The sequence below is a fragment of the Macrobrachium rosenbergii genome, chromosome 31 (genome assembly GCF_040412425.1).
Source record: "Macrobrachium rosenbergii isolate ZJJX-2024 chromosome 31, ASM4041242v1, whole genome shotgun sequence".
Classification (NCBI taxonomy): Eukaryota; Metazoa; Arthropoda; class Malacostraca; order Decapoda; family Palaemonidae; genus Macrobrachium; species Macrobrachium rosenbergii.
The window spans coordinates 28,837,642-28,909,730 of NC_089771.1; the positions used below are offsets into that span (position 1 = coordinate 28,837,642).

The 72,089-nt window shown below is 34.9% G+C and overlaps 2 protein-coding genes across 6 annotated transcripts in view; one reads left to right on the forward strand and one right to left on the reverse strand.

Annotated features, from left to right (window-relative positions):
• Positions 1 to 2,677: 2,677 nt before the first annotated feature.
• Synj (synaptojanin) lies at positions 2,678 to 40,772 on the reverse strand. 5 transcript variants are annotated; one of them, XM_067132558.1, is made up of 24 exons: positions 40,440 to 40,610; positions 37,814 to 37,903; positions 28,461 to 28,475; positions 27,559 to 27,698; positions 22,852 to 23,003; positions 22,400 to 22,564; positions 21,439 to 21,592; positions 20,596 to 20,769; positions 20,084 to 20,257; positions 18,929 to 19,159; positions 17,775 to 17,931; positions 16,637 to 16,819; positions 16,087 to 16,247; positions 14,985 to 15,132; positions 14,516 to 14,661; positions 12,709 to 12,846; positions 11,728 to 11,929; positions 10,422 to 10,588; positions 8,921 to 8,935; positions 6,536 to 6,721; positions 6,034 to 6,193; positions 5,879 to 5,914; positions 5,163 to 5,359; positions 2,678 to 4,716 (listed from the first exon to the last, which is right to left on the reverse strand). In XM_067132558.1, the coding sequence occupies exons 1-24, from the start codon at positions 40,561 to 40,563 to the stop codon at positions 4,420 to 4,422; spliced, it is 3,612 nt and encodes a 1,203-aa protein (XP_066988659.1). In that variant the 5' UTR covers positions 40,564 to 40,610; the 3' UTR covers positions 2,678 to 4,419. The 5 variants fall into 5 exon arrangements, with proteins under 5 accessions (XP_066988659.1, XP_066988662.1, XP_066988660.1 ...); XM_067132561.1 differs by lacking the exon at positions 5,879 to 5,914 and having other exon boundaries at positions 40,440 to 40,609; XM_067132559.1 differs by lacking the exons at positions 8,921 to 8,935; positions 28,461 to 28,475 and having other exon boundaries at positions 40,440 to 40,608.
• A 25,426-nt stretch (positions 40,773 to 66,198) lies between these two features.
• Positions 66,199 to 72,089, forward strand: part of Cad87A (cadherin-87A) — a 109,210-nt gene continuing 103,319 nt past the window's right edge. The window contains 1 exon segment of the mRNA XM_067132564.1: positions 66,199 to 66,484. The gene's annotated coding sequence lies outside the window, so the exon portion shown is untranslated.

Sequence of the window (72,089 nt, forward strand, 5' to 3'; positions counted from 1 at the left end):
ACTAAAATATACAGCAAAATAAATGTTATTTTGTACTAGATTTACTGGATTTTGTGATGATAAAGGATTTTCATGAAAGAATTTCATCCAAGTGTATCAACTTTCCTTGAACAAACACCAATGGTACATTTGAACTCAAATTGTGTGCCAACAACAAGTAACCCTGACTGACTGCAATTACAAGCTGGGAAAAAATTCTATTTCAGAGATAAATTTTCTCATATTAAACAAACAGAAGCTAGTTCACCTAAACTAAAGTTAGGAGTTACAAATTAGAAAGCATGACTTTTGTTCTTCTAGTGAATCTAGCCAATCTTCTTACCTTATGTATTAAGTCACTGGAATTTTATTGATAGAAAACAGATCATATAAACTCATCAATGACATCCCACTTTTTAGCATTAGGGGACATTTTGAGATGAACTTTCATATAAAAAATTCCATCTAATAGTTATTGGTTATCGATCCAGGTGGTAAACAGAATATCTGCAAACTGAAGATGGAGGCCTTGGCCCAAGGCTTCTGCCAAATATTCTGGAGTTTGTTTTGCATAACTAGTAGCAAACACCACTACAAATTGTTCAAATCTTTTGCCACTTTTGCATTTACCTCACCTTTAAACAGGAAACGGTATTTGACCATCATATTTCATCAGTGCCAGATACAGCTGTATACAACTGATAGAATCAGTTGTGCAGTGAGACACTGACATCGTGTCCACTTTAATTACTCAAGTGATTAAAACACTGTTGCCTTGCATCTACAAGTCCATCAACATAAGTGTTTCCCATATATAGCAATTTCTAAAAAAATAGAATGTGAACCTACTTTGAAAATTCACATCACACCAAAGTAATGAACAAAGCAAACCAAATCATGGTCCTTATTGATCACTGATTAAAATATTCTTTAAAAAAAAACTTTAAAACAAAATCTTGTAATTCTGTAACCACACAGTTCAGTACAAGAAAACTAGGAAGAGTCTCACCTTCAATTACAACTTCAACAATAACAGGACAGAAAAAATAAAATGCTCTGTTCTCCATCAGTAATGTCGACATAAGTACAGTATCCTCACCACAACAGTGTCTGTAACTTCCTCATAAAACTTGGAACAACACATCACAACACTCATTTCGTCACCAAACTGGCCATAGCTATGAGGAATACTGAACTAATGCAAAGACTATGAAAAATATAAATAAAAATTCTGTTAATAATAACTACAATGAACAATGCATACGATTCAAAATGTTGTAAGAGGATATGTTGCTGATCAGCATCATTCTATTCTAGAGCGCTAATAATTGTTCACACTATGCTACTCCATGAATGTAAAAAGCACATACTCCACACATCAGTGGATAGGAAAGTGGTAAACAACTTTTGCCAATTATGAACCACCAAATATCAGAGATAGCCTTAATTCACTGGGTGAAGGGACCCACTCTAAAGGAACTATTTAAAACTGAATATTAAATGAGTCTGCCATTATATATTTTGTCACTGAATGACCTCATAGGTCCCAGTGCTTGGCCTTTGGCCTAAATTCGATATTCTACTGAATTGAATTATACATTTTTGGCCTAGACTAAACATAAGAACTAATGTTCAGTGATTACACACCTATCTTTCACATGATCCTAGACAAACAAAAACATCCTTTGGCCACATAGCTAAAAAGAGGTGCAGCAATTGACTGATAAACCAAGGCGGCCAACAAACCTTCAGCAATGAATGTCATACTAGGATATCCAGGTCAGCAGTTTTGAAAGTGGAGGACTGCAAAGTGAATAAATATTTATCTTGAAATATGTTTAAAACACCCTCAATCTAAGTGTGTTACCTGACATTTACTACAGTAGGTGAAATACTTTAGGAACCTTCATCTCTGGTACTGTGAGCCTTGCTGTTTACTCATGGATAAAATTGCAAATTTCTATCCCAGAGACAAATATAAACCTAAAAGGCAGATTTCAACTACAGAAATCACATAATAATAGATGTCTGGCACCACTGCAAAGGAAACCTCTGCTATTGTCCCCAGTGACTGTCCTTTGAGACTAGAGCAAACTATTTGCTTCATAGAGCATCCTTGTTCTGTCAAGATTCCATTGTTAGAATTCTCAGTGCAGGTGATCCTTCACTGTCTTTGCTGTCAAGCTTCCTCTGACTGAATCTCAACTTGTTTGTTTGGTTCATTTATCTTTACTTGTTATTTTTATAAATTTATTATATCTCTCTTTACTCCTAACTTTGGTTATTAAAAATTAGTTTAACCAAAATACCCAAAAGGTTTGTTTCTATCTAATCTTAAACATACCTATATACATATCTATATACATATGATGTATGCAAAAAAAATACATACAATCACATAAATGGCCATTCTGGTTTGTTCCATATGGGAATTTTCTCATTTTGAAAAATAACTGAGCATGAAATGTCAAATAAGTTTTTTCAAAAATGATTCTACGTATATCTGTCAATGGGTTACAAGCATTAGCATCAATTATTGTCATAAATGAACAATGACCTCGCCATTAAGAGAGGGCCAGGATGCTAGCTAGAGTCCATAGTTTAATATTTGTATGGTTTCCATAACAATACACTCAGACTTTTTATTGCTGGCTATGCAAGTGAATAATGTCTTTTACTTTTTTTAATCTTCTGTTCGTTTTAAAAGATGAAAATCCTTCAGGGTCCCAAACATGGATCTTTGAGATCAGAGTTCTATGCATCAAAATCACATAGTGAAAAATAAACATAATACAACAATATACATTATCAATAACCCAGCCTAAGGATCATGGTAAATAGAGCACAAACACTTAAAATATTTTCAAAATCATAAAAAGTATTGCACAGTACTGTAGGGTATCACAGTCTACACTTTTCATAACAAATAACTCATCAAGAAAAAATGAGAGAATCAAAATATACAGGAATCTTAATGATCTCGGCCTCATGAAAAACCATATTAACATACTTGCAGTATTGACCATTGGATAACTAAAAATGTAGGCAAAGTAAATTATCTTGAATATATATCTATTCATCCGTGAGAAACAGCCTACTATTCATAGCAATGAAATGCTACGAAATACAGTAGCATATATCAAAACATTAGATAAAGTAAGAAAATAAGAGAAAATGCTTTCCTTGTCAACATTTTCCATGCCTAAAATAAACAAGCCTTCTCGTATAGAAATTGACATTAGTGTATAAATAAAGTGCCCTTCTCTCATTACATTACACACAACTACAGTTACATGTATCTCTAACTGAAAATGTTTACTTATGGCATTTTGCAGTGCTTGTTGTAGATTTCCAAAATTTTGATATTATTTTGTGCTGACAATACACTGAAACTTCTGTTAATACTATCTACACTTCCTATTTGACTTCAAATGCGATTGATGAGTCTGTTAATGCCTTTGGCATGTCTCAAAATGTGTTTTTCAGGATTATGTAAGTTATATTGTAGACAAGACAACAAATCACTTAAATATACATTTCATATGGAATACAAATACTGTGATAAGTATTGCATCCCTGATTTCAGATATTACACGGAATACCTAACATGTCAATTAACAAACAGTACGTACGTACAGCATAATATTTGCTACTTCACTCGTTGTACACTAATCCTAAATTGATAAATGGTCATTAAATAATACTTATCACTTAGTCCCACTTAGCGTAACAATTACAGCATAATAAATTAAATTATAAATAATTATTGTAAAATTCAACTTAAAAAAACAATCTACACAATACTTTCGCAATGCATACAAACTATACTTTCAAATTACATAACAACACACTAGAATCATATACAAAATAAATTTTCTATTTTCAAAATTAGAATTTTCTAAACAACTGTACTTGACTAGTTCAAAAGACTTTAATCACTTACTTTCTTGGTGGTACAGGTGGGAGATTGCGAGCAGGAACAGGGGGAACATTTCTGGATGGCAAGGGAGGTCTTGGACCAGCACCAGTCCTGTTTTGGTACTAAAATCTTCACAGAGTTAACAGGTGGCTCCCACGGGTGGGCCTGTACTCTCATTTGCAGGTAGAGGTGGTGGAGGACCTGCTGGTGGCTCTGATAAATCGGAAGGCAATGAAGGAGCTGCTCCACTAGGAGGACCAGGTGCCGGTTTGGTGGGCGCTGGTGACGAGGTGTCTCCAGATGGTAGGGGAGCACCAAATGGTGAACTGGAGGGTTGAGGTGGGGGTGCACCGAATGGTGAATTAGAAGGTTGAGGTGGGGGAGCACCAAATGGTGAATTAGATGGCTGGGGTGGAGGAGCACCAAATGGTGAACTGGAAGACTGCTTAACAGTGGATTCAGTTATTGGCTGGCTTTCAAATGAACCAATTTCTGGGGCAGGAGGAGTGAGCACTAAAGGATTAAGTGAACCTTCTGGTGAAGGTTTGAGATGGACACTCGGAAGGCAAAGGAGCGGGAGCACCAAATATTGAACTCATAGTTGGAGCAGGAGAAGCTGTCTCAGAGGCAGATGAAGTCTTTGTTGGGCTTTCTAGAGAAGGTGATCTTGGAGGTACGGAAGGCACCTGAGAAGGTAAGTTAGGAACAGGTGGTTTGTCCACAGTCTCACTTCTTGTTTCTTTCTGTTCACTAACTGCTGGACTCACAATTGTTTGGCTTGCTTTTGGGGGCCGTGTAGGTTTTGTAATAACCATGACCTGCAAGTAAAACAACAAGCAAATTATTTGCTTGATAAATCATTAATTTCAGGATACATATTGCTATTAAGTTTGTATTAGAAAAACTTTTTTACTCTATTAGAAAAACTATTAAGAACCTCTATAATCACACTTACAGTCTAAAGTCCTTTGTAATCACACTTAAAGTCTGAAGTAACAAAAAATTACATTAAGGACATACCACCATTGGAAAATAACCAGTCTGACCATCCTCCATTAGCTGAATTTCTACACTGAACTTCTGCTCTCACCTTCGGCGCCTAACTAATGTATGGTACTTGACTGATAGTACATTAACATCCTTATTCTATTGAGGTGGCATGATGTCATACTGCTGGTGCAAATTATTCGTAAACTATACAGTATTGTTATTGAAACTGTTAATGAAAGGCTGTACTAATACTTTCAAGGGCAATCCTCCTTACCTTTGGTCCCTGTGGTTGAGTTCGGGCAGTAGCTGGAGACCCTGGGGGGGTAGGACGTGGAGGAGGTGGTCTGGATGGAGTAGGGCGTGGAGGCGGGGGTCTTGTTGGTTGAGCTGGGGCACGCTGCTGTTCTACAACTTCATCAACTCCATCATCCTCATGTCCAGATTCAGACTGGTATAATTTCTCAAGAGCACCTTCAATTGGGAAGTTTATCAGCATTACAGTAAGAGTAAAACACTAGTGAAGTGCACACACTTTTTAGTCAAATTAGAAGAAGAAACAGGTTTTGACATAAGAGAAACCTATTTTTGATAGCTGCTGTTGAGTCCTCAAGGAGTTACCCTTCCATGGTCTACCACAGCACCATGGAGCTCTGGTAGACCATAGAAGGGTAACTCCTTAAGGATGAAACAAGCGACCAGGCTATCAAAAAGATGTACAGTACAATATTATGATTTTGGTTTTCATCAGTCAAAGGTAAGAACAATGAAAAGAACAAAATAACTGAAAAGTTTCATGATAATTTCAATACAGTACTAATAAAAAGAATTGTTAATTGTATACACTACATGGTTCCTATGTCAATTTTAAGAGATCATTCAATCTCAAATGTCAGAGCTTGACTGTTACTTCAAAATCTACTGATATAAATAATAAGGATCACTACAGAAAACCTGTAACTACAGACGATATGAAAAACACAAGTTACTCACAAGAGGACTTCTCAATTCTGACAAGGTCTGAAGAATCTTAAAAGATATAAAAACAATTCCAAGTAGTGCTGATTTAAATAAAATCTTTATTTATGCAAAACAAAGCATGCACATTGACATCCTAGTTATTATACCTTCAAAACTGGATACATTACCTGTAATGTTTCTAATGCTAAACGATTCATCACTTTCATTAATATTTAGGACTTCATCGGTAAGGGGTACAGTTGTATCCCCGCAGAGTGCCATTTCTTCTTCTAATTGTTCTCTCCAGGCTTCTGTCTTTAGCTTTACTGCAAGCTCATGTTTCCCAATCTGGAATGAAACGATATATGCAAACATACAGCAACAAAATCATGTTACAATAAACAGGACTTCTTGCCAAAAAACAATCTGCCAAAGTAAACTTTTGAAATTTTATAAATTACAAACCCATTACTTTAACAGTCCATTCATGAATTACACTGAACCCTAAACACACTTACTTACTTGTAATGAAAAAACATATCAGGTAGGTAAGTGCATGCATCTACATTCCCATAGGTCTTAGTGAAGAAAAAGATAAGGAAGACTTGGTAGGTAGAACATATCCTTGCTAGATTGAGAGCGAAGAAAAAGCAATTTATTTAAAATTTCAAGAAAATCTGTGAAAATTACCTTTAATGGGCTCCGGGCCACTGCCTTTAAAGCTGTCTGAGAGTCACTAAAAGTGAACCAAACTTTGTTGTCAACAAAACGAACCAAAACGACCGAGCCCACTGTGCCCATTGCTTCTTGAACTGCCTCCAAAGTCTCATCATCAAATACTTCGTCTGTATCAGCTCCAGCTGGTAGATTTTGTACCTTTGAATAAAAATTTTCTGTAAGATTCATGTGCATAATATCATGATGTCAAGTTATTAAAAACATACAACAGTGTATATAAAAAATATTATCATCTTACTTTCATTAGACCTTTGGACATAAATTATATTTAACCATTTTCAACAATAATTAGCACAAAAATTTATCTTTAAATCTTACACGTTGTTACTTAGGAACAATAGCATTTCCCATTTATTAATTTCAAGATTACTTTCAACTCTAATACACTGAAAATAAGTTGTCATTAATGTACAGTATTTAGTTATGACTTACACAGGTTCACATTCATATGGAACAAGACAAAAATATTCATGAACTTCCAGACTAGCTTCATATAATACAAGGCCTATTAGTGAATAGTGAAAAATAAAGCAATGAGTAATGTACAGATGATGTGAAAATCAAGCAATGAGTAAAGTACAGATAATGTGAAAATAAATAAGAAAAGAAATACTGTACACACAAATAATCGACTGCTGAAAAAATACCATTACAGTTGCCCTTAAAATTATGTACATGTTGCACAGCATTTGGAGTAAACAACTTTAATTACTGGAGTGTGATGATGTGGCACCTCAACAGACCTTGTGTGAGCATGTGTTTACACAAATTAACAAAACTTTAATATAATTCATGTAAGGAGCTGTTTTACTACATGTGATTAATGATTAATGATGATTTGCTATAGTATGATTCCCTATTCTGAAATACAGATGATACAGTACATGTATGCAGGCAAATAAACTTCATTTAAACAATCATCTCAGAATTTCACAGCATGTGATTGCCAGATGAATGAAGTGACACTTTCATATTTAAAAAAAATTACCTTTTAAGTGTAAATTTGACAGCGTACAGCAGGTATATTACATTATATAACTATATTGTACAATTTAGTGGGGAATTTTTTTACACAAAAAAGTAATCACATACAAAAGTATACAGTTTTTATTTCTTTTTTTGCTGGACTCTACGAAGCATTCAGTAACTAATGAAATCCAAGAAGTTGAGGTACCAGTGTACAGTATTTTGTGTGTGTATACATCATTGTTTGCATAATACTGTCTGGAGGTTACCAGTAACAGTTGAATATGTTAAGACGACATCAAATGTAATGGTTGTGAATACATCAAGTGTTGGTATAAGGCTTTCTTGTGGAATACATGAAAGGAATCTATGCAGTAAAAAGAGTATTTCTTGAATCGATGGCAAAATATTCATTAAGATCTAATAGACCTGTTGAAGGTCAGCTTGGCATGGATGAGTGGCTGTAAATGGAATTAGAAAGGTCTTTACATTGCTGTAGCTTGTATTAAATGTTACATTAAAAGTCCTCTTCAAACTGGACAACAGAATCAGCTGTAACGTGCAGTAACCTCTCAAATAAAATTTTGAATAAATGTTTGACCACAATACTATAGCTTGTATAAAATTTTATGGATATAAGAAATTAATTGTATAAAACTTTATGGATATAAGAAATTAAGGTAATTAAAAAATTCTCAAAAAACTTCTGAACAATGCCAATGTCTGCTTAGGCTATTGATATGGTCTTTTGTAACAAAGTCGATAATTGAGAAGTGGTCTCTGACATGATTTCCAACATATAGGAACTCATGCCTTGTTCATAAGCCTTGCCACTTGCTTTTTTTGCATTTAGTCATGAAATGATGCAATGCTGACAGATGCCACTAATATGCTTTCTTGTTGCAGCTAAAAGAGGATTGCACATAAAAATACAAATAAAAGCAAAAATAGCATTCTAAAATATGTCACACAACTATAGTTCTGATTTACAAGAATCCTAAAATGCTACATACCCAAGGTACCAGGTACACTGTGCTTATCCTTCAAGAAAATCCCAGAATGGGGAATCTAACAAAACTGCAATTTACCTATTCTAAAAAAAGCTAAAAACCAGAAAATTATCCACTTCTCTGCATGCTCATCCTCACAATCATTACAGTACTACGCTAAGGAGACATTGCTAATTGGTATGCACTATAAGACTGCAACATTTTTCAAATGAAAATATACAGTACATACTATGCTAAGGAGACAATGCTAATTGATATGCACTGAAAGTTGGCAAAACTTTTCAAATGCAAAATATACACAAGTTAGATAAGAAACATGCATCTAATAGTCTCCCTATTCTGGATAAAATGAACTGATTACCTCCTTGTCTGGCGGCTAAATAAGAAACACACATTTATGAATAATATCACCATTTAGTTACTATACACCAAAACTAATATTCATCACTGATAACTCCCAAATGAAAAGCCGTACAAACAATTAACATTACATCTACATGAGAGCTAGCATAAAGTACACAAATTGTTAAGGTAATGCCATCACAGTAAAGTTAAGGTTACAAATAAAGTGTTATTGGTAAAAGAGCTTTGGCAAAGAATTCCAAAGTATTAATTCTCCATGACATTTTGAGACTAAAGGAATCCCAAATAAAACAAATATTGTTCATTAAAAATAATGATGTTAGTTCCCCTATGTACTCTAACAGATGGATAAAAAATTGACTAATTTAGATGGTTGTCTAAACACCCAAATTACAGAACCAACTGCAATTTGATACCAAAATTACAAGGGAGTGATGGTTCTGACAACTGACCACAAATACTGATAACTGAAGAGGTGGAATGACTTGAAATATTGAAGAATTCAAGCAGTCATAAAGAGCCTTATTTTTAGCATGGAAATGATGATCTAGGAATATTAATTACAAATATTTGTTTTCCTCCTCAATTTTAGCAACATGACTACAAGGTATGGGGCTCCAAGTATGTCCCATCATATTTGGTGATTTTTTACCACAAAGAACTGCAATATTGCTACTGTTCTTATTTAACATTATCTTACAGGACTGGAAAAGTATGAGTAGCATTAGTATTGGGAGAAGAAGCTCATACATCTTTTTAAGAAGTGTTTCCTACCATGATGGAGTCTGCAAAGCTCCACTAGGTACTCATCTGCCTTGGGAAATAGTGCATTTGCATTCCTAGCCCCTGGTACTTCTAATGGCAGCAAGCAAGATATCACAGAAACATCTACCCATTTTTTTTTTTTCTCAAACAACCTGATTTTTGAGGCAGCAAAGCAAATAACCTGAATTTTGAGGCAGCAAAGCTATCTCACACAGTGACAAATATCTCAACTTTTATATGACTGTCCAGAGGATTCATTATTAACTGAGGGGTAAAAACTAGAACAGGAAGAAGTTTAAAGTATTTAAAGTTACTATCCTAGCAGGGGTAGAGAAGGGATACAACAATATAGCTCCAAGTCAAAAAGATGCTGCAAATAACCTTATTACTGCCTACCATCTGATATACAAGACAAATTGAATACAGTGCCCCACTTAAGAAGCATGTACTGAAAGGAAGTACAGTTTAAAAAAGCAAATGTAACCCTTCATTGATCAACCATGTTGAAAATGGAGTCTCTTATCATTATAAACAAAATTACCTTTACTTTCATTCCACTATAAAACAGAACTAAACTTACCCATCATTACTCCAGATTAACGAATGCAGTACTGACATACACCAATCCTATCAGGCTTATAGCATAGTTAACCAAAATGAAAGAAGGTAATTATTTTATCCTCACCAAAGGACATCAAACTTTATAGAACAGGTCTTGCCACATATATACATACCTGAACAACTACAGTGCAGTCAGATGGTCCTAGTGATGCCACTACAGACTCGTATGTACTTGTAAGTTTGCTGTCAAGGACTGTGCATCCCTCGACATCAATCACTGCTAAGACTGGACGATGGTCACTCTGTTTCAATTCAGCTCTACCATAATGAATTATTTTACCTGCAACATTAACACAATAACTAGAATTTATATACATGAAAATAATAGACTTACAGTTTAGTCCTACCTTCCCTGAAATCTGTACAGCTTTTGACAAAAGTGGAACACAAATGGAAATTCAAAACATGTAAGCTGATCTGTTTAGATAAAACAAATATAGTACGTAGAAGATATTTCCTCCTAGTTTCATCTTTTATGTTTCACTGAGAGTATATTTTGTAATATATATATTTTTTAAAAAACAGTAAAAATTTAACAACTAAAACACATTGCATTAAAACAATAGTTATGAAGGCTATTTTAAAATGTAAATATAACTAGCTTTGTAATAAAAATGAAGAGATGGAAGATGTACCAATGAATGTTACTTTCTGAAGTTTGCACCCTGTAAGTGAGTTGTGTCCTAGGCTGATGCTTTGATGCTTAGTTAAGCCTAGCCTAAAAATGCCTAAAAAAATCTGCACTCAAACTTTAATCTGTGATGATAAAAATCAGTTCAGTATTTCTTAGGATAAAGAATGGGTAGCATACCACATGAGCAATCAATGTTGATATCACAAACACTTTACTTGGCAGCTTTTTCACTTACTAGGAATACTTCATTGCAGTATTTCATAAATATTATGAGATACTGTAAAATTATTAATAATGGTGCAGTACTGTGTATAATTTATTTTACCTGATATTTAATATGCAATAAGTACTTTATTAAATGTATAACTACTGCTGGTATTACTCCTAGTGTCTGTATGAGTAACTAAAGTCAGAATTTAGGTCAGGTTAGTCGAATGCTCTATAAGTTTACCAGGGTGCAAAATTTTTTATACTTTTATTGAAGTTAGTATAAAAAGAAAAAACAAAATTTCTAAAACCAATTTTAAGAGAGAACAGAAATATGATGCACTACTGCAAAAAAAAAAGGCATAATTTTAAGCTTTTGCATTCATTTTTAGGTACTGTTTTTTAAATACAGTAGTTGGTGGAAAGGGGCTGGATCTGCAGTTTTAAAAAAACAAATGTGACTTTTTGACCTAATAGCTGTACCAGCAGGCGTGCTAAACCACGAAAAGCCAGAATAATATACCTGTGCTGTACTTAAACATCATGGGACACAAGTCAGTGAAATTTCATGGGCTTACCAGGAGACCATTTTGGATTATCCTTGTCCTTTGCATACTGTCGTCTCCAGAACAACACTCTGTCCGTCCATGCTGGTATGACTTTTCGCTGACTTTCACTTGTCAGAATTAATATGCTGAAGAGGTCATATTTGTATGTTGGTGCAAATGTTAGATCTCCTTCCAAGAATCCTTTGAAACACTTTCCTTCACCATGGCTTATCTGAGAAAAAATATTAAATAATACAAAAAGTTTTAAAAAGTCTTTTTACAAGATCTATACCTTTTTAGATTATATCCATTACTCAAATCCTAGGGTGAAGAGGCATGCCTAACCTTACCACCCTTTAGCATCTAAGCATATCCTAGATCAAGATGCTGTGTATTTAGGCTCATAACCAAATAATGTTTTGACGTGTGAAAAATGAAACAGAAAATAAGGAAGCATGGCAGTTAGGAAGGGATAGAGTAGAGACTAGTTAACAGGTGGGAGGAAAAATGTTGCAAGAAGGGACTGCATTTAGCACTGCCTACAATACACTGAGCAATGTTCATTATAGACAGTACCTTACCTACTGGAAAGATTAGTAAGAGAGATCTGATACACTAACAAGTGGTTCCCAATGCCTAAGCACTCTTTTAAGATTCATCAGAGGTCAGTTTCCTAAAAATAGAGCAATGGCAAAATCACAAATTTTTCCATACAGTTCTAGTAGGACTGAGTCCCAAAATTTGTCCATACATTTACAGTTTATACAATATTCACATGCCTGTTAATATATGAAACATACTTTATCTTAGTCACTAATTTTGATCTTAACATAACCTATCCTTGTCACTTTGTGTTTGCACAAATATCACTCAAACAAGGAACCAGTCTAACCAAGATCTCAAAGATCTCTGACTCACAAGTAAGTACAACAGCTAAATGACAAATAATTACCATTTGCTTGAATTTAACAAAAATTATCTTTTACCCACAGCTTCTAAAAAAATCCTTACCTTTAGTTGGTCATATTGAAGTAACACGTTCCATTCTCTTCTTTGCACATAATCTAAGACTTCTTCGCGTGTAAGGTTTATTCTATAATTAAAATCTCCACACCAGAATACATAGTCATGAGCCCAAAGAGGAACACCCTGAAAGAAAATAGTATCAGAGTGAAAGCCTCCATACGGTAATTTAACCAAAACAAAGGTTGTAAGCTTCATTTCATACTGACAGATCACTTTTTTGGTATGAACACATGACAACTCTTGCCTTAAGAGCCAAGTAATAGATGAATGCTGTTAATGACTGCATATCAAACACTTGCCAATACAGTATGTTATAAAAAATTCTATACAAAATGTTTCAGACTTGGAAGAAAAGCAAAACTGCAAAATACAACTAACCCATACCAATGAGGCCATCTGCCAATACACCTGAATTAAAAAAATAATATTGTTTTCAAGCTTTTTTTGTTTAAATTAAAGTTAGCCATTTTATCCAATCAAAATCATTGCTTTCAACAATACCTTTTATAATTAGATATATATTTTCATGTTATTGTACCTTCATGTTACTGTATCAACCTCCATCTGTTATATGTTTGTATGTCCCATGCCCACTTGAAATAACTTTTTTAAACAAATACAGTACAATATGAGCAATACAGGCCTTCAAAAGCAGTCAAAACTCTTTGCTCTCTACTATATATATATCTAGTGTCTAACTATTTCCCCTTACTCCAACCAGGCTGAAGCTAGTCTCTAGTCTAACTATTTACCCTTACTCCAACCAGGCTGCAGCTAGTCTCTATCTTAATTCTTTCTCTATTCCTGCTTCACTGTCCATTGTATCCTTAAGGTAACATTAATGTTCAGCTTCTTTTAAAACCTACCCATCTATCCCTCTTTTCCCCATTTGCATTACACCTTTAACCATTCTAAGGCTAACCCATGAGTGGTTTCCAATTCTGGGGCCAATCTTCCTACGGTAATTAAACAACACAGTGCTTATCCTCTACAGGATATGCAATTGAATTCTCAAAATCTCTAAATCACCAGTTTAATTACTTAATGTCGTTGATGAACTACTGTAATCCCTATAGTACAATCCATGCAATAAAGTAATTCCTGAGTTTTCTCAGTAACACTGGTAGTACTGATTCAGCTTCCAAAGACAAGAGTATCTAGACTGGTTGTTGTCACCTTCAATACTGAGGCTACACGGGCATTTTCTCTTCCCTTTTAACTTTCTCATTAAGTACCAATCAAGACAACCGAATACAGATGGTAGCAAACCATTTAATTTCCCCTCCTAATATTTCTTTTGGTGCCTGCTTTTCCTTGGATAGGAAGACATCCTTGCCTTCCAGTTTAGTTCCATTCCTTTTCATATTCTGCTTAACATCATCATTGATCAATTCTTTACTATACTAGGTAAGGTTCCACCACTACAGCTTCCACAATTTTTTTTAATCCAACCTTAGCATTAAAAAAAAATTGGTAATCCATTTCTTAAGTGATAAGCAATACCAATGTCTCCTCAATCTGGTCATTCCTTTACTTTGATGCTTTAATTTACTTACTACCTCTTTACAAATGGGTTTTTGGCACATATCTGAAGCCCTCTCACATTTAATAATCTTTTCCCTTTCCCTGCCAGTTATACTGTCACTGAAATTAGTCAAGAAAATTTGTTTGTCAGCAGTGACTTTCAAAGCTTTCATATTTACATCAGATTCTCACCTTTTACTTTCTTATCCTTGTGACCCTTGCCACAATAAACATACCAAATTAAAAAAAAATGCTTCAAGATACTTACAAGTGGAAATATAAGCTTTCTTGCAATACTATCATAGTCATTATTTCTTTCATTTACTTCTTTCTGACCAGCAGCAAAATGTGAGCAAACAAAAGCCATCGACGTATTGCGGACAACTAATCTGATGCCAACTCCACCTTTGTTTCCTGCAGAACAAGACAATTACAGAATATAAGACAGCTCTTAAATAAATGTCCTTAGTTATAAACAATAACAAGTTTTTAAGTTACAGGATACAATTTGCTTCTCACTGTTAGACAATCCAGCAAAAATATTGTAAAATGCTAAAAATAACAGTGACAAAACTTTCTTTATAATTATCAACAACTAAAATATTACGTAAATCCCCTACTTGCATTCATTTTTAAACCTACTTGTGAAAAGCAATTTCAATTTGGTCAAGGATAACAAAGATTCTTCAATTTACACATCATAAATAAAAGTCTCAAAAGCTATATAATTTGCTTACCTGTAGCTCCTTGCATGCCTGTTTTTACACTCTCTACGGATACTCCTCGAATATGATTAGCGTGTTTTTCATTTACGTACACAAACAACGCTACTCCTACCAGTTGTGACCAAGTCACCATCACAAATTTCTCATCTCTGGAGATGACCTGTAAGAAAAATGAATAAATAATTTTCTCAAACAATATGACTAGAACCTGAGAAATTGAAACAATACATAAAATTCTTGAGATTTTGTTTAAATTTGGAGATGATTATTGTTGTTGGGTAGTTAAACACAGGGTTAGCCAAGAGAGTTGCTTCTAAAATTTAATTCTGACTTTACTTAATACAGTTCCAATTTAATATGTATAAAACTGTAAATGGTTGATACAAATCTTTGGTATACTTATAAAAATAATACTGTTCTTATTATATCAGAACCAAAATCTCTTTTTTGGAAACCTTAAGATAAATCTGTCCTTAAGGTATTCACCGCATATGTTTTACCTAAAATACTACCAGTGCCAAAATTTGAGCCAGGTATAATTGCAAAGCTCATCAATAAAACTTTCCCATGCTCAGATATATTTTATCATGTTTGAATATTTATGTCAGATTATCCATCTCCACTAAAGAGGACATGGGATGGAGATGTTGGAATAGCTGGGACTTTCAAATGACAAGATAGCAAAGAGAACTGATAAAAGATAGAAGAAAGCATAGCAAACAGATTTGGAGGGAAACTGTAGAGAACCTTTATGTTTTATGAATGAGGAAGCCATACATCTTATCTTACTCTTCTCTAGGTATATGCATACCATAAAAGGTATCCATGTCTATCATAACTTGTTCACCAGATAATCCATAAGCTATGATATGACTGAATAAGTAGAAGGCATTGGACACTCTGGTAGGAAAGAAAGTAAAGATAAAGACAAAGATATAAAAAATTGTTAAGGCTGGGTTTGTGGAAAATTATAATGTAACCCAGCACACAAGAGAGCGTTAGTCACTTTGTCTAAGCTATTCTTGAACTGACCAGGAAAGATGAGAGAGAGAGAGAGAGATGCACATTCTTCAAAACTAAATTGCTTCCATTATCGAAAGTTACTCATACTTACCTTTTGCAGTTCCTTTCCCCAAGAAGCTGCATTCTCTGACCACTGAGTATTCTGGACAATGTTTGTAGCATTCAGATCCACAATCTCCTCAAACCCAATTGCAAAGACGTCAGGCGGACGAATGTCTCTATCTTCCTCTTCAGGAGTTGTATCCACTAAAGCTTTAAAGATGAAAAGTAAGCTTCAGCATATGTCAATAGTACAGTAGGCTACTGTAATTCAAAAATGTATCCATAACAGTAAAAAGTATTCCATTCTGTTTCTTTTAATTTTTTCATTAAACATAGCTCAACTTTATTCTGCTTGACAATAACATAAAAAAAATACTATAATATGAAAAGTTTTTGAATTATTTGATATACATTATGAATAACTGATGACTGAGATCCAAACTTACACTAAGAAACACTTTACTTTCCGTAACATTTCCCGTTGCTTTATAATCTCCCTAATTTCTATAATACAATGTATATGAAATGTTTTATAACATAAATAAGTAAAAACTTTTGTTCAAGGTGTGGATTAAAATTAGGATAAGACAAAAACTTACAGCTCTGGACAGCATTTCTCTTTGAATCCAGCAACCAGTCGTCCAAGGAGAGATGCTTATATGCAAGACTTCGGAAGTGTTTCCCTCCATTAACATTGTATGTTCCGACAGCGACCCGCAGGGGTATGGATGCAGTATATTCCTCGCTCCTCTGACACACATGACGAAGTACATTTATGGGAGCTGGAAAATGTTACACTATGATCTTTCACTAGGAAGGAAAAAACAGCTGTTTATCATCTTAATAAAAGATCATTACCTTTCATTTAGCTGTAACCTTTAATTGTAACTTATCTTAAAAATTGGAAATTACTTTCCATATAATTTCTGATTCAATATAACCATAAACATAGTACAAAATTAGTAAAGGAAGATGATCCAGTCAATCTAGGTACAGTAATGAGAGCCTCTCTTAGTAGGGTTTAACATTTCTGTATCTCTCATCTACTGTTAGATATAAAAAAGTTTAACAAGATTGACCCTAAGATGATGTCTGCAAATAACAGGAGGGGAAGGGAATGGGGAGACCTTGGTGCAACGCAATAGTTTATTTTACTATAATCTGTCTTAAAAATCTGCCTATGTTCATTTCAAATAAACCAGTTTTAATGCTATATGTATCTATCTAATTATGCAGGCTGATTATCAGTGGAATGGAACAAAAAGTGAAGAACAGCTTGTATGGGATGGTGGAAGAACACTCATCACAAAAAAAGCAAGAGCATAAGTACCATCCATAAGAGACTGAATATACACAGGACAGAAGAGATATGGGAGTTTAGCCCATAATGAAAGGACTTCTTACTACCACCAACATGAAGATTATCATCATAAGGATTTACTGTATCATCATAAGGATTTACTAAGTAACTATAAAATTGTGGACTCTTTAATTAAAATGCAAGGTTATGTATTAATGTTTTTTTAAGATAAACATACGAAATAATTATTTTCCGTACAGTTTTGCCCCTCGAAAACATGTCCCTGTTTCTCTCACGATATTAAGATGGTAGAAATGCAATTTTAAAATATATTATTAAATCTACAAAGTGTGAAGACTGTAGTAAAGTAGGAGTTTTAAGACCCTGCTTTCGAGAGTGAGTCTGTTATAAGTTATAAGATGTACACTGTTTCTTACCATAGAGGTAGCTAGTAGGAAGTAATGATCTTGAGAGTGCTGCTAGATAGTTATTCAATAGGTTTCCATGTAACAGAATGTCTATAGATTCCTGTTTACTGCTGTCTAACAAATTATTCTGAATAGTTCTGGCTGCAGAACGTGCTCCATCAATAAGCTGTGGAAAAACAAAACAAGGATAAGTGTTCATAACTTTTTCAAACTCCTCGTATTATATAATCCCTTTTGGATTTACACAGATGAGTTTTGAATAATCAGTTAGGAATTACCCTTCCAATGTCAACATTATACAAAATAACATACACTTAAAATCTCAACTTTCATGAGCTGGCCTATGGATTTGTTTTTACTAATAAAACTGGAATTTCATTAAATAACATACATCTCTAAATACAAGGACTGGAGAACTTTATAAGATTTCCTTAGGGGTTTGCACTTGAGATTTGGTATTAAGAGAGAGAGGGAGAGAGAACTTTTTCTTTTAATTTCAATTATTAATGGTTTCAATAACATTTTATTGAGAGATGCTATCTTCATCAAAACTTGATATAACACAATATATAAAAAAAGAGAACATAAAAAGACATTACTGTAGAGGTCTTTCATACAACTGCTTGCTATATTAATATCCTCTAGCAAGGTCCCCTGACACAAGTTTACAGTATTTTGTGGTTACTAATAGTTTCTAATTATCACTATATAATGTTGGGCACAGAGTTTGCAGTAAAATACAAAATAGGACTATTATTACACTGAAAAAATGTTCATGTGCTGGTATAAAGACAAAATTTGCTACAAAACTTTAATATAATTACCTAGTCCCAGCCCAATACTAGTTGTTATACAGAGGGTTTTAGTTAATTATAAAGGAAGGATTGACTACTAAATAACTGAGATTATGACTAAAGATGCTCAAATGCCTGGGGATCTCTGTGAACCAGTCAGTAAATACACAGGAAGTGAGACGGCTAGTCACTAGAGACCTAGAATACAACATATGCATTTGCTGACCTGCCACCAACAGCCCATCTGTTTTATCTACTGAGGATATGTCTGAAATTTGGTGACACATGAAATGGGCTATGGTCAGTTTGCAATATTAGAAAAACAGAGAACAATCAAAATTTTTAAAAATCTTACATGACCTACTTTACCTTTGAGCCCTGGAGAGCTCCTGTTCCAGCATATATCTGACTGATTCTGTTACCATTGTCTTTCCACATCTCCTCCATCTTTGTATTGAAGCGCTGGACAATCACTCCGTTATTTGATACACCTAAATATTCTAACATCTTCTGCAGGATGTCTAAACCAAGGTATGACTGTACACGATTAGTTCTGTCAAGGCAATCCAAGCAGTTTGTTCGTATCGTCCCTTGTTGCATCTGTCAAAATCAATTTCTTTATTATATGACCGTTCTGAAATAAAAGTCCACAGTTAGAAAATGACATTCAAGTCCATAAAAAGCTGATGCTACTGGAGTTTTTCAGAGAGATGACTTTCACAAGCATTTCATGGTATCATAAGAAATTCAAAATGTTCAGACTTCAACAAAACTGGTGTTGCTGTATTATACACAAAGTGAAAGGCTAAAACATTAATCTAGCATTACTGAAAAGTGGGTCAACTGTTCTTTCCTGTGAAATACTTCAATTTCCATTGCCTTCAAATTATTTTATGCAATTACCATTAACAATTCCATCTCAATGTCACCCAATCTTCTCTCCAAAATCCAGTTGGCAAATGATGCTTCCCCTGACCCAAGAATTTCTAACCATCATATTTAATCCTGCTTTTGCCTGGAAAGTGGGGTCTGGGCTAACTGTTGCGTTAGGACCCAAGTTGTTATGGGAGCTGAAACTCTACATTCCTTCTTTTATTAAAAAGTCTATCCTTCTATACTGAAAAAGTCAATACTGTGCATGCCAAGACCTTCAGATAATGCTATCCGTTAAATTTCATTCTGTTGTACGACTGCGTGGTGTTCAGCTTCTCCAATCACTACGCCAGTTTTCTCAAATTTTTATGCCTTTTATTTGTGATATGTCTTTTTGTTATATTTGGTATTTTTATTCGAAATGTATTTTTGCGGGTTTGGTTAATGGATTAAAAATGACGGCAAAATCACCTTAATCGAACGAAGATAAGGGAAACTAGGTTTAATATTTGCTTGTTCAACATCTTAAACAGCTATGAAACATTAAAAATATTAATCAATAATGGCCACATACCACCACTACTGATACAAAAGAAATCTTTTAACAGATGAGACCCCTCCTGAAGCCTCTAGAACAAGTTCAACACTCACCGACTGAACTTTGTTACCTCTTGAGCAAAAATAACCATATCCCTCAATCTGCTCTTTTATTCTTGGTTTGAGTTTTTTATCCAAGACCTCCGGACCACCACCTTTACACTCTTGATGGAAATCAAACACTACATGTGGAGAGTCTTTACTCCAAGGACAGTTAAGATGCTGAATCTGAAAAGCAAAAACCCTCTTGGTAAGATGATACATTAAAAATTATTAATATGAAGCGTATCAAATTTAAAAGAGTCAATGAAAGACTGAGTAGTGATCCATAAAACAAACAGTACTTACAGACTGTTCTTTTAGATAGTCTGTCTCTTTGATTAGCTGTGAACAATATAAAAACTATATCACACCAGACAGATTTTCTTCAATTGCCTTTCATTTTTTTTTTTTTTTTGTGATTTAGTTATTTTTTACTGAAATGATTGCAAACAATTTCACTGCAACCAGTTCAAAATATCCTATGCTCTCTTATGGACATTCATCTCCTCTAGTTCACCACCAACCTGAAAGACATGAGAAAGTGCTGCTTCTCCCTGGCTGCGTCCAGTTACTCCAGTTCCTAGAAGGTTGATCACAACTTGCTGACCATAACGCTCCCTCAGGAAACGCATGTGCTTTTGGAATGCTTGAACAGAGACTTCTGGTTCCCTGGACATTTTTACTTTATGAGAACCAACCTGCAAAGTGAAATGACATGCAAGTACAAAAATTGTACTATGAAATAAATCACATGGACATAATGATTTCAGCCACTGATTGTAGAATGTTTCAAAGAAGCACTGGGAAAATGTGTAAATGAAAAACATAAAAATATAATTTTAAAAATCCACTCTCCATACAGTTAAGGTTTATACTTTATCTTTCATAAATGATCTCCATTACAAATCATCTTGCTTGTATTCTTACGTACTACAAATGTTGGTCAGTTAATTTTAATACCAATACTTGGTAATTTTTCTGATTTGTTGATCTTCAAAATTACAATCTCATGGTAAGTCCACCAATCACTTTGGTGAAGTGTAAAAGAGGAATATATGAAAAACTCCAACACCACTCACTTTATATACCCAGATAAAATTTCTTTGCTGTGACATTTTCTACGCCCAAATTCAACATTTCAATCAATGAACTTTGAGCTGGTCAAAAGAATATAAAATATAAGGTGGAAACTGGTACCTGATACACAGGAATGCTTCAGACACTGGACAATCTAAGTACAACTCCTTCTAACAGAAACCCTACACAAAGTATAGTATAGCAATAAGCTTTACCAGCCAACAATAAAAATATTTAAGGAACAACATTACTCAATTTAGCATAACTAAAACTGCTAACAAATAACTCACATTTAGTCCTGGCTGTTCCCAGAAGAGAGGAACTGTACCGCGGGTCTGGATATATGAGAGAATCAAATCATCCATCGAATCAATGTAGATAAACTGTTCAGTCTCAACAAAATTTGCTACATGGCCACCATCATTAACTCCACGGACCATAAATCTGTAGTTGATATTAACAAGAAATACTGGATTAACCATTTGCATCAACCTAAAAATGCAATATGTAAACACAATGGGTAAGAATAAGCATCTAATGGGTTAGCCTATGGTATCCTAAAATTAGCAGAGTAAATTCCTTGAAGATATTCCAAGGGCAAAGAGAACATGTATATTCAACTATATGCACTTCTTTGGAAAACATTAAATGAAAATAAAGTTCCCATTGAAAAGGCAATGAAAAAATATTACCAGAAAAAAATTTTACATATACATAGTCAAAACTACATAAACATATATTTTGTCAAAACTACATAAACATATATTTTTGCCAAGTGTTAAAAATGTGGGTATAGAAATTAAGCGGCATTTAAAGGGTAACCTGAATAAAATTGAATTTCTCATAAGTCTGGTTCGGTGTTAGGCAAGGCTGTGGAAAAATTGTTGATGGTGTAATATAACCCAAATACTGTACTTAGGAAACAATCTGAATAACACAAAAACAAAAACATTTATCATTAATTCTTTCATGACCTATAATACACTACCCCTTTATCCCTGTTAGAGATAGAATTATCCGAGCCTATACAGTACCCACAGGAAGGGGAACAAATAATTTTAAAATAACATATGAATACCTTGTTCTCTACATAGGGGATGAAGATTTGATATAAGGTACAAACTTTCCCAACAAATCTCTCATTACCCTATTTGGTATAAAACTTTGCTCTCCAAGTGACGTATCTGCACTCAATTGGGGTGATATACTACTACGAGTACTCTACTACTATTACTACTACTGCTGCAGTACCTTGTTCCAGCTCTTTCACAGCTAAGTCTTGATATGATGAGTATTTTTGGAGTGTGATTATTCATATACATGGAAGAAAACTCAATGCTCCCGCACATAATCTTCAACAGCCACTGCTGACAATCCACTCCAAATCTTTTTAGATGTAAGTGCAACATACGGTTCCTGGAAATTAAATATGTGTGAACACGCCCTCTTTCTCAAATGCACAATACAAAATCTTCCATACCATCTCAATTCCAAAGATTCTAAGTAAACAATCAGTTGTTCAAGACTTAAAATATTAAAACAGAGCAAGTTGGTATAAGCAGGATTACGTTGCACAGGAGTAAAGCAATCTATGAGTAATGGAGTTGTGGAAAACAAAACACAATATATTGCCTTTAATTTATCAATAAGTAATAAAATTATATTTTAATTCAATAAGCAAAAGTTTACAGCCGGTGACTTACCAAAAAAATCTGTTATCAGTTCGGCTAGTTTTTGAACGACGTTGAGCACACAAAGTGAGGTCCATAGCCTCTCCACTTCCACTACTGGTACTGAAGTAGAAGCTTTCATTCCCTAAAAGTTTTTTTGTTTCTTTTATCCATGGCTCTTCCTCCTATAAAATGCAACCAACAACACATATGAAATATAAAAATACAGTATGAAAAAGTTCATTTTTTAAAAATTACATTACTTTCAATGCTTCTTTGAAAAATACAACTGAGCTTCCTACAATTCAAACATTAAACATCTAATATCATAATAGTACTTAAATTCTCTCAGATGATTCCTCTTATGGAAAATGCACCCTCATATGACCCCGAACATATAAATTTTAACCCACAGGGGTTACTGATTACAGTGCACTTTGCTGCCATACTGTAGATGGCACTAGATGTTCTGTGTATGACCTTTTGGACCAAAACTGCATTGATTTCAGCCCTTTTCTTTTCACTTTCTCCCTGGCCTCTTTCCACCTAGCTGTCCAACTTCCTCAGGTCTATCTGGCTTTAATTTTACATTATCTTTTAAGAACATAATCCCACAAGACCTCTAAGAATCTTAAAATGTGATTCAGTGGTTTCATTGAACCATTATGTAATATATAATAAAAACATATTACACAAATTTCTGAGAGAAGTATAAGCATTGTCCAGCTGAAAAGAGATCATGAGCTCTATTCATCATCAACTATAAACCTGGAAGTTACAGTGAATTAAGGGTTTCCTAACCAACTCAAAACAATAAAAAAATCCTCCTTGAACCTTCGTCAAAGGTATACAGTAGCAACTTAACTTGGCAGATTTCCAATTTAGATTTTATCAGATAGGTCCAAAGACCTTGGAAGTCTCATTAAAGCAAAGTCACATTTCATTTTAAAGGAATAACCCTGTAAGCACACAAGATTTTACAGAACCTGAAACAAACATGATTGATTCCTGTCAGTATGAGCCTCTAAGCATGTGTTCTTTGTTGCCAGAGTAACTAACCCTGCACTGTGCTCTTTCTCCCACTCGGTCATCTAGCAGGTGTTGTCTGCATTGTTAACTGCTTGCTCTGTTTCAAAATGTGATCATTTGCATCTATGCTTTTGCAAGTGTATTGAATTTGTTCCATCTACAAAGTAGTTTGCCAGCTGCAATTCTGAAAACAATGTTATGTTATTTTTACTAGGCTACCTAAATTTTAAGAAGCAGTAAATTTTGCAAATAAATCACTAAAGTAGAATGAGTACAGAATTCAAGTTAGAATAAGCTATTACAGTACTGTCATTATACAGAACTACTGTATGAATTAAGTGTATTAGGCTATACTACAGGTATTTGATTTTTGTAACTTACTGGAATGCACTTCTTATAAAAGGGTGAGACTCCCAAACTGTCTGTCAAGTTCAGGTGCTACGATATTATTCAGGGTAAATCCTTCTCCAAGAATCCAGCTTATTATCTTTTAGCAACATTTTTTGGCCTCCTACTGTATCTGATGTGCTCTTTTTGCACAGAGAACAAAAGAATACCTATCTTTCACTTGTCATTCCAGTCAAAATAACGTTCACAGTATTACTGCTTGAGCCCTAATGGAAACAGAAAATTAAATGTATGGGAATTAAACAGGTGGAATGGAAAAATGCTTCCAACAGAGATAATACAACAAAGTTACTTCATTACTTAAATGGGAGGGGAAAGGACAGAGGGGGGGCTACACTACGTGAACTGTTTGGGCAGATTTTTATAGGAATACTGTAGGTATGTGCACCACTTATACATCCATAAAAATATCAATGCTTAATGTCTCTGAATGACAGATTCTCACAACTAGATATTTTACAAGACATAAACATTAAATATAAACATATAATAAATGGAATAACAATTATATCAAACGGTATACTACAAACCCCTTAAAACAATAGATTTGTGCTTATCACTTCTACTGGGTCCATGCATAGTGACTGATGGGATAAATTAATAGATAGATTAATACAGAGGAAGGCATATTTCCCATTTCACCCCATAAAATATAAGTTGGAGTCAAAGACAAAGAAAATCTACCACGAAGCACTGAAGCATTTCAAAGTAGGACCTGATTTCTAAAGACTAATACCATGATCATGAGAGAGACTTCTTTCCACATAGTTTCATCACTTTTTCATGGCTGCTTCTTCATCCAAAGGAGTGACAAAACTATTGGGAAAAAAATCTTTTCAGTCATTATGAGGGACTGCGTTTCTCATTTAAATTCATTAATGCAATCAGAAGTCGTGCAAATTCTTCATTCACAGAGCCAACAACTGCAGTGGTAAGATCATAAAATAAATAGTGGCACTGTCATTTCCAATTAATTTTTGGACAACCCCTAACACTTCATTCAAAGATAATCTACATTTCAAAGGGGAAAATACGGAGGAATATATATAAAGAATACAAGCACAAGATATTCAAAAGAATTTAGAAGAGAAAACATCTAAGGATCATCACCCTTCTGATAACACATTCACAGAACTTTCAAAAGAAAGCAAGGTTTCAAAGCCATAGGTACAAAAAATTACTCTGAGTTTTAAAATCTGTTAAAAAACACTCATTGTCAAAATATTAGGGTATTATTAGCCTACTTTCTTTCCTTTCTTTGAGCTTCGAAGAATGGCTCCCCTCTGATGGCTATTCACCTCCTAAATTTGTATTAAAAAACAAAAATAAAAAAGAAAAATTGGGAATAATCACTGTCTGGGAAAAGTCTGTAAAGTATTTCATCAATCCAACATGTGTAGCAAAAAATATGAAAGAAAGGAATGGCAGTGTCAAAAATCATTAAATCTACAGACTTTGGAACTTAGATTTCATCATCAATTAATTATCAAAGACAAAGAAAAACTAGGGAGTTCATACACTTACAGTTTTTCTCAACTCTTTTAGTCACTTATACAATATAAAGTCAATTTTTTTTTTTTTTTAAATGTCTCTCTAACACAGACAACCCAAAATGTATGATGGCATTCCTACTGACACGACCACTCTCTAAAAACTCATATCATGTTATGACGTTTGTAGCATGATTCATTCATCTTGATCCAAAGTCTAACATAAAAAGTACTTCTTCAAATATAATAAAATAACAACAGTGCCAAAACCAATTAATATGAAACCATGAGTAGAATTTGATTTTTTATTACATACATCTCTTACTCTGGGGTTTTCAAATCTGCGATGGCTTAGAGGAAGGTGACAAAAGTTATTAGAATAAAAAGTGAAAGTTGCGTAACTCACTCCTCAATCAGATGCACCATAAAAAACACTTTCTTTTACAGGTAATATGATTTGAAAAATTAATGCAAAGGAGAACGAGAGAATATATGTGTATTCAAACACATTGTTTGGATGTGTCTATTATAGGTTGTATCTCAATGTGAAGTAATATCAGTAACTGCTCTTTCAATTTTCATTCAGTCATGAAGTTAAGCTATGAATTTAGAATAGTTCATACAACAGTTAAAGAATAAACAAACAAAAACTTCAGGATCAATTCAGAAAATTAACAAAATTTTACAACAATGAATATACCTCAGAGATATGGGTTGACAATATTTTCCAAACGATTATCAATTCAATCATCATCATCAACATCATTATTTACCTTTCTCAGCTGAAAAGTGTCTGTGAACACTTTATCTCTGCTACTTCCTCACTTATGACAGGATCTTTCTAGTGCACCCAACTAGAATACCAACATTCTGAGACACACCTTCTTTCATTCTCCATTTTTTAAGCTTTTATGCTATGCTGTTAGAAGTGCATGGGTTACAAGAGTCAAGTTTCCTCATATATAAATGGTTTACAACACTCTTTTCTACCTATCATTCAGCAATCTCCTCCTACTTTACCCAAACAGTTTACTGCCATTTTTCTTACTGCCCTCTCAATTCCAGTCCATTTAACAAGAATTTTCAACCTACTTCAAGGGCTGTCCCTCTGCCACAACAAAATTATCCTCTTATCTATATTGTACATATATCTGCTCCCATGAGGCCTTCTTTGCTGCACTATTTAATAGCTTCTTCCACTCCTACGGTAAACAAGACCCATCAAAGAGTGTGCTTTGTGGGCACTAACAGCGATTCTCTAATTTTCCTGTCACACCATCCACAGTCTTCAGTCTGAATCTTGTCATATGAAAAATTACCATTACATCATCACTAAATCTAGCTGGTAATCCTTTGCCTTTACATAGCACATCTACCTGTTGAATCCCTTCTCCACATATACAAGCATTTGCAGTAACTTCTTCCTTTCTGTAAGGCAATTCTCCTTATCATAAATATTACCTCCCTGGGCAATCTTGGCATGAAACCTAACTGATAATTGTTAAAATTAACAACTTTTCTTAAAATAATATACAGCACCTTGTCCTAGACATTCATAACTTGCTTCAGCAACTTAACCCATCACATTTATTGTATAAAAAAATAATGAGTCAGCTGCCCAATTACGTAACCTAAATGAAATACGCAATAACAATATTTTTCTTCTGTAATTTTTTTGACTGACAACAGGTGACTTTAACTTGCTACAGTAATGAGATCAAAAGATTCAAGAAAATCAATGAAGTAATCTGAAAAAAATATGCAAGCTGTAAGAAATAAATTCATAAACACTACTTTATCCGGCAAAACCTACCTGTGACTTATAATTTTGTGGTCGCATTGCATGCAACGAAATAATATCTATGTCTTGAATTTTGTATATGGCCGTACTCTGGATGCTGCAGACTTTGACGCATTTTGTGACCACCACTAAATACAACTGTGTATTTTCACCTGAAAGTAGTTCGGTTTTAGTAACATACAATAAACTGCTGGACAAAGTTCTACAGCAAATAATTAATTAGCTATTTTAAATTACAGTATACTGTAATACCTCTAACTTCTTTATTGCTTTCATTTATTTCCTCGTCAGTTCCATCATCTATTACTTAAATCATCAATACGTATGAAAAGGTTAGAGTAATTTGCAGCAACATGCAGAACTGTAGTAAAGTATACACCGGCTTCAATCAGCAATAAGTCATCCAGGCAACAGGCTACAGTTTGCACGTGCCTTAAGATACCTTCCATATAACATTTAATACTTGAAATTAAGACAAAAATTACATTAAAACCAAAAAATATACATGTACCGTATATACCGTACATCCAAAAAAAATCAACCACCAAACTATATAAAAAAAAATACATTTTGCTACAGTAATAGTTATAATTTCTACCAATTTTACTATACTAATCATCATCTATTTTTTCACAAAGTGAAAGAAACATTCTAAAATATATAAGAATCTTATAGTCAAACTCTAATCAAATTTACAATGCTATATACAACTGAAGCTTTTCAACAACAGGAGGAAGAATAAAAAAGATTAAGGATGGTTTGTCAATCATATTTTAACAGGATTAACTTCCTACTGACTTAAAAAATTTTAAAAAAGGACATTAGTACATCATGTGAGCTTAGCTATTCACCATTATTAACTTATAAAGCTAACAGATTCTACCATGTTCCCTTCTTTGAATTATAAGCCTTACCTTCCCATGATATCCCTTGAAGCACAGGAAAGTAAGAGGTGAATTAGATACTTTATTTGAACAAGAGCAGTAAATTAATATACACATACAGAATTACATAATTATTTACACTTACAATACACAACAGCAGTTCATCACTCTATTATGCCTTTTCTGCAAGTTCCGAGGTACCAGAATTCAAGTAAATTTGCCATGGCAAGGGGATTTACAAAATGTGGAACGTTGTGGAAAATAAAAGACAGCAAATTCCAAACCAGTGCAATGCCACACTTCAATAAGCTTTCAAACATAGCATCGCACAGAAATGCATCCTAATATAAGAATAAATCCATTTTCTTAACTATATATTTTACAGATTACTGTAGTGTTCCTTAAATCACTCAAAAATTCTTACTCGGGCAACAAACACGAGTTAATTTTTTGGGAATGGAATTCTTTTTTTTTTTTTATAAAAACCCATTACAGTACTCATAAATAACCCCTAATCATGGCCTTTAAACTGTCTAGATGCTACCGTACTTATGAAATAAAAGGAAGATGACAGCCCCCACAGTGCAGGCACAGTTGGATATCCAGAGATCCCTACCAGCAATCAAGGTCAGTATTCATGTGCCGCAAGAAAAGTGAAGTCATATGGCATAGACTTATAAGTACTGTATGGGGTGGCTTACCTAAAAAAAATCCTTGATTTTAACAACCACCTCACAAAAAATCTATTACTTATTTTTAGCCAGAAAAATATGAATTAGCTATAGTACAAACAGCTAGTAGTGTCATCCTAGGAATGAACCAAGTGCTCTCTATTGTGACACATGAATACTGTATGCGCATGCACAGTGATAAGTACAACTGACTATTTATTTCAGAGGAATTGTAGCATCCAAGGACAGGATGATCACAGAGGGATTATTTATTAAGTAAAAGGCTGTTGTGAAACAAAGCTACGGATATAACTGTGCTCAACAGAGTTTAACGTTTGAGGTTTCTTGTTTTACTTGGAACCTATGAAAAACGTACTTATTACCTTTTTACCATTCCTTAAACTAAACTGACCTTCTTTCATATATCTATGGCACCAATTAATTTACCTATCTGAGGGATCGCTCTCCTCCAAAAGATTAACAATCAAACACATTAAGGCAACCTAACTTCATAAAAATCCCTTATCAAAATGGCAGGGAATATTCAGGTTTTACAACCATATTGCCCCAGTTATTTTTAAAAAGGAAGATGACACTTCCCAAAAAACATAGTGAAATCAGTCCTACACCATCCAGTCAACAAGACTATACACATCAACTGCAGAACTTTGAACACTTTGGCTGTGAAAGGATGAATACTGTATAATCTCATTCCCAGCGTACTGTTATTAAATGTAACTAAATGACAACCCTTGTGTGTGAAAGTTTTCAGAACACACTTCAGACGTTATATCCAGCCCTCACATTGTGGCAGTCTGAGTAGTCTAGACACGCAAAGCCTCATGAAGTATCCCTGTTCACCAGAACATCAGTAACATGATACAATATGATCTAAAAGAAGAGGGGCATCCATGCAAACTCAAATAGGTCAGTCATCGGCTTCATCCTCCCTCTAACAGCAAAGACATTTCGAACACTGATCTCAGATAAACTATTATTTCTACCAAAAATGGCCAAAAATTATTCTTTCTTAATAGGTATTCATTCTGCAGTGTCTCTTCCTCTGCTTGGGTGACATAAAACTAAACATATCTGGACTCACACACACACAACACACCTTGTTCCTACAGCTAAAACCAAAAATTATTAAGATAACTCTTGATACACACATTTGCTGCGCATGTGCTATTATAAGCATAACCACCTCTATCGAATCATAATGTAAGGAGAAGGGAGTACAGATAAGATTAGCAAATATCAAGATCCAAAGCAAGAGTGAAAAAAAATATTTTCTACACATTCAAAAACATGCAAAAAATTTTTATGAAAGATAAAAAGGTACACTGTACAGTATTTTACATATCTATTATTACATCTTGAAAATTTTTTATGTTAAGCATGCTGTGAATAGTGTGATACACTCCTCTAAGCCAAATATCAAGAAAGTATCATCATGTTTATATACCACAGGTTGAAAAGCTGAATCTACAGAAACTTCAGTCAAGGCTAGTTCTGAATACAAAATACCTCTTCAGTAATATCCCAAAACGTAAGCATCCCAAATGAATTACTGATTTTACCTATGCTGACAGAAAACCACTTAAAAGTTTAGTACGGAAATCTTTGCATGTATGGATGACCGCTGTACTTATTTTCAATGTTTATATGAGCTTCCACAAACAAATCTGGTTATCTAGCTACCTATAAAAAGCAAACACTTGTTTTAATGTTATATCAACACCAATTTCTTCCCCAATTTTAATGCTTAACATGAAAATAGCTGGTTGGTAATGGAAAAAATACACAAATAAAAGGACAATAAAAGACAAAACTCAAAATAGCATGATACAGCCACTCAACAATTAACAGAGAAGTCACAAAGGAGGAGAAAAAAAAATTGTTTAAAGTACGCATGCATGAGCTGCTCTCGAGAACGTACATGTTGATGTTTTGATGCAAACTCAATTCAGTGTGTCTCTTGTTACCGTAAACAAGCAACACTCATCTCAGTGGCTTGGCAGTGTAAGTTTCAGTATTAATCTGTATTTGGATGTAAATATACCTGTGTTGTCAGATATGACAGTACTGTACCAGAAAGTTATGCTATCCTACAGTATTTAATTTTTTTCGTTTGTTTACTACTTGAAGAATAAATTACCAGTGTATGTAGAGGAAAACTTGGAAATTATACCTCTTTAAAAAATTAATTCTGAGAGTACATGACAACAACATGAAGTACCACATTAAATACCATTTATGTTAGTATATATTTCCAGAGAATAACAACCATTCGGCTAATATGCTATACAGCGTACAGTATAAAGTATTTGAAAAGGAAGACACATTTTCCTAACCATTTGTTTGTGATAGTATGATCACATTCTTTAAATGCAGCCTAAATTATTTAGCGTTTTCCAGTATTACTAACTTTTAAACATCAGAGTTAATTTTGGACGTAGCCTGGATACTTGTACATACAGTAGTCCCAAAATGCAGGATCTATCTGCAATAGCATGCAGATTTTCTTAAAAGAAACCATATAAGTAAGTTGCTTAATGATAACAAATTCCCTTACCTTTATGCTGGATTAGTCATATATTTTAATATTCCTGTGCATAGACATCTTAACATGACAAGCTTCCTATCAGAAGTATGTTCACTACATGGAATAAAAAATTTCCCTCTATTAAAATTCCTATAAGTATAAAAGGAAAGATTGCAGCCGATGACAAGTGGTTTGTTTCTTACCCTAACCACTGACAAACATGAAGATATGGATAACAACATCAAAACATGAAAGGCAGATTCCTAGTCACCTTATGGTGGCCAGTGTAGTTTTTTATTTAACCTTGAAGAAGCAATCTTTGGCTTTGGCAATAATAACTTAACATATGTTCTGAGTCATGCAAATAATGCTATACACCTAAGTCTTTCTTTCTTACACTAGTAAAGCTATGATATTTAAGTATGGGCCATGACTTTATCTTCTAAAAGCTCTTTCTTCTTCTGTCAAAATCACCTCCAGAATTTTTGCACATCTGGCTTTTACCTGCCTCCAATTTAGGACACTAAAGCTCTCGTTCCCTCTGAAAAAAAAAGCAAATCTTTTTGCTTTTATTTTCCTTAAACTCATCCTTAAATTGTTTCACTGTGACTGTTCATGTTAATCAACCTTTTTCCAATCTTAAAATTTCTCTTAACATTTCAGTACAAAAAGTCTGCTTGGTGTTTAGGTCACCAAAAGTACGAAACAGCTAGACGCCTCCTGGTCAACCTCCTTGTCCAAATAGTTTGCCATCATTCCTCTTTTTAGCCTTATATCCTGAATACTTGGAACCCCCAAGGACAACATTACAGCAGCTTCATCACAAGAGAAATTAGCACTAGTGACCACACCAACAGACTCTCCCAGCACTCTGGTACCATTAAAGGGATATGAGACCAGTGTTTCTTGAAGAAGAGAAGGAATCACTCTTAGGAAATCCTGATGGATAACACTGAGAAAACTTCCAACAATCCCCACTCCTCTTTCATTAGTCTGAAGACCAAGAAGAAAGGAGATAGCAGCAAAAACAGACAGTAGCCCTAAGTACTCCTCTGGAGAGGTTGAAACAAACAGCCCACTTCAGAAGAAAAAAGAAAGTGAATGTCTTTCTTATAATAATGAATAATGTTCCTCTGGCATACAAACCTAGTCTTGCCGAAAAGACAGAAGTTAGTATCTTAAACACACAATTATAAAATTTTCATAGTATGGCAAAGCTGAAAAACTTTTATACATGAACTTGTAGAAGAAAGCGGACTGTTGAAACATGAGATACATCAAAAAGCTAATTTCATCACTCTAGTAACCAACAAACCAACCACAACAAAACCAATTGAAGTCCACGATCACAATGGTAACCGGGAGAAAAGTGGAGTTGACCGACAAGTGAATGGGCAGTTCCCCCACCCCTCACCCACTTGCCAAGAGTTAACTACCTTGTTTTCACACTTCAGTAAATGTCACTGAAGGATACAGTACTCCTAAGGGGGTTAGTACTAGTCTAGGAACAACATAGTTGTAGAATGAAACCTCTACTTCATGATAATCTCATTACTTTGGTGGTAAAATAACTATTCTTGGCTAGAAGCATACAATCGTAAATCAGTAAGCTTCCCTCCCTTCATGAAATGCACAAACCTAGCAAATATCAGCTTATAACATTAAATAAAGTCAAAAGGAACTTAATATGTTAAATTTACCCAAACTTTAATGACAAAAGGCCTTTTAGTTTGCCCTAAATACTGGTACTGTACGATCTATAACCTGAAAATATGTTTGCTGATTTTTACAACCCCAAAAAAAAGCTATGATCAAATGGGAAACAAAGTCAAATGAAGTACATTAAAAGAAGTTAATGATATGAAAATTTTCCACCCAACCACAGAGTCACTAAACCAAGTACACCTGTAATCTCTAAAGGTTGTTTATTCACTGGGAAAGATTAATGGTCATGATCAAACATACTGACAGGTACATCAAGGTTCACGTGTTACTATTGTTATCTAATGTTCCCTACCACATAAAGCAGTCTAAGGGTATTTGGAAAGAAAACACATTTTTCTCTTCTTTATCAATGTCACAGACAGGGGAATCTGAAAACAGTGAAAACACACGACAGGAAGAAAGTGCAAGGTATGTTGCTAAGAATTCCCATCCCAAATCTAAAGAGCAATTTGGGAGGGAAACTACAGTTTTGGTTTCATGAAAATTTGTATTCTTCAGTGAAAGGTAAGGTTACCGTAAAAGGCACCAAAATTAAAGCTAAGTACAATTACTCATCCTTAAATGAAGTGAATCAATAAAGTCATGAAATTTTTGAAGAGTATTAAGCAGAGGTTGGAAAGATAATCAGCCAATCATACAAGTAAAATTAGTATGCCCTATCACCACTCCCAGAGGTAGTGGGGGGCATAAGAGAAACGAATAGAGATATTCAAATTATGTGTATGCAGAGAAAAGTGCTTAAAAAGATTCTCAGGCAACTATAATTTCATTGAAGCTTTAGAAAATTTTCATTTTCAACATGCAAGACTAATATTCAGTCTATCCTGAACAATAATCAACTAACGACTACAGTGGTCATGAAAAAATCTTGCAATTGCAAAGAAAATCAACAGTACTGTATGTATTCAAATGGTTTTATTCTCTTTTCAAAATCCACTAAACTTGGATCACCCTACAATCCATAAAAAGGTAACATACAGTGTGATGGGGAAGTGTTTACGAACCTATATCCTAGACAAAAAAAATTTTTGCATATACAGTACTGCACATGAATTTCACTGCACATAACACTGCCTAAGCTGTAAAACGTGTCGATCATCATTTACTCCATAATCCCATCCCAAAAAACAAAAAATAAAAAGATTCACACACATCAAAAAATCCAGAAATAGATAGGATTTCAATCAACCTAGTTTACTTACATGAATAATCAATAGCGAACTCCATGACTGGAAAATGGATGGCTACCAAAAGATGATTCCAGTGTCAAAAGGTGACAGGGTGAGAATGATCGTGATAATCAGCAGCTTAAATATTTAAAAACTTGCTATTTACTCTTGTGAGTTCAAGCAACGTTGAATAGCACCACCTTGCTTGTTAGTTACAACATGATATTTTCTTAAATCTTTAAAGAGTTACATTAGAGAAAATGAAAGATGCTCATGCACTACCATTAATGATACTTAACTTCAAATCAGAGTAAAACATGGTTGTTAGTAATCAAAGCAGTTTTTTCCAAGGAAGTTAATTTTCTACCTCACATGACAGCTACTTGAAATACAATCAATCATTAAAGAATAGGAAAATACAACATACGTCCTAAAGCCTTTCTCCAGTCTTATTTCTTTATAAGTGAACCTATTTTTCCTTAACTCTTCGCCCTAGATATCACAGCTAACAGAGCATTCTCAAGCGAAACTATTCAAGTTAAAGAGTCTGACACATCAGTGAAATAGTAGAGAGGTCATTCCACTCAGCTCTCTCAACATGAAAAATAATACTGAATTTATATGCCAAAGTATTTTGGTTTCCAATGATTGACAATAACTTTCTTTTATGTCTCATATAAGAATCAAACAAATCAAAATTTCCGAAGATTCCAATGTATAAAGTAAATGGTGGTAATAAAATAAAAAAATGAATACCTGAACTATGTATTCCTTCATGTCTTTTACAGATAACACATCCCTTCAATGTATAATTTCATGAAAAGATGCCGACCAGTTGGGTACATATGTATTTCATCTGTAACGAGATGGACAGCAGTCATATGTAATGATTTTACTGGAGGTCAACTCAAGAGGATGAGCCTTCCATTCATAATGAGACAAAAGATATGAAGGACAACCTAATTCTTTGTTGTAAAAGCTGTAAATTACACATACTGTACTTAACACCTGAGCTCCTAGTAATCACCGCTACTTGATACACTATAACAGTGCTTTGGTATCAAATTTCATTAGCTTTCAACAAAGCAGTGTAGCCTTCTCAAGCAAATTTTGTGTCTTCATTGTGTATCTTTCCACACAAAGTCGTACAAAAATATACAAGTGTAATCCAAACCCACCTTTACCAAATGGCCTGAAATTTCCATGCACAATAACAGAGTAAATATTAACATTGTAGTGCTTCCAATTACTTCATTTATTTTTGCATACTATTTAAGACCTACAATATCACAATAATAAAACACAATAATAAAGGATAAAGCAAGCATTCTTGGACAATATCAACAAAACTACCATAATCAATAGTTATGTGCATCATTTCCCTGAAAGTGAGAGTCCTTATTCTACATAAATGTGCAAAATAAATGGAAACCAGGTAAAATGGTATGTTATATAAAAAAAATTAATTTTTGAGAAAAAACTGCCTTTGGATACAAATGAAGATATCAATGGAACTTACCTTAAATACACAGTAGTACATAACAGCACAGTGTAGTTTACACACACAAAAATACAATAATCTAAGCCCCGATACATATCAACTCACTAATGTCAAGACAATCTCATCTAACAAGCAAAAGCTGACACTCCTATACTATGTCAATAATCCTAGAGCCATAAAAGGTGTCTTACAAACCACAGCTTCTCCTGCAGCCTAGCGCTTTGTTCTTTTCACTCTCTTATTAAATCATCTAAACAGAATTTTACTGAAGCAACTATATGAGTATTATTCTTTCTTGTAAAATACCAACTTTTGGCACAATTACAATTTTTCCAATGGTAGAAATATTTCTTATGAAACAACCTTATGAATATTAACAAACAGTAAAGCACAGCAGATACAAATAATTATCGATGCATACCATTTATAGCATTGTTAAAAAACTGCAAATGAAGAGACTAAACTCAAAAGCAGTCAAAAAGAGTAGAACAAGATGGTCTGGTCATGTAGCCTAACCCAAAGGGATGAGAATTACATAATGAAAACAAGAGGCATGTTTGTATAGGGCACAAGAAACAGAGAAAACAGTCGAAAGGTACAAAGGTACGACAGGGACATGAAAAGTACTCGATAGATTATGGAAGCTTAAATTACCAAGAAAGAAATTCATAGTCAGGGAATTGGGCAAATGTTTCTTTAGGACATATGAAGGCAAAACTCTATGCATGAAGGAATACAGTATTCTCTTACTTCTACTCAGTCACCTCCATAAAAATAAGCAAGAGCAAAGAAATAAGGGTGAAAGATTAGTTACGAAGAGACGTTTAAGTGTACAATTATATGATCTCCATGTACCCTACCATATGTGACATTACCAAACAAATCTGGGTTGTATGTACATTTAATTCTCACACAGTATTTACAAGACATGCATTCATTTCCAGCAAAATATTTCCAGTTTTATAAAGTTGCACACTCAGATTGCTTTATGGTTTTTGAAGAACGTTTACAAGCTGGTGGGCAGATACTACATCAATGGGCATCCAAACTTTTTCTTTTCAATTCCCAAACTATGCCTTAATATATTTTTTAACTTTTCCAGTCCTTCAAATACATTACAATATCCAATTCAATGACCCTCTTGTTACTTGTGATAGAATACTAGACTTTTTTGTAAATTTTGAATATACCTTTCACCTGATCCTATGTTTTGTCTGAGGAAAATTGAAATCTAGTGTTTATGAAGTCAGGATGATCAAAGGTTTACCATCTCTAAATTTTATTAATTTTATTTGGGTGATACAATAAGATGGAAACTATGAATAGTATGAAAGAAATACAAAATCTAAAGAAAAACAATATTAAAGGAACACCTGAAAGTTATGCTTTTTTCATACAAATACGTATTACCAGAACTCTCCAATGTATACAGTACAGTAGTTCAGAAAAAGCATTGCACCTTTTTGGAGAATTTGGTTAACTTAAAGAAAGTAAAACTGCCGATAAAAAGAAACAAACTTGACTATTAAATACTTCTTTGATTTCCCACTGCTATCTCCCTATACTAAAACACATTAGAGCTAATAAATTAAAAAGTTTACCCTACACAACTCGCATCTAAACTGATAAGCACCACTAAACTGTTTATGTTACGGTGCATATACTTATGATATTCGACAAAACTTGAAGACCTTCCCTTATTTATTTACAGCAATATAAAACTAATGCTGAAAGCATAATGCAAACCCTGCACTCAATAAAACAAAACTTACGAGGGCAAACTTGGAGAACTCCAAGGCATCCGTATGCATCTAATAGTCGGCTGTAGTAATCCCCACGAATTGCATCCGTCTCTGGCTGAGCTGTGAAAAAAAAATTTTAATTGGAAAATAAGTATAAACAAATATTATTTGAAAATTTATTTCTCTAAAATCTTAGGCTGTTCACAAACTTTGATCTAATGGTTAACACCATGTAAGTTTCAGATATACACTATGTTAGGTTTTTAACTTCAATCTCCTTCAAACATATATATATATCATTATTAGGTATTTATAAAGATATTTTGATATTTCAAAACATACAAACTCAATTTTTAAATCTGTGTTATTCTTAACTGCAAATTCATTTTTGACAATCATATCCTGTCCATCAACAAAGTCTTGGAGTAATGGAATAGTGAAGCTCTCAAACCTTGACTGATGGACCCACAGGTTCTGAGTTTCTGTTGCAAATTCAGGAAAGAATGAGAATGAGGACTCATTCTCCCCTTCCTAATACATACTGGACATATTATGACAAGACTGTACCTCTTTGCCAACACTAAGGGCTGGCAAGAAGATGATCTTGAGAGTCAATTCTCTACCAGTAACATCATTCTGGGACTCTAATGGTGTCCAAGATACAATGGAGAACAAGAAACTTCTCATTCTGAGATCTAATTTCCTAGGTGGGCAAAACTGCATCAAGCTCCTTATTAGCATAACAAGCTCCCACAAGGATAAAAGGTACATGACCTTTAGCCTGAATACCTAGAAGGGGCAGATCGGTAGTCCTTATCACAGCAACAGATAGGAGCTTATCTTGGCAACGGAAGCCAAGATGTAGTGGCTGTGCTTTACTACATTTTTGGGAATTTTCTTTCATAATACAGTAATTTGCACCCTAACATTACAATGTTTAATACTACACAGTTGAGATTGTAAATTGTCACACCTATCAAAAACAGCTTACTGAATTTGGAGTTTTTCTGATAGTTTGTAAGTGATATTGATTATATACAAAACAAGTGACTTCAAATGGGCAAAAGGTCTCTTTAGATAGCCTAGTTTTTGGTGTGATTCTCATGAACTGACATTTACAGTAGTTGGAAATGGTTGGTAAACCCTTTTTTTATACCCCACAGCGTGAAACCACAATCTCAAGATTAGGATAAAAAAATGGCAAATTTTTATTTTACACCACAACCATTTTCCAAGTTGAAATGTGACTTTCCTGTGTCTTAGCATTTGTTTTGAATGTTTCTGGTGTTCATTTCAGTACCAAATTAGCACCAGTAGTTTTAGAGATACTGGCCCTATTTATAGCATGCAATTTTGGGGAACGACAGTAGAAATGGAATGGAATATGAAATTTAGGCCAAAGGCCAGCGATGGAACCTAAGAGGTCATTCAGCGCCGAAAAGGCAATTGAGAGTAAAACAGTTTTAATGATGTAACACAGAGAAAACCTCGCAGCTGCAATATGAAACAGTTGTTAAGATATGGTCGAAAGAAAGATGGAAGAAAGAGAATATGAACAGAGGTACAGCACAGTAAAAGGAATAAAAGGGGTTGCAGCTAGGGGCCGAAGGGACACTGCAAAGAACCGTCAGTAATGCCTACAGTGGATCACAAGAGGTACACTGGCGGCACTAACCCCCTACGCAAGGGACGACAATAAGGAAACGAGTTTTTGAGTGGGGAAAAATACTAAACAAATGAAATACAAGGATATACTCTAACCTAACCTGGCCTACGGGGCGAGGTTCATTACAGGGCTGTTATTGTTTTTTTGGCAATTTACAATCCAATGAGACACAACACTGAGTCCTACATTACATTATTTAATTGGGGTTAGGTTTGGATGCATCCCTGTGGGTTATTTACCAAAACTCCAATTTCTTACTGTGGTTCCCCATTATTGTAGAGGGGGGGGGGAGGAACTGTTCAATCTAACCATCCCACATCATTAAAAGTAAAATTTACAGCAATTCTGACTGGGGGTCAGTTAAGAACGACAGATACAAGTTCTGCCAACAAAGATAAACCAAACCTTTCCTACAGTGTCATGTCCTGACCCAGTCAAACCTTGCCTTCCTAACCTGAATTAGGGCACCATGCCCATACCTGGCTTAGGGGCCTGCACCCTCTGGACCCCCTAGGGTAACACTAATCATTTGAAACATGGACTTAACTTCTGCTCAGAGGTAGGCTAGTATAGCCTGCTCCAGTTATTGTACAAACTACCCCAAGGCTGTTTTCTTCCCTTGACGGAATAGCCATGTGTACCTACTGTAGTTATGACCTATAAACTTAAAATTGTATTGAGAATAACCAGTTAAAATGAACTAGCTTACGTTACCCTACAATACGGGCCTATACCAGGGTATAATGACCTAGCTTAGCCAGGCTTCGGATACTCCGTTCGTAAATTCCGGTAGATTTCTACAGACACCAGCCATTTAAAGAAAGCGGCCGTACGCAAAATTACACACGATAATTACAGTCAATTACGTAACATATGATATCTGGTTCACGATTACAGTAATTAAACTAAAGCCAGCCTAGGTCACCCAGGCAAAAATCGGCACCTTTACAAAGGTGAAAATCTACTTTTATCTACGGGAAATCTACTTACACAGAGTAGCAACCGTGCCAGCCTGGAATAACAGACTGTTTTTGGTCTTCTTGTTCTCAAGTAATACGGCGAAGTCGGCATTTTGATCTACTTTTTGGTAGACTCTCAGGTTTAGGGTGGCCATCGTCCTGGCACCATCGGAACTGTCAGTCAGTCAACAATGGCTTCCGAATGCTTTGACGTTAATTTGACATACCAACTTCTCTGAGATTTTGTTTTAATTTTCACATAAATATAACAAAAATAATCTAAATATTTTTATTTATTAATTTTTGTGACAATTTTGTGATAAGAACTACCTTCTGGAATGACAAATGTGTCCTTCAAGCAGACAAAGTCAAGGTCATTTGACTCATTCAAACATAAACTACGGCTGCGCGCAGACGGATTTCACTATACAATGTCAATGAAGTTAATACTATGGTGACCTATATATTTTTTTAAGCGAAAAGAATTTTTAATTAACATCGGTTAATAAAAACGACATTAAGTTTCTTAAGAAGCTTCAGTAAATTTAAAGTCCCTGTTTCTTGCTGCACCAAGTAATGATCAATAGGCAACTTGCTTGTTATTGATAAGTAAAAAAAAAATGGTGGGATAGTTACAATTGTTCTTTTATCTCTTTGGTTTATAGATATGCCTTTGTCTTCTACCTCACGTAAACACCCATGAGATATAATGACATTATTAATTTAAATTACATCATATTAGGGCTGGTATTTCCTTCATAGGCGGCGTTATTTGTGAAAGTGTTAGCGGTTATTCTCGCGTGAAAAGATAGAAACCGTTTCAAAGATTGTCACTTGCAACCAAATTTGAGGAAAACTTTGCGTTGGATGCAAATGAAGACTTAGACAGTTACTTGGGATGATTTCCTGGAAGTTATTACGGATGTTGATATCGGCGTTTATGAGGTTTCTGTTAATATGATATCCTGAATGTCAAGTGTGGATTGACTTTCGGAAAGCGTGCATCATCACATAGGCTATTTGTTTGTTTATCAGCTAATATGTTAGTTAAACTTTAAATCGGGTTGTCATCAGTCGTGGAAAAACTGCTTAGTTCAGTAATTTGATTAAAATAAAAAAAATCACATTGTAATTGCACTTTTCTTCACAAATACATAAACAGAACGGCTTGAAACCTTTCTCATCATGATGTTTATAGCATATACCAGCATATTGTTTGATCCTTATGCAGAAGTTTTTGGTGTTAGTGATGTCCACGAACAGTTTAGCCTTCGATTTGGGAGTTTAAGAAATAGGCTTTCGAATGTTCGCATTCTTTGCTTCATGTTCCATCGAGTTACATATGGAGAAAACTCTTCCCGAATCAAAAGTAGGCCTATACACTCGTCTAAGCAATGCTCAACAAATTTTAACCAGCAAACAATGTGTAACCTAACGTGCTTGGCAAAAATCACTTGAAGTTTTGTTGAAATTGGGGCTCTGTATAAGTATATGTATGAGCAAATATTTCATTTTTTCAATAAGGCAAACATTAACTTTAGTTCTTTAGTTCAAAATTTTGTAACTTCAGCTTCAGTGGCAATAAGACTAAGTTCTTTAAGAAAAGGAATTTAAAAGCAGAAAGCAAATACAATTGTAAAAAGAGTAGGTGACAACTAAAATACTACGACTACACATTGTATGAGAGAGAGAGAGAGAGAGAGAGAGAGAGAGAGAGAGAGAGAGGAGTTGGGGGAGGGTGTCTTTGACAACTCTAGGTCATGCTGTGGGTACAGTATTTTGGAAGAGGACAAGTGACTATAAAGAGGGTCCAGGGCAGGCTTCTTAGGTCAACACGCTTGTACTCATCACTCCATTCACAAAAATGCTGAAAGGCACTGGAGACAACAAGCACTTATCTAAGGTCAACTTTTATATCAAACTAATTGCTCTCTTGTTTGTCTCTCATAACGTAAGCTTCACCTTCATCGTAAAAACTCTTCTCTCTCTCTCTCTCTCTCTCTCTCTCTCTCTCTCTCAAAATCGCACTGCCACAGTAGGCCTATCCTCATTCTGGCATGTCTATCAGTTCTGTCATTAGCTTTTTGTAGGTCTAAATAGACCCATGTCACATTCTTCTTTCCCCTGACTCAAAATTCTCTCATATTTGTTTCATTATGAACACTTAACCTGCACACACTTCTTCTATATCATTATAATTGCGTCTATCACTTTTTCCTTTACGAAAAGTAACAATAGTCGCACAGTATCTGGAACCTTTTGCTCTTCTGGGCATACCCCACAAGCCCTAGTCAGTCATTTAGTTAGGCTAAAACCATCATACAACACAATCTTTCTTGTAATTTCATCAACTATTAATTATTTTTCTGTTTTTTAGCATTTCACTTGTCTCTTTTGTAGTCACCTTTTCTTTCATCCATAAATTTTCAGCAATATCACTTTGGTCTGTTCTTTATGATCTTGTTCTTTGAATTATAGGCTTCAATTGCACTTCATATAATTTCATTTTCTCTGCTTTAACATTCTCATGTAATTATTATTCCATGCACCTATTTATTATTTTTTTTCCTATATGCCAGTGACTTCAAGCAGTCCTTGTTTCTTCACTGACCCCACCCACGAACTTTTCATTATCAACCACCTTTTTCCTTCTCCAACACAGGCAGGCACAGGTTATATCTCTTCTGACTACTTTCCTATTACATATTCACTCACTTTTTTCTATTTCTGGATCTTATCCATTTGCACTGGGAATTTTTCCAACCCAGACTTATTTTCAAAAATACACAACGTCATCCTGCTGAGTGACAGCTAGGCCTATGCGTGATTTCAAGCTTACTTGGAATCTTCGAGAGTGATTCCAGGGAATACCATGTATAATCATTCATAATAATACCTATTATTAATATATGAGGCCTCAAAACTGCTATTAGTCTCTTGGTATCATTCTTATGATTATGTCAACGTTATCAATACTTTGAATATTAATTTAGTATGCCATATCAACACGACTCCATTTTCTCTATTGATGTAAACTAGTTTTCTATGAAAGATTCCCAATAATCCAGCTTGTGTGTGTGAGAGAGAGAGAGAGTTGGGGGAGAGAGAGAAAGAGGGAAGGAGAGAGCAAAGAGGTGTCTGAGGAAGAGGAAGGTTGCCAGGGAGGAAGGAGGAGGAGGGTTAGAAAGGTAGGCAGAAGAAGAAGAAGAGGTAGGTGGTGGGCCCAGAGGACATGTGCCTTTGTGAAAGGCTGGCTCCTCTCGTCTCTACCCAGCAACAGCGTTTCATAAAGCAAAAGGGCCTGTCCTGTTGCCCTCGTGAATTTGTGTCTACTGACGCAGCAGTCGTAGTAGGAATCGTTTGAATAATGCTAGGCCTAGGTTTTACTTATGTTATGTAGGTAAAGTAAGTGATATGTGGTGTGACCATTACGGGTTACGAAGAATTTGATTATGTTTATATTCATTTTTAGGGGTATTTATTGTCAAATGTTATATATATATATTTTTTTTTTGCTGTCTTTAATAATGAGGTTATAGGACTGTGTCTCAAGTACACCAAAATTAACTTGGTCATTCCTACACCCATAATTTCATTTTGACTTTTAAGTTTCGATAGGTTGAAGTCTAGGGAAAAAATGAGGTCTCGTCATAAAAATATAACTCCTCAGTGACTGTGGCATCATAATGATGATAACGATGGTGATGATAATGAGTCTTACACAGGCTGATTAAGTCTTATCATGAGAAGACGTCGGAGGCACCATCAAGTTTTCAGGAGGCGAAATAACACTGTAGACGGTTCCCGTGAAGCCTCCTTTTAATCATTAACTCGTTTATGCATGGAACTTACGTATAATTTCCTTTATGATATCATTTCTAACTCTCTCCTGCTATTTGACTCACGACATTCATATTAAAGCTTTATTTCAGATCGACAAAATAATTTCAATAGTTTTTGTCATGGTAGTACTAATAATTTGTACAAAGGGAACAAATTATTAGTATCAATATGACAAATTATTAGTAAATATGACAAAGTATTAGTATTGATTATTTGTATCAATATGACAAATTATTAGTATTAATTAGCATTATTATGAAAAGTTACTAGTATTGATTAGTGTTAATTTGACAAATTATTGGTATCAATTAGCGCTGATATAACAAATTATCAACATCAATATAACAAATTATTAGGACTTTCAGGGTGCTAAAACCAGTTTCGATTATCCCTAATTTTATTCAAAGACTGAAAAGGGTGTGTGTGTGTGTCTGTGACAGAGAAAATCGTAATAATTGCCTTAGCAAGTGAGAAACTCTTATTCATTTATTTACAATTGTTACCAAGGATGCAACTGCAAGGCCTTTCAAAGACCAGCCAAGCCACGGCACTAGATTGTATAGGCCTAAGTATTGCTTAAAATTGTCCTATTCTCCAACAATTTCTCAACTCGGCCACGAGAGGTATAAATAAGATATAGTTAAAAAGCTGTTCTCAGTTATCATTGAATAACATAAAAGCCACCTTCTTCTTCTCGCTAAGTTTGCAACTTCTTGCACGAACGGCAAACTTACAGTTTGTCATTTCTGTAACCCCTGATAGGCCACTTCTTCACTTAGCAATGTCAGCCATACCATCTTCTATAGGCCTGTATTTTGCTCATTCCCCGGCTTACTAAGCCATTTCATCCATGAAGACACTAAAACATCGGTAAAATATTGTATTTTGGGTTTTGAGTCTAATGAATATTCCCTCCCTGCGTCTTTCTTGTCAGTCAGTTAAATCGTAAGTTCTGGTACTGTTGGAAACATCATAAAATGTTTAAAACGCGAGTGGAACAACTTTTAAAGAGTCTCTTTAAAGACAAAAAATAGCAAAAGTTTCTTCCCACAGTCGCTGGAAGCTTCTAAGTCAACAAATGGACTTTAATTCCAATTTAGGAAAAGCAACACCAATCCAGTTTTGCACATTCTTGTATCATACTTCCCTCAATCATTTTTTTCTACAGTATTTTGTTTTCATATTTTGCCTTCATTTCGACGAGCATATTAATTAGACTATACTGCTGTTTACTCAACCTCCTTAGCATAATTAAGAACTCTTTAGTCTAATTTGGTTTCCAAATTTAACGCCTCTATACTGGCTCTCCCTCCTCTCCTGAAACAATATAAAAAATTATTATTTAATAATGCCTGGTATCCACTAATCAATAATATATAGAATGCGATTAATAATAGCTGATTTTTGTAGCTGGGAAATAAACCCAGTGAGAGAATCTCTCTCTAACCATCTTGAAACCTAGTCCTCTCTCTCCCTGGGCAGCCTCCCGGGTCCTGTCTAGACTCCAGAGGATAGCGGGGTGTGTGGGGGCGTCTTATCGAGTGAGGGGGCGGGAACGATGTCTAGGGGTGTAGGGAGAAGGGGGAAGAGAGACAAGCAAAGTCCGGAGAGAGAGAGAGAGAGAGAGAGAGAGAGAGAGAGAGAGAGAGAGAGAGAGAGAGAGGGGGGGTGAGAAAGAAATATAGGCTGACAAGAAAGTCATCCAGAATGCAGCAAGCATGCAAGCATCTACTTGCTCTCTCTCCCTCTCTCTCTCTCTCTCTTCTTAGTCCCCCTCTCTCTCTCTCTCTCTCTGTCTTTTTCTCCTCTCCTCCTCTCTCTCCCTCGGTAGACGCGTGTTGGGGAGAAAGAAATGGTGGCCGTTGTCTCCACCACCAGACAGGAGCCCAAACCGAGGTGTTGGGCCTACCGAGGTCGCCATTTTCTCTCACGTGCCTCTTCTTCTTCTTCTTCTTCTCCTCTCCTGCCGAAGAAGAGGAAGAAGAAGAGTATCGTTGAGATAGGTCATTCATGTCGATGTTATCCGAGTTGCTCTTAGTAGCAAATCATGCAGAAAAATAAATGTAATGAAGTTTAGGCGTTGTTGTTTGGTATCGTAGAAATACGCGTATTGGTCTATCTTATTGAATTTCCGATTGGAATTTAAATTCCTTGTGAGACAATTAACAAAACCACAAGCTTTGGATTATATTATAATAATATTGTGATACATAAATATATTTGTCTATATAGCCTGTATATAGAGATATTTGCAAATAAAAACTTATTTTAAACTACAAAATAATAAAGACTATAATAATTACACAATTATATTATAATTAATTATTGTAGGCTACAGCACAAACACTAAACTAGCCATTTTATAATAAACTAGCCATTTTATAATAAAAATATATATACTCATATATATATATATATATATTTATCTTTGTTATTAGGACCAATTACCACTTTCTGAACATCTGTACATTTTAATTGTTTTTAAATGAAGAAATCATATTAACACATTCCTAGGCTAACATCTATAGGCCTATCCTTCCCAAAGTTAATTGTATAAAACTAGACTCAGTTGTTCCATCTTACATGAAATAAAATTACACTTATTTTGTGCATATCTTGGGAATTTTTTTACTCTGTTCGGTTCTCTATCACATGAATTTTGCAGTCTGGCCGATAAAAAATTTGTCACGCGGCTTATGGGTAATTTTATAAATAAAACCAGAGCTATTATTAATATTAACATCCAGTACAGCAAATGAGGCATAATAAAGAATATTGTCATAGGATTGTATTGCTTGATAAAGAATAGATTTATTTTCATTTAGTATGTGTTCAGTAATCTTCAAGTGGCTCATATATTTTTTGTTTTATATAATATATTAGATTTTATATAGGACAAAACAATTAGATTTTCTCCTCATAAACACGACAGGCTTTTTCTAATAATAATAATAATAATAATAATAATAATAATAATACACACAATAATAATAATAATAATAATAATAATAATAATAATAAAGTTACATTGGACATCAGAACAAAATCTTATTTCACCTCCCCTATTCCGTTTCTGTCCAACTCAGTCGGGTAACTGGTTCTAACATGTCCCCAATAAATAAGTAAATTCGACACTTAAAATGCTAATTGAGAAAATAAAATCCTTACAAGGAATTTTATAATCCGTTAATGAATAATTTTTCTACCTCAACAATTGGCGATACACATCCCAGTAGATTATAGAGAAACTGGCTCTTGGTTTAAATCTATTAGAATATTGATAATATCATCATCTTGACTGTCGAATTTCCCAGAGGTCCTTTATTCCTCACACCGTTGGACTGTGGAACAGTCTCCCTACTGAGGATGTCGTGTGATTGGAACCACGAAAGTTCAAGGGAAGATGCAACGCTTTTTTAACCTAAAGCTATATTCTCCTGCATGTTGTTATTTACTTACATTTTTATCTGTTTATTTATTTGATTTGTTACTTTATTTTTTTCTTTTCTAATGACTGATCTTCTCTTTCTGTATTTCCTGTTATCTTCTTTTGCTTCTTACATTTGAACAGCACATATTTTAGAAGTTTTTAATTTCAAGACAGTGGCCCCTTTGGTGGGTTTGTTCCGTATAAACAGGTTTCATCTTCTGAATAATAATAATAATAATAATAATAATAATAATAATAATAATAATAATAATAATAATAATAATAATAATAATAATAATGTCTTTCGAAGTATATTCCTTTTGTGGAACTGGGCATGAAAGAAAATTTTTTTTTTTACTTTCTCCACTCTTGGGCACTTTCTCCATGATTTTCAGGGCTTTTCCAAGGGTCTTATTTACTGCTATACTTCCATATCTCCTACTACTGCTTAGCTAAGTGACGTCTTCTCTTCCATTCTCATCGTATTGCCCAAACCATCTCATTTGTAATGAACCTTCCCAAAGGACGCCACTTATGAATCCTAGCATTTATTAGATACAAGTCCCTTACAATTTCCGTTTTAGTTTTCTGAAAAGAATTTTCTGTCCGCCCTCAGATCTTAAAAACTACTGAGGCTAGAGGGCTGCAAATTGGTACGTTGATCATCCATCCCCCAATCATCAAACATACCAAGTTGCAGCCCTCCAGCTTTAGTAGTTTTTATTTTATTTAAGGTTAAAGTTAGCCATAATCGTGCTTCTGGCAATGCAACAACACAGGCCACCACGGCCGGCTGAGAGTTTCATGGGCCGCGGCTCATAAAGCATAAAACCGAGACCACCTGTTTTCGTTGGCCTTGATTTTGCGTTGTACAAAAACTCTAATTGTCAAAAGCTTGGTGAATTTTTACTTGTTTACTTTGTATTTGATAATTGGGGACACGGAAATACTAGTATCATTGTTTTAGGAATAGGTGAGTTGAATTATATTGACGAAAAAATTTAATTATTAATAACTGACTTAATTCATTGTGACAATCCACCTCATTAGATTTCTGTAAGTAATCAGATAAAAACGCATTACTTGACGCTTCAAAGGCAGGCCGTGAGGTCATTAATTTATCACAATTCCAAGATATTTTTACTATCTTACTGACATTTGGGGAGCGTTTGATAAGCAATGGGCTCCCTCGTAAGATAAATCTTGCATCCCCATACTGCTATCAAATTCGGATATTTATTTCCGATTACCTTCTGTTACTGCTTTCAAACGAACGCCATATTCTTTGGAAACTTGAATTTCGGGTCACCGTGCCCGCCCCCACCCCTCCTCCCCGTGCATGGCTTGTTCCCATATGAACAGAGTTTCATCACCTAAACAACAACAACAACAAACAACAACAACAACAACAATAATAATAATAATAATAATAATAATAATAATAATAATAATAATAATAATAATAATAATAATAATGACGAATTTAGTAAAAACTAGATGAACAATATGGTTATATGCTGAAGAGTTAGATTCTGCAAAGGATATCTATTTCCTTAAGTATAACTTCCTCCAAATAATAATAATAATAATAATAATAATAATAATAATAATAATAATAATAATAATAATAATATAAAAATAATAATAATTTAATAAACTAAATTAACAATATGGTTATAGTAAAGATTCTGCAAAGGATATCACTTAAGTATAACTTCCTCCAAATAATAATAATAATAATAATAATAATAATTATACACTGAAGGATATTTGTTTCCTTAAGTATAGCTTCTTCCAAATACTTGCAGTAACTGAATAATAATTATTATTATTATTTTCTCTTGGTCTTTACGGCTGTTCAAACGAGCAGCCGAGTCTAAGAACAAAATACAGTTTTCTGTATCGGTTCATGAGGCTGTTACTGTAACTACAGGAAAAACTGAAACGTGTTATACAAATACATGAATTCTGCTTGATAAATTCGTGGATAATTTAAAGTTTTTTTTACAGCTTATTAATGATAAAGGAAATTACTTTCAGTAATTAAAAACGTATCAAAACAAATTTATGCTTTGTGCGAAAATTATTAAGTGCAAAAATACGCGTCAGTTACTTCTCATGAAAATATAAAGTACAATAATACGAGTCAGTTACTGCTCATGAAACTATAATATAATGTATTATTTATTATAAGTCTACTGAGCTTTAAAATAATTTTTTTAACTGAGTTTCAGGGTATGGCATTTAAAAATTATGATTCTATTTCATAATGAAACTAAGAAATGAGATAAATAAAACCGAACAACTTCTTTTCCCCTTCTCCAGCTGACTAAACGAGTTCCATTTTCTTTTCCGAAGCGAGCCAGCAGCAGCGGAACAGCAGCAGAACAGCAGGAGCAGCAGGAGGAGGAGGAGGAGGAGGTAGAGGAGGAGGTAGAGGCCAGAGCAGCGGGAGCAGCCCTGGCCCTTATGTGCCCCTATCAAGGTAGTTTTGAGTGTGGCCTCTCTTGCAAGTCTGTCATGTCCACGTAGGTGTAAAACAAACATACGCAGGCATCTACTGCTTTTGTGCTTTCCTTACAGTAGACGGGGGGTTATTTAAATATCATGAAGAAATAATACTCTCAAGGTAAACGACAACCCCCCTAACAAGCAAACGTGTCCAAAATGAAGAAAGTTGTAGAGAAACAGGGGCGCATAAGGCCGGTGGCGACGGCGCGGCAGGGGAAAGGTTCCTCCGGAGAAGGCGTGGTCAAGGCGGAGTCTCCTAGCTCCTTTTTCTTCTTCTTCTTCTCGTCAACAGACTCCTGGCATCCCGGGAGCCGTCGTCCTCCTCCTACCCCTACCCTAACCCACAGCGGTCTCGTGGCATCGACAAGAATGTCTTCTTCTTCTTTCAAATTCTCTAATAGAATTGTTTATCTTATTTGTCAGCAGTTGATGGTGTATCTTACCGCAGGGTCGAGGAGAAATGTTTGTTTGAGGAATATCTATCCTATAATCTTTAAAAGAACGAAAGCACAATGAAAGAACGGAAGAAATATGACGTTTTTAGGCGGCAGATAAAAAAAAAACGAAAGAAATCTGAGGCATTTGAAAATCGCCGGGAAATGACCAACAGTCTTCTAGCGATTTATAAAAATAATCCATCATTTTACTCGAATGTCTTAATAATCTTTTTCCTTTCCTTAGAGAGTGAGAGGTGAGGAAAGTAATCTCTCTCTCTGGGAGTGTAGTGTGTGTTGGTAAGGCGCCTCTCTCTCTCTCTCTCTCTCTCTGTCTCTCTCTCTCTCTCTCTCTCTCTCTTCCTCTCTCACAACCCCCACTGCTCTCTCCCACTGCTGACCATTTTACCTTAACAGCCAATAGGAAGACATAAAACAATTGTTTGATGACGGCCGCGTTCGAACTATTCTTCTGCCTTGTATTACAATAGTATAATATTATAAAATCGATGGAGGCAACAAGGAGCCAGTTTGTCGCTCGGTCTAGGATACTATCGGTCTAGTGATGGGATCATCATCGCCTGATGATAAAACCGAGAACAAATTAAACTGGAAGCTATACGAGAGAGGCGTTTATTTATCAGAGGGGGTTTGGATGGAAGGGAGGAGGGAGAAAGAAGCTGTCTCTCTCATTCCTCCTCCTCCTCCTCCTCCTCCTCCTCACCCTCCCAGTTCTTCTTCCTTACCTGTTTTTCATGGCCGAAAGAAGAAGAGTTTAGGCGAGCGCGGCGGTCCAGCTCGGCGATGCGGGAGACAGGGACGCATAAACTCCGGCCGCTGAACGGACCAATTTCCGTCCGTTACGTTGGGTCCAATACGTTTGACTGTCTCAGGAACAATTTGAACAGAGTTTCATAAATCCGGTCTCTGCGCTGAGCCGAGGTCAATGGGTCGAAAGTGAAGTGCTGTATCACGATCGGGGAGTTCAAACGAGCCGCGGTCTCTCTCTCTCTCTCTCTCTCTCTCTCTCTATGAATATAACTGGAAATTGAATTACTTGTTCACGCTGTCGGTCATTTAAGAATGCAGTTTACTTGCTTAAAACATATGCCACATTTTACTTAAATTTTCATCTATTTATTTATTTATTTATTTATTTATTATTATTTTTTGTTTAATCAATAAGCTATTCTTTCTGTATTTCCTATTACCTTCTGAATAATAATAATAATAATAATAATAATAATAATAATAATAATAATAATAATAATAATAATAATAATCTAACTACCCTGTCTAAAAATCATGAGTTATAGATATTTATTTTAAACATTTTACCCAGAAAACTAAGAAAATGTACAAAAAATCCCTTGGTGGTCTCTCCTTGCTTTTGTATTCCCCGAGTCGTTTAATAACTTCAATCATGCGCCAGTTTAGCCCCCACAATTTTCAAGTAATTTTTCACGGAGTATTAGATAGGAATACTGAATTGCCCACTCCGTCGGCCTTCCTATAATAAATAAAAATCTGTTTTTGATAAATGAAAAATGTAAAATTCAAAAAATGTAAAATTCAAAGACACAACGTTTAACCCGGCGCAAAATGATGCAACCTTTTTTAAGATTCATGAACATCCACGGGACAGGGTGTGTGGCAACCCCTTTCATTCCTTTTACTATTATATTCATTCACATTATCTTTCTTCCATCTTGTTATCTCTCCCTCTCCTAACAATTATTTTTCCTCCTGTTTCACCTTTCAAACCTTAAAGCTCTCAATTTCCATTCCAGCGCTGAATGACCTCATAGGTCCTAGTGTTTGGCCTAAACTCTATATTCCATTCCATTCCTAGCATTCTTAGACTTCTCACATGATTCTAGTATCCACTAAGATCATATATTTAGACGAGAAGACATATCACACATTTTTTCAGACACTTTCACATCAAACCAGTCACCTTACCATCTACAAACTCTAATAAATGCTTCACTTTCGTAACAAATTCATTTTTAATTCCTATAAACAAATACGATACATCCTGAGGAACCTGCCTCTCTACATTGTATGTATGTCAGTGCTGTTAAGAGCTTTCAAAGTTTATGCAAACCATGTACGACTTTCTACTTATACACTCAAAATTCTACCATATCTTCTATAAAAAAAAAAAACACTTGCTCCACACACCATCTATGTTGCCTAATATCATATTGCCTCCCCCATTTCACTCCTGTTTGGTCATTGCTTTAACAGTCTTAACCTCCCTACTGCAACACCTTCCTAGAAGAATATATAGAGCGAGGCCAAAGGCCAAGCACTGGGACCTGTGAGGTCATTCAGCGCTGAAACGGAAATTGACAGTAAAAAGGTTTGAAAGGTTGTAACAGGAGGAAAACTTCATTGTTAGGAGCGGGTAGAAAGTAAGATGGAAGAAAGAGAATATGGACGGAGGGACAGTAAAAGGTGAGCAGGAGCAGAGCTAAATGAAGGGACTTTCTAAAAGTACTAAAGTAATGCCTACAGTGCACCTCATGAGGTGCAGTGACGGCACTAACCTTCTACAGGGTATATACCTTCCCAGTTATCTTGAATAATATTATACGAAGGAACACTTATTCCTCCCACTACTCCTAAGGAACCTTTCCCTTGTCCAAACATAAACTGCGCATTCTGTTCTACCTCTCATTTTTCTTTTAACTCCCAATTCAAAAGGATGATTCAGATCTGGACGTAAGACAAACCTTGACTCGATGATTCACATATATATTCAGACCATCACAAATCGATAAAGGTCACCATTTGAGAGATTCAGATCCTAATACTTTCAGAAACAATCGTCCATACAAAAGTAAGACTCAGGAAACTAGTATCATTATCACACAAACAACAGGAATTGTCAGGTGCGCGTCGGAACTCAGGAATTACTGATGAAATGATTTTGAGAACTATTTCAAAACAAGTCTTCATCTCCATTCCTTACAGGATTAACAAATGCGACTGTTTTCATTAAAAATAAGAATACCGAAAAAACATTCACATGAAAAGCGTTCTCAGCTGAGTAGCTACAACATAATACAAAAATTAACATAAATACAAAGTTATGTCTGGCAAAAAGACATAAGATTTACTGATGCCACAGAAGTACTGTAACAAGACGTGATAATATTGTTTCTAGAAACCTTATACAGAATCTGCAGTAATTGTTAGCCTAATAAACGAAAATCACATCAGACCGAATCCTGCTCAATTTGTTCGAAGGAGATTTCATTGGGAAATTAAAGTATGGAAATTACTCTTGCAAATGTTCTAAGTCTTCCTTATTCTTAATTTTCTAACTGATAAAATCCAGAAGAGATATTTCTATCTGATGGCAAACCTTAGCCGTTGTAGTCATGAAAATAGTTATAAACACTTTTACATTATTATTATTATTATATTATTAAGATGAACACTGACCATATAGAAAAAGCCCACAAAATTCAAGCCTCCAAAGAATATGGTGTCCAATTGTAAAAAGTAACGAAAGGTAAAATGGAAACACAAAAAAAAGAGATCAGTTACTAAAAAATAAAAAAATGAATCAACAACTTATTAAATAAAAATAAATAAATAAATAAATTATTAAAATACAAGGTAACGTATTGCATCTTCGCTTGAAATCCTGAGGTTTACGTAACATTTTGCTTAAAAAAAAAACACGCCTGTGATTCTGTAGACGTGTGGTTTCCAATACAATGACACCACAACATACATCATTAAACACAATCTTTGACGAACGTATTAATGTATTAACAGTATAACATTTAATGCCAACGAATAATACAAACGGAATCGTTTTCGAATTAGGAAGCGGAAGAAAGGGCGAACCCTCGCTTTTATGAAGTCCTGTTCGCTCTTGGGGAATTCGCGCCCGGCCGCCTGATGACGTATTTAATGTGTGCCGCGCCGTAACCGGTGGGCGGAGCCTGGGTGGAGCCGAGGCGTGTTTACGTTCCAATAACTTTCACAATGGCGGTCCCGAAACCCTAATCTGGGTTAAGATATTCGAATAAAATGGGTATTCGCGCGCTTATTATACAATCTCTCAAATCATGAATTAAATGTTTGATTTCTTAATAGAAAAAGGATTATTTTAATATATAATTTATCTGTTATATCCCATTGAAACGTTACATACGGCTGTTTATTTTCCGAGTAGAATCAAAATCTGGGTTGTATTTCATCCAAAAAGGCTTTTCTCGCAATGAATATAGAACCAGTTACTGTCTTTTAGCTTTAGATATTTTCTGCATATATTATTGAATTCATTCATACAAATTAAGATAGAAAAGCGCCATTGAAAATTACGAAAATCACGTATTAAACTGTAAATATGACTTAATTTGATATAGTCTATCATATGATTAATACCTCCGTTTTCTCTGAAGACTTACGTTTTCTTCTTAATGAGTACCGGCTGGTTTTCGCCTCTTATGATCGTCTGTTGACAGGGAGCGCAATCTCTCGACAAGTTTTCCGTTCTTTGACGAGAAGCGTAGCGTGAGTGAGTGCGGGGAGAGAGAGAGAGAGAGAGAGAGAGAGAGAGAGAGAGAGAGAGGAGGGAGAGGGAGAGAGAGAGAGAGAGAGAGAGTCGGTAGGAAGGAAGGAAGCACGGTTCTCCTCACTACATAGTAAGCTAGATTATACAGTATTTCTTTTTACCATTTTCATTCTAAATGTCAATTGATTTTTTGCTAAATTATTTTGATAGATATTGGCAAAATGACCTTGGGCAAAACGACAGCAAAAATTCACTCCCCATTTTATTTTACTTTATACTACATGAATATGAATTATTTATTATAATTGTTTTATCGCTTGTTACCGCTGAAGATTTTATGTTAAACATTTTTAATGTCTTCACGTCTAAATATCAAGGATTTTTTTTACACGTACAAGATGAATTACTTAATTAAAGCGAAGACGAGTAGTTTTTCAGAAGCATCTGTCTGTAGAAATAAGACCTATTTGAGGATATTTTATCGAATCTTTTTAAAAAAAACGCAAATGATTCAGTGATTCCACCCACCGGGTACCCCAAGGTTATTTACCCTAATTGCCTAGAAATGAGGATTAAATTAACACATCTTGATTTCATTCAGTCTTGAACACTGTAAGTTAATTATTGACTTTCTCTTGCATAAAGCGAGTGTTCAGGAGTAATGGCAACTGCCAAAATATGTAAGGTTTCCCGTGATAATTTCATTTTTTAGGACAATGGATGTATGTAGGCCTACACGTAGATGCTACGCCGTGGCATACGAAGATGGGTCGTGAATGGAACGTGGAATGTCTGGCGTTTCCAGATAATACAGTATTGACTGGGGATAATGAAGAGAAACCACAGAGATTGGCGAAACTTTGAAGGTGTCTGTACAGGGAATAGGTTCAAAGAAAACGTCAAGCGGAAGTGATTTTATGAGCGTAAGTCTATAAGGAGCATGAATATGGAACAGTGAATATCAATATGGACAGTTAAAGACCGGAAGTATAGCAGATTCTTATAAGTATTTGGGAGTTATTAGATATGTTTGTATGTGAGAAGAGGGAGGTCACAGAATAGAGAGAGCAAGAGGCTGACTGGGAGGAAAATTAGTGTTTACAAAAGATTTTATTTGTCACTGACACGTCGAGAATTACTGTACCGCTCTCACTCGGATTTATTTATTACCCCACAGTCTGTAGTGTAGATTTCCCACAGTCTATAGTGAAGATTTCCCACAGTCCATAGTGAAGACTTTCTCGTTGTGTGTTTGTTCCCTTTAAATCCTCAAATTCAGTGTTTTCTTTAATTCTTCGTAATTTCTTCTCTTTAGAGAGGGATGGCTCTAGATTTTGATAACTTTCTGGTACTCAGCAAGACTTTTTTAGGATGAGGTTGCTAGCCCTCCCAACCCCCCCCACTTACTCCCCACCCCACTGAGACAAGAGACCAGCACTTATGCATATATATATGTGAGACGAAGCCTTTCATGAAAGCATTTTTTTCAATTCATGAACTGTGCATTTTGTATAATCGACTCAATCCCCTGCAATTGTCAAACTAACTTTCTGTAGCTATCATTAAGTATCAACTATGCGAGCAAATGGCAAAATATTCTTCATACAGGTATTACTTTATCTTCCATACTCTCTGACATATGTTTGTACTAATTATTAACTGACAAATATCTAACTGAAATTCCTATGTAGCTGAAATTCAGCTGAACAATGGGTTTGTATCTAATTCAATTTGATGCACCGGGTTCTCGTTGTTTTGCGTTCATTGAATGTTGCATTATGAACTGAATTGAATTGAATTTAGGCCAAAGACCAAGCACTGGGAACTATGAGGTCATTCAGCGCTGAAAGGGAAATTGACAGTAGAAGGTTTGAAAAGTGTGACGGGAGTTAAACCTCGCAGTTGCACTATGAATCAATTGTTAGGAGAGGGTGGAAGGTAAGATGATGAAAGGAGGTACAGTAAAAGGAATGAGCCGGCTAATGTATATATAATTTTTCCATGCGAATTTTTTGTAGCTTCAAGAGGTGTTGAATATTTAAGGATATTTTCTTAAAGTGTTCTTGTAAGGCCGTGTGCGAGTTCTCGATATCCTAATTGTCATATCACGTGTTATCAAGTATTTTACTATAGCTCTTGTAGTTATCGTTTTATAATTCTTATCGTCTTCAACAATAGGCCTATCATGGTCGTTAATCATCGGTCTAGTCACTGGGCCTCTTACCGTAGATTCTTTTGTTATTACCGCAGTTGAAATCAATATTTCAAAAATTATTCTTTTGCTTTTATCGTTTTGCTTTCATTCATAGGATTTATTATTTCAGTTACATCCTGGATGTTCATATCATATCACAGAAGGCTAAAACAAAACAGTTTTAATATTTAAAAGAAGCAAGTGTGTGTCGACAGTCAAAATAAGTCGAAAGAACTGATGAGTCTAGGCCGGCGAAGGCGGACTCCATTTGAGCCGCCGAACCAAAACAAACCGTGGCGCAGCCCGAACAACTAGGCTTATGTGTCGCTGTTGCCGCGGAGCGATGAATGGTCGGAAAGCAGATAATACCCCTCCATTTGGAAACGTGACGCGACGACACACCACACCACAAGACGCAGCAGCCCCAGAAAAGAAGCAGCACTAAAGCGACCAAAAACAACAAACAAACTTTTTAAGAGGATTATTTTTCCGATTCTTTTGCGAGGTCTTTCATTCACGAGTTCCCCAACTTGACGAAGCTTCGTTTAACGTTAACAAATCGGGTATTTTTTACGCCTGGAAAATCATCACACGATTCGGAAATGTTTTGGTCCGCTTTGAAAACAGACGAAAAACGCGCGCGAATCGAGACGAGAGAGAGCGCTCTGCCGTCCCCACCCCGCGCCACCCGGCAGCTTTTTTTTCTCAGAACTTTTTTTTTTTATCATAGAAAAAACTTCAAACAAAGCGCGGGACCCCTCATCGAAAAGTAGAGAGTAGTCAATCCCACACCATAGATCCCGGCGGGAGAGGCGAAGTTTTGACTATAGTCCGAAATATATGTAGATATTTTCTATATTATTTTATAGAAATATGTATACTATTTCAATACCTTTTCTCTACAGGACTTCATAAGGCGCTTCGTTGCTCTGGGTTGCAGACCTTTAGTGTTTTTGCCATGAGGCAAGCTGCCAGCAACAGTGGCAAAGACACTCTACACACACTCTCTCTCACTCACTCGCATGTCTCAGTTGTGTGTGCGTGCGTATGTATGTTCTGACGCACGCCAAAGGGAACCAGCCTGTCCGTTCGAGGAGTTCTGGAAAATGAAAGAAAAATGTCGAGAAAGATCTTCGTCAGGTGGGAGTCAACTGTAAACATAAACATAATTACAAGTCAATAATTCATATATATATATATATATACATATAAATATATATATATATATATATATATATATATACATATAAATATATATATATATATATATATATATATATATATATATATATATATACTGTCACAAGACAATAAAAAAAACCTGCTTTAAAACTTTTACGGATCACTTTGATTCATATTATCAATTAATTACGATTTGCTGATAATGCCAAGGTAAATAAACAGATAAATAAAAAAATGAACGCATAAATATATAAATAAATACATTGCAAGGACCTTAATAAAACGATGATATGCATCTGATAATTTTCAACAATAGGAGAAAGTAATACATGCATTTGCATAACAAATTATGCACGAACTTTTTCATATATTGATAAAAAGTGATGAACGTTTTAATATTAAAACATATTTGCGTATTTGAATAAGGTCTGTATTTGCATAAATTAAATACAAAGCGCTTAAAAATTCCCTGATATATACCTATATATATATATATATATATATATATACATACACGTGTGTCATTAACAGTACATTTCAAAAACTACATAATGTACGTAAGCGCCTCCTTCGTATCTTATCCTTCATAGATCGCTTGTAACTCACAGAAATAGCAAAGAATTTCACTGCAACTCCGTTACAAACATACATACAAAATACAGGACTGTTCTTACTATCACATCAAAACATTAATGAATACGAAAAAGCTAATGAGTAGTTCTAAAGTACAGTATTTGGCGTAAAACTAGAGAAAAATAATCCTGACGAATTTGCCGTAAGGCGAGCGGACGACTCGCATTTATGAACTGCTGTTGGCCAGTACGACTCGGCAGTGTCGCTTCCGCGTCCTTAACGACTTGCGCGACCATGAAATTTGAGAGACTGTTTCCCAAAACACGAATAAAAAAACGCTTCTTTTACTTGTTTTGCCTTTTTCGTCCATTTTCGGGAACAGCTATAAAGGGGGCGTGGCTACTCTGAAATCTGAGAGACGCCGATCCCCAAAAACAAATAAAAAAGATTTTCTTTTACTTATTTTTGCCATTTTTCGCCCATTGTCGGGACCAGCAGTTCAGACTAAGCAGAAACGCACGCCAAAATTCTCTTAAAAGCTCCGGAAAAAAAAAAAAACGTTTGGAATAAGCAGAAAACGTAATTACACGACCGTTTTCGGTAACGTCATCTCACACAACATCGAAGATTAAAAAAGGTCATATGTCTTTCAGGGTGCCTGGCTACATTGCCCTATATAATATATATATAATAAGGAAAACAGCGTTGCAATTACATTTATCAAAAGGTAAAGACGATTTCTTTGTTTGTGTTGTATGTAGTAGCCTACGGGAATGGAATAAATACTTATATTTAAAGTTTGTCTGTTATCTGTAAAGTAATATTATATAGTAGTGGTCATGACAATTATTTCTGTAGAAGAGCACGATTAAAAAAAATAACGCAGGTTTAAAGACAGTTTGTTCCAGTTTTTTTAAATTGATAAGTATTTCTCTTTTTCTATTTTTGTAGCAGAAGTTTTTATATATATATATATATATATATATATATATATATATATATATATATATATAATAATAAATAAATAAATAATATTGAGACCAGGAAGAACATTCTTTATTATGCGAGCTTTCGAGGTATAAAACTTCATCATCAGGCTGAAAAAAACCGACAGGATGAGAATCAATGAAATTACAATAAAATGGTGTCATAATAAATCCTCAATACAAAATACTAGCCAGTTATATAAAATGAACAAGTAAATACAAACTAAAAGGGCAGAGACGTAAAATAGCAAGAAAATTAAAGCAGACACAAACCTAAAAATATGAAAATAAAAACAGGGTGAAATGTAAACAAATACCACTCACAAGTAAAATATTTAACTGACCCAATTGTTTACCTACTGAAATTACACGACAGCTAGTTGAATACCAGACGAGTTGTTGTTCAATTCCAGTTTCATCTTTTTAGTAACCAGCGACTCTGAAATCAAAGGTCCAGTCTATTTGAACAAAAGACCCAGTACCTGAAAATCCAGTCCCAGTGAAAGATGGTCCTGTGCTAAACTATGTCTCTCTAATGGCAGAAAAGGGTGGTTCTAATAGAAAGACCTCTGTGTTCAAAATTCTGTCTGAGCCAGCAGGAACTGGATCCACGTATCATGAACCCACACTGCAGAACAAGTGAACAAGTAAACGACACCCAGGAATTAAGGTCCACAGGCAGAGTATATAGGCTTCTCCCTCCAAAAGTGATCTTATAGTAAAGGATTACCAGAAAACAAACCGGAAACTAATTTGAAACAATGCTTAAGTATTTCGTGTAACTTTTTTCCGGACCACATAGCTACTATGACAAGGTAAAGCAATTTAATGTACTTTACATCTTTACTAGCAGCTGCTATTACGGTCTGGAGACAAAACTTTTCATTTAAAAATATTTTCAGAACTTTGTAAATACAAAAATAGGATATGAGTTTTTTCAGAAAAATAATTCTGGAAAACCATATCTGATGAAACAAATTAAAATCAAAACAAACATTTGGCTCTATTTATCAAAGTGCGTATTGAGTTCATCTTATACAACTTTGGAAAAACTGAGGTAATTCAATCCCAAGCCAGTAAAGTATTTTCCTATAAACAGAGGGTCTCAAATTGGCCACTATTTCTGTATACCTGTACATCAAAAAATAACAACTTATTATCTGTTCCCGTCACAAGCAAAAGAAATGTTAGGGTGACGAGAATTGAAATATTCAAAAAACAAACCAACATGATAATTCCTTAAACACCATGTACTCACTATGTATACCCTTATATTCTATATATATATATATATATATATATATATATATATATATATATATATATATATATATATATATATATATATATATATAGATATAGATATAGGTGTGTGTGTGTGTGTGTACCCTAACAAGTTTTACCTTTAGTTTTCTATGACATCAAGAGAATGTCTTAGAGAAACCAAGACAAAAAGTGGTGAGAATTATACCTGTATTTCACCTATCTGTAAACTCATTTATCCGTCTATCTATCTACACATCTGTCTATTTATAGAACTATCTACCTATATATACGGTCACTGATGTATATTCATACACAAAGCAAACTCAGCCAATGATTACAAAATACCATGCAAATAACGTTAATACTGCCTTTAACATATGTCACTAGATGAGAACGAGAACTGCTATTTGAAATCTACACTTTTATCAGAGTTCAGGATTGTCGTGTCAACTGGATATAGGATTTACCTGCTTTTATAAATTTACAAATTAATGCTAACAGAGATTCGTCAGATAACACCCTTCTTTAATTTTCATAGGCATGGCACCAAAGAATGTTAACATTCCAGTTTTCTTTATTCCTTCTCCTACTAAGCCACAACCTACCACTATCGACTGACTGTCAGATACACAATCCCTTACTTACATCAACAGAGGCACGACTAACTTGCAAGTAACTAATCCACAACAGTGTCTAATATGGTATGTTAGTGAATTTTCATGAATGATTAATTAAAGTACAAGTGCTAGCCATTAGTTTTTTTTCGGCATTTTTTACTTGTAATGAAGTCCGGTACTCACTATGTATACCCTTATATTTCTATCATATTTTATTCATCCAGGGCGTAAGGGAAGAGTTATATATATATCTTTTCTCCTACTGCTGTTTTTACCATCGTGAATGCAAAAGGTTCATCATTGTTGTAACTGGTTTTAATTAAACTAATATGTATATATGTATCTATATTGTGTGTATATATCTCTATATATATATATATATCACATTTATTTAGAAAATAGGTTCCTGCCTGTAATTTGTTTGGTTTATACGTAACTACCTAATATATATATATATATATATATATATATCTATAATAAATGACAACACCAACCCAACAGCTTGGAATCCCTTCTCTACGACACACACGTACCACCAATGAATGTAATAAAGAATATAAAAAGCAACGTAGAATAATAACATGGACTTACGGTTACAGAATATAATAATTTACAGAAGAGATGTTGAACGTCAGTTCTACACAACAGTAAATATTAAGATACCCCAATGATCAAAAGGACGATAACAAAATTTGTAACTTATTCAAGAGGAAGTTTCAAGTGTCACTTAGTACATGTTCTAGTCGCCAACAGATGGCGTTGTATGCCAGAGAGCGCGCTGACGGAACTCCTGTTTCCTCTATGTGTAGGGGGTTTCAGAGAGGGAGGGAGGGACGGGGCTAAACAGTAGTATCATCATAATGACGTTAAAAATGACAGATTGAGCATCATCGGATGTATAATTGCTAAGAAATAATGACAGAGAGAAAGAGAGAGCAACAAGTAACATCAACAACGTCTAATGACAGCCGAGCATTACAGATAAAATTAGAGGAAAACAAACAAATGTTAAGTATCCACCAAATTTAACTGTAACAAGTTAGCACAAAATCTGTTTTATTCACTATAACATAACACTACTAAATAACTGACACTTTAGTGTTATCCTTAAACCACTCCCACAAACCTCTTTTCTGTCTCATCTATAAGCAAGTGGATGGAACTGCACTTTACATCTTCTTTATGTCTTCCTCTTGCTGAATGTTGATGTATGTACGTCATAACTGTGGATCTTTGTGCTAATTGATTCCAGGCCTAGAAGTAAACAGAAACGTGTTTTTGCGATCTGGTTGAATGCAATACATGAAGAGGCTCTATTTTCACATTTCTCTTGTTCAGACCAGAAAATGTTCACACTTCTATTAGTGGCCTAGGCTCTTCGGTCTAGGCGAACCATTTTCCACCCTCTTACAATGAATTCGTTATCTCTTTGGCCTTCTTTGAATCACTTTTTTTAGCGCTAGCCATCAAGTAGTACTAGGCTTAGCCAGCTTCATGCAGGTACAGGCTCAAATTCCTAGGGCTATTGAAATTGCTAGGCCTAGAACAGTCACCAGACGTGACATTTCTACAGATTCTTTTTATTATAGAGTAAGCTTATGAGCGTACTGTTTCAACGTCTCTCACCCTCTTCATATCAACAGATTTGGATTTGATTTGTGTTACAGACAATTCGAGGATTTACCGAGGTTGCATATAAACTGTATTTGAATTTCGCCTTTTCTTTTGCTATATTACCTTCTTGCTTGTGTTTTCCTGGGGTTAGGCCTAAACTTTTTTCCTCTTTTCTTGAGGTTTATGTTAAACTCACGCAAGAGTCTGACTGTCCTGTAGACCTCTGCTTATGAAAAACATGAAATTGTTTAGGCAAAAAAGCTTGCCGTTATAACAGAACGGCTGATTCATATTTCTAGGTCATACTGCGGTGGAGACAGAATACTCGACGACATTGGTCACAGCTAAGCGTAGTAACAGCGTTCAGCAATACCTTCGAAGTCCAATGAGATTTTTTTTCTTTTGTATATTGGCGAAATGTGTTCTTCCACGGTCAAAGTTTGCACCTTTACGAAAGTTGAAAGAAATATGACAGTTATTTGACAGGTAAAAATATTAACGATCTATTGTTATATTATTCGTGTGGCTTATGCCCTTTTGTTTTAATGATTTCCTACTGACTAAATATTCTAGAAGATTATAACTTGGAAGGCAATTAGTATATAAGTGAATGATCGCGATATGCTCGGTAGTCAGGCCAAATTAAATTACCGTCTTGATCACTTGAACGCTCAAGACGCCTTACACCGCTAGCTGTACGATGCCTGATGCTGCAGTGATAGTTTTATTTTTTTTCTATTTGCTGAGATTCCGTTGAGGAAGTTTACTTAATGAAATATTTCCTGTTCATGAATGAATCTAATTAGAGAATATTTAAAAGAATAACACCAAAATATTGTTGTAGTCGATGTAGAAAAATGATTAATAAATTCAGAAAGCTGCAACTTCATGACGTCACGCGCCTCCATTCTTCCCTCTCTTCCGCAAACACGATTTTGTGGCTGTATCATCATTGCAAATTGTCGAGGTCTGGGAATCGCATGCGAGTGTGTTGAAAGCTTTCGTGTTATAATAAAACTGAAACAAACACTTTTAAAAGCGAATAATGTGCTTGAAATAACCGGTGGGTTTCTAATATCATTATTATAAGAGTATGAAATTATGCACAAATGACATCACATGCTTCGATCGACGAAAACACTGGCGTAGTACCTGCCTAATATCTTTCAGAAATATATAAATTTAGGTTTGTTGGCGATAAGGTCTGAATGAAGATTCAATTATATTGAACGTCAAATTAACGAGAGGCCATATTTTAAAAATATAACATCCTGAATCGTGCAAAGTAAAGGCTAACTGATATCGGCGAAGTGGCCATTTGAGCAGGTAGACATGTGTACCGGGATTTGAGAACCCCACTTAGCATGCCAGTGGCTGGACCAATCAGAATTTAGAATGCGCCACAATATTAGCAAAGTAAATGCTGAATGGTTATTTCCAGGGATTTGACTGAAGAAATCAGGAAAGAGAGAAAAGGGAATGAGAATGATGAAAGCTAAACTCAAGACGATAAATTAAAGAAAAAGAAATCCAGCAGTTTTGTTGGTATTTGTACTTACTTAACTGGAGTGGGTCTTGAATTCTGGTGTGGATTAATGACTACCCTTATTATAAAACATTCACTTCTAATGAAATCATGTCATGATATTTTTAAACTGTTACCTGGATAGTAAGGACTATCAGAAAACCAAAATGTTTTTAGACCGATGCTAGTATTATTAGACATAATCTTCCATGCAGTACGTAGATTTGTGTTACATTATCGTTATATTTGATAATTTGGTAATCCTTTTATAATATTTTAACTATAAAGATTTTCATAGATAAAATCAAAGGCAAAGTGGTTATATTTAATTTATTTGACATAGACTAATTAGCACAAAACTAACATCAGTGTAAAGCCTCTTGTCATTGTTTGTAAGGTACATAGATTCATTAAGAGCCGCCCTCCAATATCCTTGAGTAAATGCCTTTCTAAGTATTCATGTCTTTTTGACCTCTCAAGAATAAGATAGATCAGACCGAGATGTTTCAGGCTTCCTTCAAGGCGCCTCACGACCTGGGGTATAACTGTCCAATTCAGCATTTCTCATCATATTTTGCAAGAATTGCCTATCAATTCTCTAATTTACGACGCTTACGTGGCCATTTTCAAGCTTCGTTTTGGCCGGGAAAGTGATTAGGCCTAGGCGGCCGTGGCACCGACAACCACGGTGTTAAGACAATTGGCTTTCTTATGGGTTTTGAAAATATGTAAAACTTTTATTGTGTCGGCAACTTAGAGCAGGTGGAATAGAAGAGAAAGGGGAGGGAGGGAGTCAGGTAAAGGGAAGTGGGTGCGAGAGAGGGGGGGACAAGGTATTCGTCTATGCAAGATGGAAGAATGAGTAGCTAAGATTTACGTCCCTTCCACTTTATTGCGCGGGTAAAACGACTTAGTTGTCGAAACCTGCTACACCTATGCATCTGTGCAAACATAAAATACACTCTTCATTATACAGGATACACGAATATTGCCTGGAAATGTAAATATGCGGTCTTAAGGTCCGCCGAGATAGCGACATCTGGCAATTAGCCAATCGCCTGCAGGTATCGGTCTAAAAGCTTCAAGAATTCAGTGGGGTCAAAGCCATCGTAGCGAGTGGTCGGAGCACGCGTCAGTTCGGAGACGAACACCATCATGTATTCTTGAAAAGTGAACCGATTTCCCGTGCTGTGGTGAGTGTGAGAGTGCATTTGGAGTGAGTGAGTGTACGACGCGTCGAAAAGGAACTATGTGCGAGTGAATAAATAAGTGATCTAGACCAGTTCCCGTGGATTCTATCGAGAGATTTCAACGACTCGGCGAGGAGGAAGAAGAAGAATTTTCTGGGGTTCGCCGTCACTCAGGTAGGTGGGATGGGCCCACAAAGATACCCATTTACGCGTCCCTTAAAGTCCCTGGGCTTTTTATCGAGAGAAATCCTGGGTATACAATAACCTCTGCACCAGATGAAGGTGGTTTTAGGTTCAGGCAACAAGATTCTCCTTTTCTTTTAAGGCATTGACCCCCTTAATAGGAAAGGCTCCCAGGATATAGAAGTATGCTAGCGGATTCCTCACATTTTTTTTTTTTTATTCCACGAGGCAAGATTATAGTCAACTTTCTAAAATGTTCGTAGGGCAAAGTTTACGCCTTTTTTCCGTTGGATTATATATTAATATAATAAGGGATACATAAATTGTGTATTCGTAAGTGAATCTATTGCTAAAAATATTGTTGGTTTTAGTTCTTGGACTCATAATCATTTGGGATGATATCTGTCACGCCTAAATATAGCCTGATGCTCTAAAACATTTATTTAAATAACAATGTTAGAACGTTCATCCATCTGAAAGGTCACTATAGAGTTTACTTATATCACAAATTGTATATTTAATTCTTTAAATATGCTAAAAATACAAAACAGAGTTGCCTTTTTATTTATTTTTTATTATTAAATGTTAAAATTTTAACGATTACGTTGTGTGTTAGACGTACATCGTTGTTTAAATATCTCTTTATATTGAGATTGAGAGAGAGAGAGAGAGAGAGAGAGAGAGAGAGAGAGAGAGAGAGAGAACCTTTCCCCCGGGCATATATTGAAAACCAAATTGATTTCCTACTGTCACAGATAAGTCCCCAGTACTGCTGCGTGTTAAAAACTTAATATTTCAACCAGCGGCCTTTACGTAAGCCATTCCCAGACTCCATAGCAACTAAATTAACATTTATTTTTAACAATATTTTTCACGTTGGCCTCAGGACAGAAAAATTACCAGTGTCACGGTCATCTATAGCTAATTGCTGAACCTCATAGGTAAAAACTACTGTACCTATACACTGCTGTGTATAGGTGTGGAAGTTTTGGTATAATGGTGGGCAATCATGCTTGTAATTGTAACTCAACTAGTCGCAATACCAAGACACGTTCTGTTATAATCCATTGTGTCTGTTGACCTGAATTTGAGAATGACATAGGACTAGAAACTGTATTGGTCTATCTAAATATCTATCTATCTATCCATCTATCTCTATCTATCTATATGTATGTGTGTGTGTGAGAGAGAGAGAGAGAGATCATTTTCAGGTTTACTGAGCTAGGCTTATGTACTATTTTTGCTTAGGCTCATGAAAGACTTAGCCTTGGAAATTTCGATATGTTCTGTCTGTCAGAGAAACCCTTTCATATTTCAAGGCGGAAGGAGAAATCTATTAATGATTTTGTACTTATAATCATTGCAAGTTTCCGCTGTACCAATACCACGAAATAGAAGTTTAATTCAAATAAGTAGTTAAGGTCTTTTTTGTAACAAACGCCTTCGTGCAGGATTAGGCCTATATCTGTATTAATACCATTGAAAGCACACATACACATTCATATACATATATATATATATATATATATATATATATATATATATATATATATATATATATATATGTGTGTGTGTGTGTGTGTGTGTGTGTGTGTGTGTGTGTGTGTGTGTGAAGGAGAGGACCTCAGCATGTCGTTTCCCTGTCAAGTTGTAGTTTACGGAGAAGAAGCAACGTAATGGTCACTCAGACATTTATGCTTCGGCTCTAGAATCGTGAACAAATTCCACCCTTTGCTCCTCTTCCATATCATTAGCTGCTTCATACACCTTTACAAAGGGCTCATCAATAGTGCACTGAACCTCTTACACACTACCATTCACCTCCATCATACACTTACTGCGGAGCTCCCTGGATATTTACTAGGTCCAATAACCCTTGCAATCGGTGTATCTATCTCTTCCTAGGTCTAAATTCTGTATATATTTTTTTAAATTATAGCACTCGATTGTTTGAACATGGCCTAATCACCTCAAAATATCTTTACTTATCCTTTCACCAACACTAGGCCTAACCCTTTTTTCCAGTCCCGTATATCTGGCACTCGCTGGGCCGGAGTTCAGTTCCCCGGCCGGCTGATGAAGAGTTAGAGGAATTTAATTCTGGTTATAGAAATTCCTTTCTCACTATAATGTGGTTCGGATTCCACAATAAGCAACAGGTCCCGTTGCTAAGTAACCAGTTGGTTCTTAGCCACGTAAAATAAGTCTAATCCTTCGGGCCAGCCCTAGGAGAGCTGTTAATCAGCTCAGTGGTCTGGTAAAACTAAGGTACACTTAACTTCTCACCCTCTCACGGCGTCAGTGACCCTGGTAGTTGTGACTCCAGATAACCCACAATTAATCAATCTCACCCTCTCAATTGTTCTTACTCACGGGTATAATAAGCAAACAATTCCTGTCTTCTGCTTCATCCTTTTTTCTTTCGTTCAACATCCACACTTCGCTTCCATACAGGAGAGTTGGCTCTACATTCTCTTCATATGATCCTACATGGGCTTCCCCATAGACACTTATTCTGTGACTCACTTCTCTCATCTTATCACCATCCGTTAATTTTACTCTCAAATCCGCTTGCGAATCTGCTGCTCTCATTCATCCATCGTCCATACTTAGATTCATTGCTCCGAGTTCATGGTTTCCAGATTTCCACATAACCTTAGTCTTGCATTTACTCTCAGCTTTCTCCTTATGCAAAGACTTTCAGTTTTTTCTCAAGTTTCTGCAGCTTGTTTTCACTGTACCCAGTCGGCACTTTCTCCTTACGAAAAATTTTCAGGCTTTTTCAACCTTCTTTTCGTAAGTTTCTGCTACTTGTTTTCGTTATCACCTTATCAGCATTGTATCTGCTGTAATCACCAGCCATTCCACACCTGATTCATGACCACTTTACTTATCTCACAACTTTGCAACCACTTCTACTGTCCTTTCTTTTCCACAGTGACGATTGCTTTCGAGAACTTGTATCCAATACCGTACATTCTCAGTGAGAGAAAGGTAAGGAAAGAAATGTATGTCATGCATTGTGGAAAATGTTGGGAATGTGCATATAGTGGAAAGGTAACTCTAGTATTATTTACATACATAACAAATTTAAAGGTTAAAATGGTAAGGTGAATAAAGGTTTATAGTCTCTTGGAAAGAGTAGAGGCCAGAAGCGTTTATGATTTGAAAGGCTGAGAGAAAAGAGTACGTGGAGACACGACAGGCGTTGGTTAAAGTTACGGAAGAGTTTTTGGAACAGAGTGGTCCTAATATCCAGGAAATACTTTTTACAAAAAAAAAAAAAAGAGAATAGCAAGTTTCTGATTTATCCGGAAGCACCTTCAATCACTGGAAACGGATCATTGTTAAATATACGAGTATATTAATACCTGGTAATTTATATACAAGAAAGGAGTCTTTGAGTTTCCGATTTACCCTGAAGCACCTGCAATAGCTGAAATTGGATCAGTGTTAAATATACAAGTATATATTTATCCCTGGTAACTTTATTTTTCATGACGTTTTCTCTCTTCTTTTTCCAATATTTAACAGTTCCAGTTCCTGAAGCCTTCTTTACTTGGGTTACCAACCTACACTATGTCATCTACTAGTTTCAATATATATATATATATATATATATATATATATAGAAGATATATATATATATATATATATGCCTATATATATATATATATATATATATATATATATAATATATATATATATATATATATATATATGTTCTTCACGTATTTATTTGTGATTGTTTGTGTTTATTGAGTGTGTATTCGCGTCTACTAAACGAGTTTCTGTTTATGCAAGTGTCTAAATGAGGTAAGTCAATGTCCCCTTTATTTCTTCAGGTTACCTTTATTTTTGTCAAGTTACCTGTTTAACAGGTTGATTTTTCTCTCTCTTATTATTTCGGTTTCTCAGAAGCGAACGCTTACAAGCACAAAGACCCCAGTCAAGCGGAGATATGTTAATCCTCATTCTTGTTTTATTTGTATTGTTAATTTAATTAAATTTATGGCAAATATTACTTAACATGTATGTACATCTGTTATTATTATTATTATTATTATTATTATTATTATTATTATTATTATTATTTTTAGTGTCACAAAAGTATGGGATAAATCATATGGACACGTGTATTTCCTAATTCTTGTTTTATTTTTATTGTTACTTTGAATTTATAGTAATATTATTGCTGCACAAGTATGTACGTCTGTTATTATTATTATTATTATTATTATTATTATTATTATTATTTATTAATACAAATATTATGTGACAAATTTCCACCTACTGTAAAGAATCTATTTTAAATACCACAAAATCATCATTGCTTTAAAGATATTGTAATACAACATTTACAAAGGGGAAACCCCATAAAATCCCCATGATATATGTAATGTATAAGCGTAATTAATTCCTTTGTGAGAGCATTAGTTATGAGAGAGAGAGAGAGAGAGAGAGAGTGGTTTAGGTGATTCTGAAATACATTTAGAAGAGTGTTCAGCGGCGTAAGCCCAGCTGAAATGTAACAAAGCTAGATATCCGATACATAAATGATGTTGATGAAAGGCATAAAATGTTTGGTTTAGTACTTTTGTACTGTAAGGATTCAATATTTAAGTACTTACCCCCAGTATTTTTGTCTATTATACAGTTGAATTCAACGGTACGTCCCAAAAGTGAATTGCAAACTTTATGGTATACCATATTTGAAATGTAAACATAAAATTTACAAAATATAATTACGTAACTTTGTCTACAGTATATTCGAATCTACTTTGTTATAAAATGAGTTTATTCCAAAGCATTTTTTGGAATATTTTTGAAGAGAAATTTGTTTTTAAAGTGACCTTCCTTTGGGGATTTACTTCCATAAAAAAGTTATTTTCAAACCTCAAAAATTTATTTCCAGAACTTAAGGAGTTATTTTCAGACCTTTGTATTGTCTCCTCCCGATTTTGTGTTCACAAAAAAAAAAAAAAAAAAAATCCAAACTACGGTATCACTTTTTTCGAGGAATATGAAGATTTCTTTAAAATGCATTTTGTTGCTCTGACCTTTAACTGAGTTTACCAAGTTCTTTGGCAAGGCTTCTGTGTGTGTGTTTCTGCTGAGCACTTTAGACGCGTTTTGTTAGCTTCTATAGGTGTGCTTCGGTAGGCGTGGTCAGTATATTGATAGCTGATAGTTAGTTTGCTCTAGAGGGTCGCTGGTGGAGTGTTAAGGGCTTGGTAAGTGTCAGAAAATGCTTTGCTGTATATATATATGTATATATATATATATATATATATATATATATATATATATTATATATATATATATATATATATATATATATGTGTGTGTGTGTGTGTGTATGTGTGCGTGTGTGTGTGTAACAAAAGAAAAAAGTACTTTGCCTTTCCTAGCGCCGACTGCATACCATATCTTTGTTATTTTACGAATTAATATCACCATTTTAAAAATAACTGTTTTTAATAATAGAAGTAATGTCATTACCGGTGAGATTATAGATAACGGTGATGTAGCTGGTGCTAAGAAGTTGTTATGATTTATAGCCGAACCTTCATAAATAAAAGATGAGATTTGACTA

Bases quoted from the DNA above. Each gene is read 5' to 3' on its own strand.
- Synj (XM_067132558.1), bottom strand. From the start codon at position 40,563: ATGGCCACCCTAAACCTGAGAGTCTACCAAAAAGTAGATCAAAATGCC. The intron at 16,820-17,774 runs GTAAGAAACAGT...AACATTTTCCAG, and splicing joins TCCTACTAGCTACCTCTATG to CTCCCATAAATGTACTTCGT. The intron at 10,589-11,727 runs GTAAGCCCATGA...TTAATGTTGCAG, and splicing joins TAATCCAAAATGGTCTCCTG to GTAAAATAATTCATTATGGT.